Consider the following 67,536-nt stretch of genomic DNA (forward strand, 5'->3'; position numbering starts at 1 on the left):
GCTGGCATTTTGGATGTGACACTCGAGATAAAAAGCTTCAAAAGCATGCAAATTCAAAAATCCCTTTTAGAAACGGCAGCGCTCAAATCTCCGAGATTTTATGCAGGAAGCTTGGGCAGATGCGTGTCGCACTTTTCCGAAAAACTGTCACTCGAAAAGCCCCTCACTTCACACTGCGGATCCTGTCCTCCATGACAGATGGCAGTTTTTATAGGATCATAAAAAGCAGCCTGTGCAAGCGGATTTTTATTGAGGAGTAACCGTCTTTTATGCATGCGGGCTGTGTTTTTCTGAATCGAGGCAGTTATTTCTGTTATTTTTTTTTTCCCCAGTGCATATGGCATGCTTTTCCAAGCCACAATTTAGCTTCTTCCTCTGAGGGGCCAGTTCAAAGCGCCGTTTAATCGATAGTATACACAAAAATGGTCAATTTGAAGATCTTAAGCCTGAAAAAGGGGTCCAGATCATTTTCACATCCCTTTAACAAGTGACTCCTTTGATAAATGTGCGCTTTGTGGTGTAAGACATGTTACCTTTAACAGTATTGGCATCTAATTTTGGAGAAAATAATAGCAGCAATGTTGATCTGTAATGTATAATTAATAGCTAGTATTGCCATGTTGACTATTTTAATGCGGTTGTTGAAAATCTGACCATATTGAGATGTAAACTGGGCTTTGGAACTTGACTTGGCATCTATAATCTGACATTTATGACAATTAATAGTCATTAGTAGTCAGTAGTTCATTAAATACCAATGTAGACCACATGATATCAGGGTTTGTTTGTTTTTTTACTTTCTGTCATTTTCTACCAATATGCATCCTATATATATATATATATATATATATATATATATATATATATATATATATATATATATAAAGAGTTTAATAATAGTCCTTTTCTATTATAAGTCTAAAACTAGGTTTCAGAAATGCAGTATTGTACTCAGGATACTGTAAACGTTTTTTTTTCCCAAAGGAAGTGTCGTCTTTAATGTGACCGATCGAATCCACAGCTAACACTGAGCCCATGACAGATGAATTGTGTGAGGGCTGAATGAAGGGCACAAGGGCCTAGTTGGACTGCTAGTATGACTGATGGACGCGTCAGTTACAGAGACGGCATTTTTCATCGGATGTGGAAAAAACGTGGGAAGAAGTAGGTCGAGGGTGGAGGCCGTGTAGCGTTTATTTTTCCTTTGGTAAATTGAAAAGACTGCTTTAGAGTTGAACATGTTTTGGTTTTTTTTTTCAGATCTAAAGCAGTATTAGGTTGAAAGAGAGCAACATTTTGGTTTTACTCCACAGCGTTGTTGAATTCTCGATTCTGATTGGTTAGAAAGCTTCTTGCTAGGTGTGCGTTCATTATCATTTCATTATCATTTCTATAGTAACAACTTTCACAGACTTATGTTGGAGAGGGAAAGAAATCTTTTATTTTTATGTGTCGGTGCTTCGTTAATGTTCAAAGGTAAAGCTGTAAGTTCATGTTTTCCACTACAGGAAAGTCTTCAGGACACTTTATGGTTTCTCAGTAACATGACGAGCTGCGTTTTTGTCTTATTAACTTAAAAAAAGATAGACTGGTGAAGGAACGACTGTTTATAGCTGCTCCGCAAGTGGATACAAGACACAACTTTTCACTGTTTATTAAGCAAAAAAAACTTAGCATTGGAAAATTGTTGTCGTATAAGAGGAATAAAACACTTTGGAATATGTACTTGCCTTAGTGTTTGGCTATTGATCTTGTAATTACTTGGATTCAGACCTTTTTCTGAATCTTAAACCTCAACTCATCAGGATTATGCAATTGTAGAAATTAACGCAGTCTACAATATTCGGAAGAGCTTGCAATTTTTTAAAATTTACCACAGATTTTCTGCAGATTTAATCCAAGACGTGTCATGTGACATCATCACAATGAGCATTCAGAAAAAGCCCTCTTCGATTCATGTGCATCGAACATCAGTACAGCTAAAAGCTCTCATTTACCAACAAACATCACTGTGAAAAGATGTGCAAAAAAATTTTGTGCAATTTTGACAAGTCTTTCAGAGTTGAAAGACTTGAAAAATCTCTGCAAATTGCCGGAGCAAAATGAAGCATATTTGGCCGCAGCAATCACAAAAACAAAATAAAACTGTGAAATCCTGGACGGACTGACTAATTTCCTGCATTCGCACTTACACGTAAACCGAGTATGCGTTAACGAGCGAATCCGATATTATGTCAGCACTCTGCCAGGCCGCATTTCATTTTAATCTTGTCGTGAGTGAGGAAATAACTCAACATTACGATTAGGCCAATGAGAGCAGTGATATACACAAGCAGATGGCAGTAAACCGTGCATGGGGTTCGTCAGGACTGATGCTTGTTTTTTTCACATGTCTTTTTCATGCGAAATGCTAATCCTGCAGAAACAAAAAAAACAAGAAAACAATCATGAGAAGACTCGCAAAGTGGCAAAGGCAAGAGGAAAGAGGAAAGTGATTGGACTGGGAAAAGAAAATGAAATGATTTTCGAATTTGAGCAAGTTCAGCGCTGGTTGTTTAATGTTTTATGAAGACAAAAAAAAAAAAAAGCATTGTGAAACAAAGAGCTTCTTTTATTGGCTGGTGAATAGAGATATTCCTCAGGGAAAAAGTAATTATACTGATAATGAAATTGATTTTAGATTTGATTAAAAAGAATTTAATCTCACACCTTAGTGAACGATGCTCACACACATACATGATAAAAAGAAAAATCTATTATTTATGAAAGCTCTTATGAGAAGGATTTTTCACTGTTTGTCTGAGTGTTTTAATAATTGCATGCAACATTTATCTTATGTAATCACAATTGCCTAACCTTTTATCATTGCACTAATTATGCTACGTGAGGAGGTTTTTTTGGGTTGAAAGCTTTTCCTCAGGATGAAGGACAAATGACAAAAGCACTTTAAAAAAGAGAGAGAATGTGTTCAATGATGATATTTATTATGTTTGCATTTAAGATATACTTTAGTGGTGTCAATCATTTTGCCAAATTTTTTTTTTGTTGTTGTAATGTTTAAATTATACAGTAATTTACTGACCATTCTCGTGAAGGGTGACCAAGTTAACCAAATCTGTGACCGATTCGATTTAAAATCAGCGATCGGCAAAAATTTAATATAAGAATTTAATAATAAGACTTAAAAGACTCTCAGTGGTTGTAAGAAATTTTACATAAATAGCTGACTGTTATCTAAGAAAAATTCTAAATAAAAAAAGTTGGTGGAAGATTTATTCCATGCATTTGACAACTCTAAACAGCATTAAAAATGCGATAAAATAGACTCGCTTAGGATGTACTGGATCAAGTGCTATTTTATAAGCTGCTGAATACTGAGGGTGGATTGAACCAAATTTGCAGTGATTCGTGTGTCTTTTTTCATTATCCATTGTTCAATTGTCTCTTGATTTTAATGTTACATCATGTTACATTTTACAGCAAAGAAAAAAAATTGTTCTGCAGTCCGTATTTTCTATCTAGTTTTTTTTTTCTTCTTCTGGGATTAGAGACAAGTGCTTGCATTTAAAGACGCTATTGACAAACCTATGTCTTGAACACTTCCTCTCAAGAACAATTTGGCAAACTTTGGAGAGCCAAGAAAATTGACTTAAGCAAGTGCGTTGTATCACACAAATTTGATTATGTACACATTTATAAATATTGACCTAATGTTTGGATTTAAATCGCTGACCCTGTGTGATTAAAGGCACTTTTGCGTGAACGTGGAGCCTCTTGTACTCAAAAAATTGCCAGATTATTCCATGTGTAGATATGTCAGCGTACCATTATGCGAAACATGGGCAGAGCAGCCCTCGGGCCAAATCTGGGCTTTTTATCCATTTATAGTTACGTTTAATGTTACAGAGCTATAAATATAGCGTGTAACATTGTGTAACATGTAAGGAGCTCTTAAATGCTCTCTTAAAAGTATGAAAGCAAATTTCAACAAAATGAATATTAAGGCAACACTCAAGACTTTTGCTTTTAATTTCAAGGAAAGATAATGATAGGTTCCAAATGTGTCAAAGTACCAATTAGGTCTAATATTATGTAGGGGGAAAAAAACGCAGGAGGCTTTTACCTTTGAAATAGCCAGATTTGTATTGAAAAAAGCTCCCATAACAGCTATTTATACTGAAAGCTTATTATCTCATGGATTGCAGCATAGTTATTATAATATCTCTTTAATTATTTTTTTGACAGAAAATAAGAGATTATGAGTCTATGAAGAGGTTTAATACAATCCTACTGTCAGATTTAAAATATTAGTCTTTACAGCCCCATTATAATTATGCACGTTGTCTAACAGGATGATAAAATGCAGTCTCTGTTTATTTATTTATTTGTTAAATGCAGATTTGGGTTGATAGATTCAGATATGACTGCATAAAATTTCTTGAGAAAGCTACTGTACAGTATGTGATGGTTTCAGTGGCATGAGATCACACAGTGTGTCCCATGTGAGAACAGCTCATTCGCACATTATAGCTGGAGATCGAAGCTGATATTTGAGATTCTCAGACAGTGTGCTGTCATAAACAGCTGATAATGAAGTAGTTACCAGAGTTCTTTGTGGTACATAGAAATCTGTGTGTGTGTGTGTGGGGGGGGGGGGGTTAATTTGTGTGTATACTGCTGTTGTAAATTAGTGTTGCAGTTTCTTGTATCATGGCTATCGCTAAGGAATTCAATTAACATCCATCCATTTCCTGTACTGCTTATCCTACACAGGGTCGCTGGAAGCCTGCAGCCTATCCCCAACTATCAACCCTGGAGGTGCAAGACAAACGTTCTAACCACTAAGCCAATCCAATTAACAATCTACAAATAAATATTTATTTTTAATAAGTATTTTCTAAAAGCACAGGACTGATACCAATTGAAATACTTTATTAGTTTAGTTTCTTAGAGGAACTCTTGATACACCAGGAGATATCACTTTTGTGAAGCATGTTTTAATCCATATATTACATAAACTCTCTGGTTGGGAGGTGTGGCATACTCACTCCCCCCCTGTCAATCACAGCGACACTAGCCAACCTCGGGCAATCGAGAGCTCAGGTATGTGGAAGACCATTATACTACATCCATCTCTACTTGACATGTTTCAAAGGTTGTTTTTGGATGCTTAAGGGTACATCACTTTGTAAATGGGCTCCCTTTCTAAAAGGGATACTCTCCAATGCAGAATATTACATACAGTAGAACCTGTTAGGCCAGAGTTATACTTGCTTTCAGTGTGTACGGAAGATGGCTGACGTACATATCCAACTACCTTTTTGTAGCCCTAAACTATTGTATATTGTCCTATCATTAAACCTAATGAAATATACTGTAATGTGTTTATCATTTGATTCCCATGTATTATTATCTGAGAAGGATAATTACCTCTTGACTGGACTGCAAGATGGTAAGGAAGCTTCAGCTACTACCTTATAAGGAACTTTCTGGAGTAGGAAACATTACTCCAGTTTTATTCAAGCTACACTTGTGCATATTATCTTCCACAGTGACTACAAAGTTCTGCTTATGAAGTTTAAAGTTCTGAATGGTTTAGATCTAGTGTATCTTGCTGATGTCCTGAAACAGCACGTTGTTCAGCTGAGGCAGGCATGCCGTTAGTCCAGATGTTTATTCAGCTTATTATGCAGCTCAAGCATTGGAAGATGTTTGTCTTATACTGCAAAATATTAAGATTGCTAGTTGAAGGACTGTTTTTATGGACAGATTGAAAAACAACAACAAAATAACGTAGTTGGTTACCTTGACCAGGCTCAATGGTTAAGGCTCTGTTTTACTGATCAGAAGGATGTGGGTTCAAACCTTTGAGCAAGGCCTTTAACCCTATCTGCTCCAGGGGTGACCATGATCATGGCTGACCCTGCGCTCTGGCCTCAGCTTCCTAACAAGCTGGGATATGCAGAAAAAGAACATAACTGTAATGTATATGTTACAAATAAAGGTGTCTTCTTCAATTCTTAGTCGTGGGACTTTGTATGATTCGAGGTCATTTAGATTGGTTCTCATAGCCTCTTCAACTCCTGTTTTGATGGTATACCAGTCTTCCCAAAGTATGTTTTAAGTCTGACTTACAACCCTTGTACATACAGATTCTAATCCTTAAGATGTATGAAGGGGAATAATGTGAGTACATGTAGTCACCCATCAAGTATAACCCCAACCTAAGGGCTCATGCAGAGGGACGTCTTTATGGTGTAAGATGCTAGCTAGTTAACTACTCTCTTAGAAAAACAGGTTCTGCCTAGCACCCTAAAGGTTTATTAGGTATGCTCCCTCAATGGTTCTATGTCATTCTATATTGAGAAAACTTCATAAAGGTATAACTAGTAGCAATTGAAAGAACCCTTGAAAGTAGATAGTTCAGAGGAAATTGTGTATACAAATTACGCCAAAGAAATATAGTCCTACTGAAAAATGGCCCCCACACTCCCTTCTACCCTTAGTGTTGCAAGTAAGTCAAAAAAGAAGAAGTGGACCAAGGAATTGTTGACCAAGATGTTTCTGTTTTTGCTGAAAGTTTTCATCAAGAAATTAACCTGGAGCTTCCTGATCCACCAGGTAGATCCTGGAGGCAGAGAAACAGAAGATTCTTTTCAAGTAGCTCAGCAGGACACGATACATGCAATTCCAGTCAGCCCAGAGCAGTCACCAAATTGCCCAAATGAAAGGAAAATACTTTCAAAAGGAAAGACTTGCCTCAGCATGTAAGACAGAAAGAGGGTAGAAAGCTATGTTGTATTGATCATTTGAATTGTGCCATCAGCAGCCATCTGTAAAAAGTCTATGTAGCGTGCTGGCCTGATAACTTTGTCTGTGTGAACAAAAAAAAACTTTAAAAAAGTAAAAGTAAGCAAATTCTTAATTGCCTACTTTTGGGAGGAAGTTTCATTTCATGCAATGCTAGCTACAGTGACTCGTATGCGTATTCAACAGCCAGTTTGTAATAATTAAACAATGAATAACAGATCCTCATCTTTAGATATCAAGCATAATTTTCAGGTTTTCAAGATACAATTTGTATTCAAACACCCAGATTTGTATTTAAGCTCCAAAATGTACCCCCGAGACAGCTTTTCAGGAAGGACTGAACACCAGCTTGAGTTTCCAAGCCAAGCCATTTATCCTGCAGCTTCAGTTTGTCAGGCCATGATTGTTTCTGCATCTAATAACAGTCTGGGCTTAGAGATAAAGCTCTGCCAAATCACCCATAGTGCTGAGATAATACGCCACGGTTGCTTTATGCTAAGGTGTTGTGTGTATGCCAAGGGGGTTGTGAGGTGAAATTCCAGGATTGCCAGAGAGCCACTGTTCAGCCCTTGATCTCAATGGCCCAGCTCTACCTCACTTGCAATGTTTTTCAAATGAATAAATGTAATTGTATTTGAAATAATGGATAAATCATGCTGTGAATTAGGAAGTGTATAACTACCATGAGTTGTGTATAGCGCCAGTGATTTTGTAAAATGTTTTTGCCTCAACATTCAGTTACAGTATTGGAACATTCGAAAATGAGCTATACTTGTAGAGTTAGCTACTTAAGTCCAAAAGTTATGTCAATATTTACACAGAAAATGTGAATATTCGGAGTTCAATTACGGACCTGCTTTAATAGAGTTTCCCATTCAAACTATGCATTTCGAGGTTAGCAGATTTTCTGAAAAACAAGGTTCATAAATAGCGTCAAAACCAGCAGCTTTAAACACAAGCCTTTGCATTTGAACCAAAGGGGAAATAAAAATCAGGGATAGAAAATGTGGACTCAAGATGCAAATTGCATTTTATTATGTATTCAAGAGAGAGGAGGAAAAAAAGATTATTTTGTTTTGCGGATGTTCCACAACATTAAATGTAACCATAAATGGATTAAGAAAAATAAAAAATTTTAATGTGTGGGGGTTTTTTTCTTTGTGGGTTTTTTAATTAATTAAAAAATTGCAATTGTTCACAAATTTCTGAGGAATAAGAGGAATAAAAAATGAGGAATTTTGTTGGGAACATGCTGTTATAGGAAAATAATCACGCTCAGGGTGGTAACAGTAACTCTGCTTTGCCATCGTTGATCATTTTCCCACAACAGCATGTTCTCAAGCAAGTGTTTGATTCCTTACTTAATAACAGAAGAATAGTTATTGCTTTTCACATATTCATTATTCTGGAATATGTAAAGTATATTCTATCATGGTTGGTATTGAAAGCTTTAATTTCCTGGCACAGAGATAATCTTTTTTAAAGATAATCTTTTCAATAAATATAATTTGTTTGCCAATTTCAGGATTTCATAATACGGGAAAAGACACGAGGCATGTGCACATATCACATTATCACTATACTTACATAAAAAACACAAATAAAGCAGATTAGCAGCTAGATTATAATAAAGTTTCTCTTTATTGACTTGGCAATGATAAAGGATGAGTTTATAGTGGAGAGGAAAGATTTTTACCTCTGTCTTAAAATGAATTTTTTTTAAACTCACTTTCTGACTTTTTGTCATCTCGACCTTACCTATTAATGCTGAAGGCTTCAAAGGTGTAAGACACCGTAGCTGCTTTGATGACGGCTTGGTAATTATTCGCACAGCCTTTAAAATGTTTTTCTTCATCTTTTGGAGAGGATGACAATGAAGACAGTGCCGATGTCGACAGGCCAACTTCTCATTAGCTTAAGTGAAGAACTTTGTACAGTGAGGCTTTTAAGATGATCACGGTTCCACCTGAGCGACAGAGTCGGACTTGAAGAGAATATTTCACTCGAATGAATCACATCTTAATGGACTTATTAGTTCTCAACAATAAAGCATGAACCATAGTCACCCCCACCCTTCATATGTCTATTGCTTGTATGATATGATTAGAAATATAGTGTTTTACTAAGAATCCATTTTTCCATTTGGAAAGAAATACATTTTCTGCAATACATTTCTGGAAATAAATAACACATTTCTTATTTGATTAATGGAGAAATGATGAAGTACCTGAGCACTTTCACAGCTTCTGTTTAGATGGTCAGGTAAGTTAATGACACGTTAATGATTTCTGATTCGTAACTTACTCAGCGAAGCATTAATACAAGAGACAGGAAAGCAGATATGCATCCCAGGATGAACTGTTCCCAGAAAAGCATATAGATGGGACTACTAATTCCAGTGATTGCAGATCAATGAAACCTGCTCCATCAGGTAACTTCAAAATCAATTGGATGGAGAAAGGAGACTCTTGTGATTTAAAAATAATGGGCTGGACTTCCTGCTTTAAGATGCAAAACATTTAGAGTAGGGATTCATCAATTTTATGGAATTTTTTCACGTTTTTCATCACAAGATCGTGATTAAGCTATTTCAGAGTTTTGTTTGAAAAAGTTGTTTGAAAATGTCCTGGCCAGGGTTAGTAATGAAAAGTACCAGACTTTTTAACAAAAAGCTAGACTTCTAGCTAGCATGAATGACAAGCAGTTATTCTTGAGTGACTACCTCATCTGGGTTTGCATGCTAATCTTTTGAGGATTGTTTAGTCCAAAACAATAACTTGGTCAACAGCTATCATGAACATTTTGGTGTACTTCAGTTCCACAGGAACCTGTACCTCTTGTTTCTGTCGAGTTGCAGGTAGAAACTGTTATCTGCTTTGTTGCAGCTGTTGTGACTTAAGGTCTTTGCACACTGGTTGCATCATGCACAAAAAAATTATACAGTGAAATGAATACACTTTACTGTATGACAACTTGCCACCTAAAAAAGTGTACTCTGAAAGTGCTTTAATTTTGAAAACGAAACCAAGTTTGGTTTGTTTTATTGGAATGACAAAGTTAAAACGGCTAATCCTTGTATGACCATCTGAGGAAAATGCTAATGCAAGGCTCATAGTGTCTTCATTACTGTACTTAGCACAGGATTATAGCCTTGTTGGTACTAGGATATAACCTAGGATACTGTATACCCAGTTGTCATGACTACCGCATATCTTGTGTTGAGTGAATGAATGAAGTCTATGAAATTATGTGAAATTACATGCTATAGAAGGCTTAATGTGTGTGTTAAGCAAACATATGCTAACAGAGGCTCTAACCTTAGAATTTTTTTTTATTGCTAGGCTAAGAAAGCATCTGCGCTAAAAACATCTTATACAGCAGGCCTAGCATAACATTAATGGTATAACTATTTCAGATGTCCAGGTTACGAAGTATCATCATACCAGTGTATTACACCCCTTGAGTATATGTTCAATATTTCAGGACTTAATTTCTACGTAGCATTTTTTGACCTCTGCCAGGTTGTCATGATGACTTTCGAGAGCTCTGCCAGCGATTAAGCTAACCTCTCCATAGCACTTTGAGCAGCTTATCATTAAAAATGCATTAGTCAAGAGAAACAGTGCTGGACCTTCCATCAAATGAGACCTTGGGGATACCCCAAGATACATCATGGACTATTACAAAAATGATAAATAAATAAAAGCCGTGCCCTTTCAGAGGGACAATACTTGAGTGTGTGGAAATAATGGTTCTTGTCCGATTGTGAATCGGAATCAAAAATCCAATAGAACTGTGGTATAAATAAGAATATAATATTTCTCATTGCTTTCACCTCATTAGTCTGATGAAAACTTCTGCATTGGAATTCTGGGGATTTCTGAAAAGACCCCAAAGGCAAAGTTCTCAAAAGAAGCAGGAGAAGGACTCGTCCTGTACGTGCCCGAGTGTGTGAAACATCTGTGACTTTGAACCTCGGGTGATGTTCGGCATACGGCACAGAGACAGCTGCTCTCAGTCATAAGAGATAGTGAGTGTGACCAAACTGGATCTTCATGTAATATACAGCAGAGTCCACTAGTAAGTTTTCAGGTTCATCAGTTATCAAAAAATGTCACTTAGTTTTTAATTGTCATGCCTTCTATAAAACTGAGACAAATCAATTAGTATATTATGTGTTAAAGGTGTGCATTGGAACTTTCATGTGCACAGTCATATATGAATCTTGCAGTCATCTTCAGTAACTGCTCTGTCTTGGTCAAAAAGAATAACTGCAGGAGCAGGTGGGATTGTTCAAAGGTTCTGCAGGAGCGGGCCAGATACGTCAGAATTTCTTCAGGAGCAGTCAGGATTGCTCAGAAAGTCATGGACATGAATGATCAGAATTCCTTGGGAATGGATGGTTTGGTCAGTACTTTGTGACTCTGTGGGATTGTACAAAGATTATGCTGGAGCTGTTAGAATTGGTCAGAATTCCTTTGGAAGTGGACGGGATTGGTCAGAAATACTTTAGGAGTGGACAGGATTGGTCAGGTTTCCTCTGGGAGTGAACAGATTGGTAAGAAATCCTTCAGGAGCAGGCAGCACTGGTCAGAATTTCTTTGGGAGTGTATGGAATTGGTCATAATTCCTATGTGAACATGTAGGATTCTGAAAAGTTCTGCAGGAGCAGGCAGGATTGGTCAGAATTCCTTCGCAAATGGAAAGGATTGTTTAGAATTGCTGTTGAAATGGGCAGGACTGTTCAAAACTCCTTTGGGAGTGGATTGTATTGGTCAAAAAATCCTTTGGGAGTAAGCAGGATTGTTCAGAATTTCTTCAAGAGCATAAGGAATTGGTCAGAATTCTTTGGGAGTGGGTGGGATTGGTCAGAATTGTTTCAACACCATGCAGGATTGGTCATAGTTCCTTTAGGAGTGGGCAGGATTGGTCAGAAATCCTTCAAGAATGGATGGGATTGGTCAGAATTCTTTGGGTGTGGGCAGGCTTGGTCAGGTATTCCTTTAGGAGTCAGTGAGATTGGTCAGAATTCCTTTGGGAAGCAGGCACACCTCTATTATTGTCTTCAGTCATTAAAACCCATTAGTCTTTATTAGTAAATAACTTTGGAGTCTTGTTTAAGGAATGGGATTTCACATGTCTAATGGAGTAACATCATACAGAAATGCCCTGACCTCAAACTGCCACCCTGCAAAGACGTATTGGTTTAACCAACAGAGATCACCAACCATAGTGAGATTCAAATGTTCAAATGAATGAAAAAATTCCACAATTCCACTATTTATCAAGGTATACAAAGGGTATAATATCAGTCTTCCTCTTGAACAGAAGCACAGAGTGGACAGTCTATGACCTGAAATCAGTCAGTGGGTCAATTATCCTATCCAGACTGCTCTCATTTAGTTAATAGATATAGAAAATGAGTTTTCAAGATACTCTGTGTCCAATCTCATTTGTCTGATCAGTCAGATAAGATTAGGGAGTGTGTAGACTATCAACCCCCCCCCCCCCCCCACATCATATCCAGTTCTTTCACTGTCTGTATACAGTATATAGATGGTATGAATGAATGAAGAAATCAATCAAACAATCGATCAAGTGGGTCAGGAATATTATTGTTGGAAAAAAAAAAACCTGCGGTGTCTTTCTAGCCATGATTAACATTGCCAGAATGCCAAACGTACACTCTGTCTGAATTTTAAAATAAATAAATAATTTATTTATATATGCATAAATTAGATAGTTACATAGATAAGAAATCATATATTTAATGCTATAATTATGTGTTAACATATTTACGTAAAACAGACTTAAATTTGTGGATCCCAAGCATGAATGGTTAGTGACAGCATATTTTTATTGCCTTTCACCACTGCAGAATCATGACATTTTCACAGTTTGGCTGATGAGCAGAACACAGCTGCATCTCTAATCCTTTATTATTACACAACGCTATCCATGTCGTAAAAGCAGATGGCACAACATGTGGTACAACAACGTACCACAAACATGTCCATAATAAGCAAAGAACAAGATTCTTATCTTAAAGTGCCACATATTTCTGATGAACCAAACAAAAGAGTTTTGCGAATCTACTGGATGATAATCTAATTGTTTTATAACCAATATGTGATCTCCTTGTTAATTAGAAAGTTGGTAAGTTCAAAGTGGAACTGCATTATCCATGTAAATTCTAGATTTCCAGAATACTGTGTATGGTGATGAATGACAGGTACATGTAAAATACCTGTGCATGGCACAGCTGATTTGCATTTGGTGACGCCCACCAAAATCTATAAAAGGCAAAGCTCACAGAGCTAAAATGATTAGTTAACAGCAGAAAAGGTGGAAGTGAAAGATGTTTTGAGTCATGTCTAAGCCAATACGCATACACAGTCTGCTCCAAAACTATTGGAATGGCAAAGCCAATTCATTTTTTTTTTTTTTTGCTGTAGACTGAAGACACTTGGGTTTGAGATCAAAAGATGAATATGAAAAGAGGGTTAATAATTAAAGCTTTTATTTCCTGGTGTTTATATGCAGACGTGTTAAACGACATAGAATGTAGCACATTTTGTATCAGACCACCCAATTTGTGGGCGAGCAAAAATATTGGAACATGTGACTAAAAGGTGTTTCTTGTTACCCAGGTGTGTCCTGTTAGATTTATTGTTTAAACAATAAATAACTCTGAACATCTACTCTTGGTTCGGGCCCTCAGTTTCACCTGTGGAGACTGCATTTGTTGTGGATAAGCCAACATGAAGATCAGAGAGCTGGCCATGGGAGAAAAGGAAGCCATTTTGAAGCTGAGAAAAGATGGAAAATGAATCAGAGGCATTGCACAAACATTGGGCATAGCCAATACAACAATTTGGAATGTCCTGAAAAAGAAAGAACCCACTGGTGTACTGAGCAACAGACACCAAATGGGCTGGCCACGGAAAACAACAACAGCTGATGATAGAAACATTGTGCTAGCTGTGAAGAAAAACCCAAAAATAAGAGTCAGTGACATCACCAACAACCTCCACAGGGCAGGGATGAAGGTATTGCAGTCCGTTGTTTGAAGAAGAATTCGAGAGCAATCAATGTTTACATTAGTTTTCTTCTTATGTGTGAATTTACCCATGCTCAGGAGCCCGAGTAGGATACGAAAGTTGTTGTTTTTGTCAATTGACCCTATTACTAGTCACCCTAGTATGACTACAGTATATTTCATGTTTAGAATGGTCACCCAAAACTAATGACTAATGACAAATAACATAGTGAAACCCATTGAAACCCATCCTTAATTCCCATTAGTACTTATAAGCTTCACATAATTCTGGATGTCAGTACGATCAAATCCTTCTCCTGTATCAGTTTACAGAGTAACAAAGCACGCACATACACCAGGATACACTGCAAGTGTGTATGCAGTCGAAGACATATCCGCAATGGTGAAACTTTTTGATTAAGAGTGTCATGCAATCTGCCTTAACTTGACATGATTTAATAGTAGTGCTGGAGTGAGACTAATTTTCAGCCTGGGAGATTTCATATATATATATATATATATATATATATATATATATTATATATTAATATAAAGAATTAATAATACAGAGATGTCAAACTTCTGAAAAGTTTATTAATTTATGCACTCAATAATAATAAACCTTATTTTATAATGTGCCTTTATAAAATCACAAAATGCAAGTTTAAAAAAGTATGTCTTGAGTTAAGCTTTAAAAATGCCAAAGGTCTGAGGTTCCCTAAGTTCGATAGGAAGAGAGTTCCAAAGGGAAGGAGCATAGACAGAAAAAGCCCTGTCACCCATAGATTTTAAATGGGTTTGTGGAACAGTTAATAGATTACACTGTGAGGAATGCAGTCTGCGATTTGGAGTGTAAGGAATTAATAAAGCAGATAAGTAATGCTTGGTCAATACTTGGTCGGGGCTCCTTTTGTACGAATTACTGCATCGATGCGGGCTGGCATGGAGGCAATCAGCCTGTGGCACTGCTGAGGTGTTATGGAAGCCCAGGTTGCTTTGATTGCTGCTTTCAGCTCATCTGTATTGTTCGTCTGTATTGTTGGGTCTGGTGTCTCTCATAGATTCTCTGTGGGGTTCGGGTCAGGCGAGTTGGCTGGCCAGTCAAGCACGGTAATACCATGGTCAGCAAACCAGTTACTCGTAGTTTTGGCACTGTGGGCAGGTGTCAAGTCCTGCTGGAAAAGGAAATCAACATCTCCATAAAACCTGTCAGCAGATGGAAGCATGAAGTGCTCTAAAATCTCCTGGTAGACGCTGCATCGACTCTCGACTTAAGGAAACCCAGTGGACCAACACCATCAGATGACATTGCACCTCAAATCATCACTGACTGTGGAAACTTCACACTGGACTTCAGTGCCTCTCAACTTGGATTCAGTGCCTCTCCACTCTTCCTCCAGACTCTGGGACATTGATTTCCAAATGAAATGCAACATTTACTTTCATCTTCCCCATGATTGTGGCTGTGTGTACTAAACCAGACAGAGATTAAAGGCTCAGGAAACCTTTGCAGGTGTTTTGAGTTAATTAGCTGATTAGAGCTCTTCTCAGGTCGACATTTCTGTATTATAAATTCTTTATTATAATATTTTGAGATACTGGATTTTTTATTTCTGTGAGCTGTAAACTGTAATCATCAAGATTAAAATTTAAAAAAAGGCTTGAAATATATCACTTTATGTGTAATGAATCTAGGATATATGAAAGTTCCAGTTTTTTAATTAAATTACGGACAACAATGAACTTTTCCCACGATATTCACATTTTTTGAGATGCACATGTATAGATAATAGAACCACCATAGTATAAACTACATGCCTAAATCATCACGCTCACCTCAAATAAACATTTAAAATGGTGGCTGCTAGTGTTTTTACCTCTGATACCATTTTTTAATCAAATGTTTTAAATAACATTGTGTCATACAACATCACAAACCATGTGTGAGATCATAGGACTGCAGTTTGCACAAATTGTTAGCTATATGCCTCCTTTACATGTTTGCAAAATTAGCCATTTGGTTCTTGTGAAAAGCAAAAGAAGCAAGACACTAAACATGAGATTGAGATCAAACTGTTGTAGCAAATGTTGAAATTACACATGAAATGAGCAGTAAAGCAATGATGCGTACTAAGCTAACGTCACGGTACGGCAGCTTGCTAAAGGTACACCAACAGCTCGGATGACCGCCAAAGCAGAAAGTTCAACTCACCACATGAATATTAATGCCTTCTCCGCTTGAACAAGAATGAATTCATAATTAGCAGTGTGACCTGTACAAAACAACAACAACAACTATGTAGCTAAGCGTACAGAGTGAAGCTAACATCTAGCGTTGTGTCCCTTTTGCTATCTAAACATTGTATGTAGTGGATCATTTTTTATAGGTCATAGATAACCTGACTCCTGAAACCATTTTCTCACATTATCCTTATTACCATCTAGAGAAGTTGTACCAGAGGCCAAGGGTTTTCTTTGTTGTTTTTTTTTAGCCTATAATTACACAGAACGATTTTACAGATGAGAAAACATGAGAAAACATGGCCTGCTCTGCAGGCAAACACAATTTTTACAGTAATTACATGAAAAAGCTCTTTGGGGACTTGCAGTGATTTCTGAGGGACTCATTGAGCGAAAATTACCTTGTGGCTGTTTGCGTTGTTCACTACATCAACGTGTGTGTAGGCTTCAGAGTAGCTGTACATTTTTATAATCAACTGTTTCACAAAAATGTAGAGCTGGCTAATAAAACTGGCTATTAGTTGCTATTGGTTAGTTAGTATATTCTCATACTGCCATTTTACTACTGTTGATAACAAAAGATGCTAGATTAGCTTGTGAAGTTCCACCAGAACAAACATGATGAAAATATACAGTTTAGTCATTGTTTCTAATGTGCCAAATTCATAAATTCATATTCTGGGCTATTTTTAGTGTCACGTTTTAAACGTTATGAAGGTTAGGATGGATGCAAGTGCAGATAAGAGCTTTTAATAAAGAGAGGCAGGCAGACAAAGCCAAATCATGAGACAATAGCATAGTCAAGAAACAGGCAATTGGTCAGGTGATCTGTAAACAGGCATGAACTAGGCAAGGCAAGAATCAAGAACGAGGAACAAGAGGCAAGATCAATTAACATAAAACAAAACGAGGAAACGTTTTGTATCGTGAGAACACTCAATACTTAGCAAAGTCATAGTGTTCAAAAAGTCTCTTATATAGCGTGGAGTGAGTGAATGTGAGATTGGCAACAGATGAGTGTGATTAGAATTCCAGAGAGGGTGTGTGTGTGTGTGTGTGTGTGTGTGTGTGTGTGTGTGTGTGTGTGTGTGTGTGTGTGTGTGGGTGGGTGTGTTCTGGGAATTGCAGTCCATGGTGGCCATGTTTGTAGGCCGCAGTGCAGGATGAGAAATGTAGTCACTGGTTTGCTGTGATATGACAGTTAGCAATTTTAAAGCTTTAAAAAGTGTCTTTTAAGTTGAAAGAAATAGAACTCCATATTTCTGTACATGCTAATCTCTTTGAATTTCGCTAAGCTTTTGGTTAGAAAGATTATGTTATTGTACCAGAAATGTAACAACGTTTTTCCTGATTCACTTTTGTACCTTCAAACATTTTTTATTTATTATTTTTTTTATTTTCATATTATTATTAATATTCAGTTGCTATAATTTCTTCTAGTATATGAAATATGATCATCAGTATCAGTATTGAGTTTGGAATATGATCAAATAATCAGCGTCCCAAATGTAGAATTAATTAACTCATTATTATACTCTTGTTTATTATTGTAGTTTCTTTCATATACTAGGCTACAATTATATCCTTGTTAATAGCTATTAAGTATTAAATGTAAAAAGTGTTGTAGTGCCTTGCAGACACTACACTAAACGATAATTATTATCAGTATCGGTTTCAAATTTAAAAATGACAATATACTGTACGTATATGTCAGATCTAGAAAGAATTATTATAATTGGGTTTGAAATTTTTAAATATTACTCAGTTTAAAATAACGTAATTTACAAAATTTACTTTGTTCTATCTCCAAACACTAAAGATGCCAAAAATACCTTTGGTAATAATTCAAATCATGTTATATTTGTAAAATATGTTTGTTATACTACAGTATACTTACTTCTGATTGGCTCTGAGAGTAGTTCAGCTATAAGGTCAATCACTGTAATACATTATCGTTTCTATAATACAGCATGTATTTTCTCGTTTCTCATGTACAGCATGTACGCTCCACATTAAGTGGTTAAAATATGTATATAATTGTTTACATGGTGAAGTTTTCTACAAAGAGACATCTGTGGGAAGGAGTCTCCAGTGTCAGCGTTGGTAATAATTTAGGTTTTCCACCATAGGAAAGTCTTCAAGGCATAGTACTCGCCACATTGTGGTTTATCTGTAACATGATAACCTGTGTTTTGCATTTGTTTTTCAGCTACTATAGCGTAAGTGATAACAGGAACTAATTCCTTTCACGGATGTTCAACAAAATTCTTTAATAAATAGACCGCTGTTGATTTTTTTTTTTTATAACAGCACACCCCAAGCATTTTGTTCCTTACTAAATTGATAAAGTATAAGTTTAAAATACATAAATGGTAACAAAGCGAGAGTATTATCAAGACCAATAATAATAATAATAATAATAATAATAATAATAAAAATACATGACTTGTACATTTTTGTATTACCAAAAAAAAACCAAACTAAAACAACAACAAAATAACAGACAACATTGTGTAATAATAAAAACTACTTGCTGTGTTAACTAAATCTCATTAGTGTGCATGGAGAACCTTGCATAGCTACAGGGCAAAATTAACACCAAAGCTGAATTCAGTCTAATAATAATAATAAAAAAAAACTCTTACCATTAGAGGCATGCAACACAAGCACTTAGTGCCATTTAACCCGGCATGTCATAACAAAGTAGATAAAAGGCACCTAACATTATTATTAACTTGTCATGAAGGCAAGTTAATTTATCTTTTCAGAGCTACAAAACGAGGGACACTTTCATATAGACTTTGTTGTTTTCATGCACTGAATACTGAGCATTATGACTTACTTTAGTGATTTGATTCCTTCAATTTAATTCTTCCAAACTTCCCATTTAAGTGAGTTCAGTGATTAAGTGATTGTTTTGTGTGTGTGTGTGTGTGTCAGCTGGATGCACAATGCATAAATATTCGACTTTTTGTAAATTCAGATGACTGACAACTTTGCTACCAATCTCTGAGGTTCGTTTCAAAATTGTGAGCTTGACCTGAAAACCTACAGTCATCCACCTAGGGGTCGGGACCAACATATGTCAATTTGGAATAATATATACACCGATCAGCCATAACATTAAAACCACTGACCAGCCGAGGCATGTGATGCTCTGGGCAATGTTCTGCTAGGAAACCTTGGCTCCTGGCATTCATGTGGATGTAACTTTGACACGTACCACCTACCTAAACATTGTTGGAGACCAAGTACACTCCTTCATGGCAACGATATTCCCTACTGGCAGTGATCTCTTTCAGCAGGATAATACACCCTGCCACACTGCAAAAAATTGCTCAGGAATGGTTTGAGGAACATGACAAAGAGTTCAAGGTGTTGACTCGGCCTCCAAATTCCCCAGATCCCAATCCGATCTCGCAACTTACAGGACTTAAAGGATCTGCTGCCAATATACCACAGCACACCTTCAGAGGTCTTGTGGAGTCCATGCCTCAACGGGTCAGAGCTGTTTTGGCAGCCCAAGGGGGACCTACACAATATTAGGCAGGTGGTTATAATGTTATGGCTGATCGGTGTAGATATATGTAACTTGTATAAAATTTCTGCAATGATACTGTAACATAATTTATAGCATTCATACTTTGTACCATTGACTAGGGCTGTAGGACTCACATTTGGTCTCGAGATGTTTTATTGGCATTTATATTTGGGCGCTGTGGCTCAGGTGGTAGAGTGGGTTGTCCACTAATCGTAGGGTTGGCGGTTATATTCCCGACCCACATGACTCCACATGCTGAAGTGTCCTTGTGCAAGACATTGAACCCCAAGTTGCTCCCGATGGCAAGCTAGCGCCTTGCATGGCAGCTCTGCTACCATTGGTGTGTGAATGGGTGAATGAGAACCAGTGTAAAGCGCTTTGATAAGGTTAAGAAAGTGCTATATAAGTGCAGACCATTTACCATTATATTTGGACTTGTCTCGGTCATCAGCACTGGTCTTACTAAATATGATCTTGCTCTCGTTTGTATTTTCTTTTCCCATGCACAAAGTTTGATGAGAAGTTCCTTCTAGAAAGCAGTCTAATAATTAGTGCAATGCAGAAATGAAACCAAGTAGTTGAAGTAAAATAAAAAATTGGCCTTCTGTCTCGATTTCGAGCTCTGATAAATGTCTGTGTTGATTTTCACATGTTCTCCCCATGTGGGTTTCCTCCAGGGTCTCTGGTTTCCTCCAATCTCTCAAACACATGCTTGTAGATGGATTGGCTATGCTAAATCCTCCTAGGTGTGAATGAGTGTGTGAATGATAGACTATGATAGACTGGGACACCATAAAACACCCAGTGCCCCTGAGATAAACTGCTTACTGAAGATGAATGAATGAATAAAAGGACCTTTTTTTGTATCGTCGCTTCACTCGAAAACATAAGTTTTACAGCTCACACCACCTGAACTGTCACATAACCCATATCCTGTTCACAGTCTCTTGATTACTAATCACACACACCTGTTCCTAATCACACAAATCCCTTTAAATAACTGTTCCCCTGCAAAGTCTTACTGTTTCTTTCTGTCAGTGGGGAGTCCGAGAGTTTTCTACTGAGTGATATTCCGGTTTTGATTTAGTTTTGTATATTTTATGAGTTTTTTTTAAAAAATATATTTATATGTATTTTGCACAAATATATATCTTATTTATATTATTATAGTAGTTCTATCTTGTTTTCAATTCATATGCTAATCAGCAGCTCTTAGTTATTGAAATCAAAAGTTAGATTAGTAAGGTTATTAAAGTTACAGACATGCCCTACAGACATTTAAGTGTTTTATTCACAATATGGCCATTATAACATTATAACGGAATGGCTTGAACTTAAATAACTTGATTATTTGAACTGTTCTGGGTTTTTTTTTAATGCGGAGTGGGCTAGAAATTACATTTTTAAAACTCTCTTTTGTTCACCATGTCTGAGTTTTGTTCTCCTTTCATTTCACTCCAAAGGCCAGGTGTGTGCACAGATGAAAAGAATAAATCATTACCAGAGTTACTGTTAGCACCAAAAGAAAGTTTATTATGTTCCTATAACAGGATGTTACGAAGTGTTTTATTCCTGTTATACAACAGCGATTTGTAAAGGGATTTTTATTTATTAAAGAACAACATACTTTTTAAACATTTATAGCTACACTCAGTGCTGTAGAACGAAAGTTAGTCAAACTGTCCTGTGGTGAAAAACTTCCCATGACTTTTACAACATGCCGATACTGGAGAATCCTTCCATAAATCTCCTTACAAGAAAATTCACTACATCAACAATGATATGTTTGTTTGTTTGTTTGTTATCAAATAACACTTATTTTTAAGGCTTGGATTACGTAGTGCGTTCCACCATACTTTGTGGATTCGTTGTTGCTATAGAAACGCTGAGAAAGGAGCGCATTAATATAAACTTGTGATTTGAAATACAGCCAACACTGTGCTTCCAGGGATGTTGATTTGAAATATTAGTCTTTACTGGCCAATCAGATTCGAGAATTCAATTTTCAGAAAAAGGCTGGGAGTAATCAGAAATGGGAGAAGGTAGAAGTACATATTTGTTCCGTTTGCACACAATGACACAGTGCATCTATCCATCTCAATCCATTAAGATGAGAAATGAAAGAGTGTACTGTCGCAGTAATGCATTTATTGACAAAGGGGTGCTTTAGAAACAATTCCAGGCTTTATTGCATCTCCAAAAATGTTCTCAATACAAAAAAACAACGTTTGGTCATGCAGAAGAACGGCATACGGACCTTTCTTTTGTCAGTTGGCCATAGGAGAACATTATGGGTCAGTTCTGTCCTTTTTGAGTATTCACCATGCTACCCACTTCATTTGTTCATTTTTTTAACACAGTACCTACAGTAACGCTTGATATTGATGTCTCAGAAATGTTATGGCTAGCTGCTCCTTTAAAATATTCAAAAGTGTGCACCTACATCATTTTTGCTCAGAGAAAATGTAAACTTAAAGGTTGTTTTGATAAAATACCGGAGTGTAAGAATGATCCTCATAACTAGTTTGCACCACAAACGATCGTAGAAATTTCCAGAGAATAAATAATTGATAAATGCTGGACTATTGCTACAGTCTTGCAACATTTTAACGTCGTCTTTATTTCATGCAAACTGTAAATTATTAGATATGCTGCCTTGTGGTGTTTATCTTATTATTATTATTATTATTATTATTATTAGTCACTGCTATTGCATCAGAAATGATGCCTACAAGCTTTCCTGCTATTGTGATTTGTGCTTACACACACACACACACACACACACACACACACTTGTGTTACTCTGTTGCCCTGAAGCAAACCCACTCTCTCGCATCTTGTCAGGTGAAATCTACATGAGTGATCCCTCTGCTGATTTTCAGGAGCTGCGTTAGCGCACTGAGAGCCAGTGGAAGAGAAAGGAGAGGCGAATAAGAGGATAACACGAGGAACAAACCGTGAAAAAAGACGAGTGGGAACAAGTGAAATGTGCAAGAGAGAGCGGGCGAGGAAGTGCAGAGGTATAGGCGTTTCAATTACTGTGTACACACACCACCCCGGCCTATAACAGGCTTCAGCCTTAGGGGACTGATTTACCTCCTCTCTCTCCCCTTCCCCCCTCCTCCTCCTCCTCTTCCTCTTCTCTGCTCCCTCTTTTTCTAATTTTTCCCTCACTCTCTGTTGCTTCCTGAATACCATCTCGCTTCTCTGCAAACCTCTGTGTCTCCTTCTCTTTCTGTCTTTCGCCTTCTTTTCCATTTACTCTGTATCTATCTCACTGTATTTTTTCTCTTTTCCCTCTGTCCTTCTTTCCCCTTTCACTTTCCCCTCGTCTTCATTTCTTTCTCGCATCTTTAAAGCTGCAAATCTTAGTTCACCTTAACGCACAAGCAGGTAAACTTCTAAAGCCAAATACTCTCTGCTGTGTACGTGATGCGTCTAAAAGCTCCCAGGAAGGACAGTCTGAAGAATCCTTTTAGGATGATAGATGATATTTAAGACTGCACCTCTGTGTTTTTCTCTCCCTCTTCTTTCTGCATCGCAGTACATTTTTCATTTTTTTGGTTTTTATTTTCTTCCCTTTGGCTATGTTCTTGTTCTCTTCTCTCACTTGCCTTAAAAAAGAGGCACAATGAAGTGTACTTCAATTTGTCCCTTAAAGCTTCTATGTGGAACCCTAGGAGGCAGGTTTTTCCTTTTCATGAAATATTCCAAGTAAATCCATTTCAACCCCACAAGAATGGTTAAACGAGCCAATTTCCCCTCACTGTAACTGCTGTACCTTTTCTCTTCCTGAAGAAAATGCAGCATCTTACAGTGACACCATACCAACTGTGAAACATGGTGGTGGTCGCGTTAGGATGCATGCCATTATTCATGGAACGTTGGATTTTTCCTTGTCACTATTTATTTCCATTTGTCTCTTTTGCTCCCAGTACACTAAAATAAAATGAAACAAAATTCCATCTAGCACCATAAAAGTGTTTATTTTAAACCTTAGGATGCAGTTTGTTTTTTCTCCCTTTCTGAAAATGTTTCAAGTAAAAAAAAAACCCTTTAAACCTCACCTAGAACTGTTAACCAGCCAAAAGATTGTTGTCTTTATCTTCTTTCTCACTATTCTTGTTATATAGTTTTCTCTTCCTACTCTTCCTAAATAAAGCGTCTCACATTAAGACCATACCAGCTGTGAAACATGTTGGTGGTAGCGTGATGGTATTAGGATTCATGGCATGGCAGTATTCATGCTACTTTGGATTTTTCATTTTCTCTTCTATGTCACTATGTATTTCTACTTGTCTTTCTATTTGTTTCTTTCTACTGTTCTAAAACAAAACAAAACACAAATTCCACCAAGTACCATAAAGTATTCATTTTGTAACAGGAACCCTATGAGGCGGTTTGTTTTTCCTCCCTTTCTGAAAATGATCCAAGAAAAAAAAAAACATTTAAACCTCACCTAGAACTGTCAATCAGCCAAACCATCTTTGTGTTTATCTTCTTTCTCACTATTCTTGCTATCTTTCTCTCTTACTTCTCTTCCTAAATAAAATGCAATAAGATCTTACAGTAAGACTATACCAACTGTGAAGCATGGTGGTGGTAGCATGATGGTTTAGAGATGCTTTGCTGCATTGGGGCCTGGACATTATTGAAGGAAGAATGAATTGTGCTCTGTATCAGGAAATTTCTTGAGAAAGTCCAGTAAGCTAAAGTACATGAGCTAAAAATGCTGATGCATAAATGGGTTACACAAGAAGACAATTAGCCTGAACTTCTTTTTTTTTTTTATCTCGCTGTATTTCACTTAATTTTTCTCTTATCCCTGGCTATGTTCTTGTTCTCTCTTTATATAAATTTTCTCTGCCTCCCCCCACCCCTCCATGATCCATAATATATCACTATTTCGATTAGTCTGTTTTGTTCAAATACAAAACCCCGAAACAAAATTTGTATCCTAATTTCATGCATCATTATCATGAAATTGAATTTAAAGTTGAGTTTATTTTTAAAACCTTGCATGCAGATCCTAATTATGGAATGCAAGTTCAATTTATAGACTTTATATACAGTGCTGTGAAAAAGTATTTGCCCCTTACCAGTTTTCCACTATTTTTGCTTATTTTTCACACCGTATGGTTTCAGTGCCTGAGACAAAATGTTAACTTTGAATACAAATTACATTTATAATTACTTTTTTTTTCTTACTTTATTTAAGACACAAATTTATACAACAGTATCACCAATATCACCCAGTAGTTTCCCCCTTAAATTAACCAACTTTAATTGAGAATTAGATTCAGCTGGGTGAACCCAGCCAGACCTAACTGCAGCTAAAACTCATTCAAATGAAACCTTGCTCTCAGTGTGAAGCAAGTGCTGTAAAGTTTTTACAAGCTTATTATGGCACATCAAATGAAACTTCAAAAGAAGTGATGGGGGAAAAAAGGCACAGTCATTTTTAAGGTGTTTGGACTCCACTGAACCAGAAGCCATTATTACTAAGTGATGAATACCTGGAAAAGTTGTGAATTCTCCCAGAAGTGAACAGTTTATTGAAAAGAACTCACCCAGAAAGTGAGAAAATGCCCAAGAACTACATTTTTTAAAATGTAGACCTTTCCAGCTTAGTGCTCATGACTGCACAATAAGAAAGAGACCTATAAAATGTGGAATTCTTTGGAAAGATGGAGGAGTAACAAGTCAGAAACCACTGGTTGATCCGCAGGTTATCCTTTTTGGGATAATGTTTGCTGGCCAGACAAAAGAAAAAATTAACTTACAGTTCCAGCTATGTCTCTCATAAAGAAAATAAACCATCTACCAGTCAGAACATGCCAGCTGTGAAGCATGGTGGTTGTAGTATGACGATATGGGGATGTTTTACTGCATTAGGACCTTGATGACTTGCAACAAGACAATAATCCTGAACACAAAAAAACAAGTCCATATCTGAACAGCCAAAAAGAAACAAAATCAGAAAAAAGTTCGGGAATTAGTCAAAATGCTGACTTGAACCCATGAGAGACCTGAAACAAGCAATTTGTGCTTGGAAGCCTGCCAAATGTATCTGAATGAAAGTCATTGTGAAAAAACAAACAAATAAATAAATAAATCTCTCCACCGCAGTCACAGTTATATCACATTATAGGAAGTGTTTGGTTGCAGATACTGTTGCGGTTGTTAGTGTTGGATAACATTGTGTCTTAAACATAGTGGGCGGCCGTGGATCAGGTGGTAGAGCGGGTTGTTCACTAATCGTAGACTTGGCGGTTCGATTCCTGACCCACGTGACTCCACATACCGAAGTGTCCTTGGGCAAGACACTGAACCCCAAGTTGCTCCTGATGGCAAGTTAGCACCTTGCATGGCAGCTCTGCTACCATTGGTGTGTGAGTGTGTGTGTGAATGGGTGAACGAGACATAGTGTAAAGAGCTTTGGATAAAAGCGCTATATAAGTGTACCATTTACCATTTAAATAAATCCAACAAAAGCTTCCCTTTGTGTAATATGTTTTGTCTTAAGAAATGAAATAATGCGACGTAACTCACAAGTTATAATATAGCTTTACAAAATACAAATCCTAACGGTGCAATATTTATTCCATCTCCTTTTCTCTCACATTTTCTCTCTTTGTCCTTGTCACTTTTCTGCCTCACCCCTATTTGTGTCTTGCTCTCTCTTTACCTCTCTGTCCCCCACCCCCACACCCCCACATCTCTTTCCCCCCCTCTTCCCACCATCTCTCTCTATCGCTCCATATTCCTCTCTCACTCCCTTTCATTATCTTATTCTCTTCTCCTGCCTCTCCTCATCTTTCTCTCTGTACCTCTTAATAGATGTGCCGCTTCAGACGGCGGAATTTAATTTCCAGCTAAAAAGGCAAACAGTGATTCTGAACTGAGTGACTTCATTACCCGAAGCGTGCTCAGGTCTCGCCGTGTTAATGGGGTGCAACGTCACGGCCAACTCGTGCAATTTTCATAATGTTAATGATATATGACACTATAATGTACCAATGTACATTCAATCAAAGAAAATGATATGAATTAAGCATTTACAGATTTATTTATTGTATAAACAGCCTAGTTTACTTTTTAAAACCCGTTCCTACACAATGTTAATCTAAGTAAATAGGGCCACAGGGTCAAAGGTCATAAAGCTAATCTGTGTTTTATAATAGAAAACAAAAACGTGATTGTGATCAGAGGATCATTTAAAAAAACACACAACACTACCCTCTATTTTATTTTTATCCCGTTATTTTTCACCCCTTACGTTTTGAGCCAAATCGACTCATCAGCCAATTATCCAGAGTTTTCAGTCATGAATCATCTCAAGCCTAAACAGATGATTGCATGTAGAAACTTACAAGTCAAATACGTCCTAGAAATATGCAAGCATGTGCATGCGCGTGGAAGGAAAGGAGCACAATAATGTGGGATCTGAAAATGCATGCGCGCGCACACACACACACACAGAGAGAGAGAGAGAGAGAGAGAGAGAGAGAGAGAGAGAGTTGTCCTTTAAAATGCAGAGCGTTTCCAAAAGTGCACTAGGCGCGCGCGCACTTCTCTCGCCCTGCAGATAGGCGATAAGGCAAATGCATCATGTTCATCCTCCTCGCACGCGCTCTCCTCACAACTCGAGTTAATGCGCGTTTCTTACTGCTCTATTAAACTTGTTTGGCTGTCGGAATTGTTGGGGAGGACCACGAAGATTAAACGAATCCGATTTTAGTCTTATCTGACACTTTTATACGCTATCAGAAGACACTGTATATGGATCTCGCGCGTGCTCTGCAGAGAACATATCGGATTCGCCACTTACGTGCATTGGACTTGATTAACTGGAGTCGCATCGGATTGGGGACATTTGTGTAATTAGTGTGCATTTAGCAGGAAGGGGGGAAGGGGGTAAAAAAAAAGTTAGTTTGCAGTAAGCTGAGAAAGAAAAGGACTATAAATCAGGTAAGCTGTATGGATGCTGTCAATGCGACCACCTGTACCGGCTGTGCTTTTGACTTGCATCAGTGAAGCCTTTCTTCGGACTTGACACGCGAGGTACGTTCACGTTACCTTGCAGTTGCAAACCTGGGAAAGCGCGGCGGGCATGCGGCACGCGCGGATGCATGGCCGGGCACGGTGCTCTCCGCGCGCTGCTCCTGCTGCTGCTGCTCGTGGCCGCGGGGGCGTGCGCAGGGGCCGCGGAGCGCCTCGCGTGGCTGCTGGCGGACAAGGGGCCGTTCCGTCGCGCGCACGAATTCACAGAGTTCTCCGAGCGACACCAAAACGGTTTCACTACCCGCTACAAGATTTACAGGTACAGACACGCGACTTGTATTTAAGCCTGTAAAATTTCACTCACCCCTTTTACGTTTATACTTTGTTTTATTTTATGTGATTTTTTTTTTGGCTATTATAATCTGCAGCATGAAGGCAGACAGCTAGAAAGTTAAACTTGAAAATGCATCTACGTTATAGAGTTAATGTATATGGTGAGATGGTTGCAATGGTCACCTTTGCCAAGTATGAGTATGTGTCACAAAAGTAATTAATTGACCAATCAAAAGACCTCGGCATCAAAACCAGCCGAATCAAATTCAGCCCCAAACTAACCCAAGGGCAAATCAAGACGAACTCCAATACAATCCAAAATCCACCCAATAAAACCAGTACCAAAACATCCCAATGGCCAAATCCAGTCCAATGGTTAATAAATACCCCCCCCCCCCCAATAAATAAATAAATAAATAAATAAACAACACCCAAGGGACATTTAAAGCCAGCCCATTCAAAACCAAGTTTAGAGACTCTTCTTCATTCCACAATCATTTCCTGTCTACTATACAAAGCCCATGGTTACATGCTTTTATTACAAAGTCTTCCAGTTTATTTTCATTTGAGCAAGTTCTGAGTCATTGTTCTGTATTTGCCACATTATACACTCTAGTTCTGGAAATACCATTGAGTATCGTGTTTGACACCTGCCTCATTTTTTCTGACCGCTCTTTGGATTTGCACTCCTATTAATGCATGCTCACACGACCACTGAGTCCTGTTTGTTGTACCATCCCAATGGCAAATCAATACTACCTCCAAAACAACCCAAAACAAGCAAGAAAACCAGCACAACAAAAATGCACCAAAGCCGAGTCCAATGATCAATCAAAACCAGCTCCAAACAACAGCCCAATGACCAATCAAAACCAACTCCAAACAACAGCCCAATTACCAGTCCTAAACAGCAGCTCATTGCCCAAAAACAACAGCAAACAACCCAATCAACTCAACCCAAAAAACAGCCCAATGACCAATCAAAACAAACCCCAAAACAGGCATAAAACCACTCAATAAACCCATATCAAAAACCATCATTTAAAACAGCGCAATGGCCAATTAAACCCAGCCCCAAAAGCATCCCAATGGGCAATCAAAAACATCCCTAAACAGCAGCACAATGGCAAGTAAAAACAAACCCAAATCAGCCAAAAACAGCCCAAATGGTGAATCACAACAAACTCCAAAACAGCCCCAAATCCTCCCAATAAAACCAGCTGAAAAACCAGCCCAATGGCCAATCAAAACCAGGACAATGGGCAATCAAAACCAGCCCCCAAACCATCCCAATGGCCAATTAAAACCAGCCCCAAAACAACCTAATGGCCAATCAAAATTAGTCCCAAAAACAGCCCAATTGCTAATACAACCAGCCTGAAAAACACTCAATGAAAATTCTAAATCATCACACATAAAACATGTATTGTAAGCCAACAGTATTAAAAGCATGCATTTTCCCTACAGCTCATTTACCATGACTTTAAATGATCTTGCAGTATCATAATGTATTGTTCCGAATATCTATTAGAATGAGCAGACCAAAGAACTGACACACAACCTAACACATTTATGCAGTAATGTATATAGTGAGGGAAAAAATGTTTTCTTACATTATTTTTACAAAAGCTAATTGTGCCAATAAATCAGGTGATTGGCGCATGTTTACCACTTTACTGATGAGCTCTGAATATGGATGTCATTATGCATCTATAACTCAACCTTGATGAAGTTATATCTCAGACAGTACTGTGATACTGTATTGGCAAATAAATATATAGGAATAGGAATATTAGAATGAGCACAGTGGTTTAGGAGGTGGTGTTGGTGGCTCAGCTTCAGGGTCAGGGGCTTGATCCTGAACTCTCTGTGTGGAGTTTTGCATTATTCCTGTGTTTTAATGAACATGGTCTTTGTTTGTCCCCCAACAATGAAGTAAAAACCTCCCACTCATGTAACTTTGGTACATTTGGGAATGTAATGAAGGCTCTTGGATGCAAGAAACCTTAGAACTAGCTCTGACTTTTCCATCGTTAGGCATTTCCAGCTCTACCATTCATCAAACCTCTACACATCCCAAGGATCTCTCATTGGGCTGACTTATAGCAATGGCAGCTTTCTTAAAGCTAATAATTGACCTTTGCCATGGTTTGCTCTTTTATACAAGTGAATCTATCAGTGTCCTTGACTTATTGACTCACCTGTAATAGGGATGCATGCTGAGTGTATTAAGGGAACATCTTGCTGATTATAAACAATATTTGAAAGACCTTCCTCCCAGACCTCCACCCTACACACCAGAAATGGGAAATAGGAACACCAGAGATGGAAAATAGGTATGGAAAGATCTGGGCAGATTACATTTCAGAGAAGAAGAAAAAAGAGCCGTACAGTGTGTTTAGCACCTGGCTCCCTGCTGAGCTTTTTCAAGTCCCAGCACAATCAAATCCCACCTACTGTTCTTGTCTTTGTCGGCCAAGTATACAGGGGGAAGCGTGGAACAGAAGTGGTATTAACAGGAGGAGGTGGAAAGGAGAGCCAGATTGTGTGCTGATTGCTTTTGTGGCCTTTTCTCGTCTCACGCTGCTTTTTCATTTCTAACAGCTCGCTATCTTACACTTTAGTTGCACTTTGTTACTTCTTACAGAGTACCGGTTTGTTCGGTCATATGTTTTCTATATATGTGCGATTATGAGTCATATGTTCAAAGTGGTTTTGGCAAGGATTCAAATTCCTGTGGGAACAGTACATTTTTAATTCCATGACTCGCTGCTTTTCGCTGAGCCCTGAAAAAGTCTCGACAATATATTTTTAGTAAAACATGCACAGTTTAGCTTAATGTGGCCAAACTTCAAGACAATTTTAAGATTTTAAGGCAATATATATATATATATATACACACGCGCACCGGCCTATGGTAACCCAAATAACTACTCTTTACAACCATGTTGAGCAGAAAAGCATCTCAGAAAGCACAACACCTTATAACTTGAGGCAGATAGGCTACAACAGAAGAAGACCACTTCAGGTTCCACTCGTGTCAGCCAAGAACAGAAATCTGAGACTACAGTGAGCACAGGCTTACCCAAACTGCTCAGTTAAAGATTGGACAAACTTTGCATGTTTTGATGAATCTCAGTTCCTGCTGCAGCATGCAGATGGTAGGGTCAGAATTTGGCATTAACAGCATGAATACAGGGACCCTAACTACCTTGTGTCAACAGTTCAGACTGGTGGCGGTAGTGTGTGGGGAGTGTTTTCTTGCTTAATAACAGTCAAGCATCCTTTGAATGCCGTAGACTTTTTGAGTTTTGTACTGACAATGTGCCTCCGCATATACAATTTACCCATCTTCTAATCAGTCTGTACAGGATTTCGCAGAGTTTTTTTTATTGTTGCAGACAAACATGCTTGATTTTGATGCGGCTTTTTGCAAAATTTGCGATGCAACTTGTGGAGATTTTTCTGCTTTTTTACAGAAAACTACTTGAATTGGCAAAATTGCAGTTGCATGAAATTGTTTTCCACTATCTTTCACAGTGATGTTTGTTGGTAAATGAGACCTTTTAGCTGGACTCATGGTCGACACACATGAATCGAAGAGGGCTTTGGCTGAATGCGTGTTGTGATGACATCACACGACTCGTCTTGGCCGAAATCTGCAGAAAAATCTGTGGTAATTCAAAAAAATTGCAAGCTCCTTCGAACGTTGCAGAGTTTGCTTGATTTCGCGTTAATTTCTGCCATTGCAAATTCATGAAATCCAAGAGGGACTGAGTAATGTCTACTTTCAACATAAAAATGCACCAAATTACAAAGCATAAAGTCGACTCAAACTGGTTCCATGAACATGACAATGAGTTCAGTATAGTTCAATGGCCCCCCCCAGTCACCAACAGATATGGTAGAATGGTAGATTTGGAGCATTAATGTACAGCTGACAAATCTGCAGCAGTTATGTGATGTAATGATGTCAACATGGACCAGAAAGCGTTGACCACGTGGCCAAAATTGGTGAAATTTTTAAAACTATAAGTTTAATGATCCAAATACAAAATAATTGAGAAGGATGCCACATTCAGTTAAATATATATATATATATATATATAAATTTATTTTTATGGAGCCGTAATATCAGGAGTTTTATGCTGATAGAAATCGTTATGATCTATGGGGAATTTATTAATTTTATTAATTCTCACTGATATGCCATGCCAATTCCAATAGACCCTGTAAAGTTAGTGAATTATACAGTATACTGTGATGTTCTGCAGGGAGTTTGGCCGATGGAAGGTGAACAACTTGGCTGTGGAGAGGCAGGAAGCAGTGCCCTTTGACCCCGACTTTGTGCGCAACATCAGGCAGCTTGGGCGACGGCCGAGCCTGCAGATGATCGCGGACAACATCATCAAGAAGTATGGCACTCACTTCCTGGTCTCAGCCACTCTTGGAGGTAAGAAGAAGACGCATTGGCAGAAATTGTACAAGGGTGGAAGATATGTAGACTAAATTTATCATCTTTTGTATTTTGTATCTTGATAATAATTGTAGATGTTTTTATGAACTGTAATACTTCATCATGTTTCAATGAAAACTTTCCGTTGGAGTTGTTCTTTCAGGAAGGAGACATGGTATGGTGGGTGCTGAAACGCCATTGCTAGTAGAGATAGCGAGAGATGGGAAATTCATAGAAAGTTACTTAGGAAGGAGGTCGAGCTTCAGGCATGATCGTTCTCCTGAACTTCATTAAGGGTCATTTCAATTCTTCCCCATCAGCTTGTATTTAAATATTCAAGATTATAATGAAGAGTAACTCTTGTGCTATAACAAATCATGACGAAATAAAGTAATCTAGGTAATATAAAGCCTATGAATCTATAATGGTCCATGAATACATTTATAATAGTTCTAATTATTTATTAAAATACACCACTTCATAGCAGTGTCTATATTATGCATTATGAACTGTTACAAGAAGTAGTGCTTATCACACTCTCATGGTTGCATACTGGATTATATTTAGTCATGTGTAGACACATGGGTTTTTAATAACTTATACTGACTGTAAATGAAGTCATAGCTTATACCTGATATTATATTTTAATGTATTCTAACATAGTACAACTTATTTATAATAACTTAACAATCATTTGAAAGCTACTAGTATTTCGAGGAGGGCAAAATTAGTTGTTTTGTTGGCCCAATTTTAATGAAAGCTTTTTGCATATCTTAACTATTAGGACAGTCAAAAAAAAAAACAAAAAAAAAAAACGAGGGAAGACATTAATTTAGCTCAAAAACAGCATTGATAGATTCATTCAGCTCTCCTCCCTGCTGTGGTAGAAAGTATATATGCTGAAGTTGATTAGCTGACTGGTAGTGCTTTTCAGATCAGTCCATGCTGGTGTGACAGATCATTTTCTCTAAAAAGGAACGAGATCAGATTGCATATTCAGGTAACGTGACAACCTAAAAAATATATATATATTTTTGTCATTTTACATCCATGCTTTGATTTCAGAAAAAAATCGCCACCACTGATTAACCCCCATTAAGGACACTCAGACTAATGACCGAACAAGCTCACACAAATGAAGTGATTTGTATTCAATTATTGAAGAGTATAGTTAATGTAGGTAAAGTTACACATATTTAGAGTCAGGTTATGCACCTGTTTAAGGAGATTTTCTGACCTCACCATTCAGATTATTCAAATTACCTGTGTTTTCTTGAGTAAAAGGGCCTGAGACTGGGGTTTTCAAGCCCAGCCTTGAAATCATAATACGTGTGCAGGATGTACTTTATTGTGCTTTAATTCACTATTTTGATTTGTTTTTGATAATTAGATGTGCTCTCTTGTAAAGTCGTGCCCACAGATTAATGGATAGCCCGACCGAGCACTCATCTACTGCACTTATGACTCATCATACGTGCTGTTCATAATTTTATCCATAAAAGAATTCAGTTATTGAGATAAGTATACAGTTGCAATCCAAATTATTCAACCCCCATTGAAAATCAGGTTTATTGTCAAAATGTACAGACTTTCAGCTGTTTGCGATGAACAAATCAAACAAAAGCAATTGAAATAGTTCAACACAACGAATGCTTCAAGTGGTTTCCCCAAATTCAACTGAAAATGCAACTTATAATGACTTCTCCAGTCTCAAAATTATTCAACTCCCCGAATAGAATCCCTCACAACAGCACAAATATGCAAAACAGGTGTTGTCTCAAGCACACCTGATGCAACTAATCAAGGGCTTCATTAATTGCACCAGGTGTGCTTGAGCTGGAACATATGAAATACTTGAACTGGCTAGGGGTTTGTTGAGTGAGTCGTTTGACTGCATGTTAGAAATATGACGAAGTCAACAGAATGGTCCAAAAATTTAAGAGAAGAGATCATTGCCCTTGACAAACAAGGAACAGGATACAAAAAGATGGTGAAGGCACTGAATGTTCCTAGAGACTCAGTTGGAAGTATAGTTTGCAGATTCAAAGTTAAGGGAACAGTGGTTACACTACCTGGACGGGGCAGAAAAAGGAAGCTATCAACGGTTGCAACCAGATTTCTGAGAAGGCAGGTTTTGAAAAACCCTCGAGAGACTGCAAAAGACCTGCAGCAAGACTTTGTGGCAACAGGCATTGGGGTTACAGTGAGCACAGTAAGGCGCGTACTAAACGCAGAAGGTTTACATGCCAGAACTCCAAGACGTACACCACTACTGACCCAAAAGCACAAGAAAATTCGCTCAAAATCATATAAATAAGCCACAGAAGTTTTGGGATTCTGTTCTGTGGAGCGATGAAACAAAACTGGAACTTTTTGGCACGATGGATAAGCGGTATGTCTGGAGGAAGAAGAATGAAGAAAGAACACTGTCCACAGTCAAGCATGGTGGTGGCTCGGTGATGCTCTGGGGCTGCTTTGCATCCTCTGGCACTGGAAACCTGCAGCGTGTGGAAGGCGAGATGTATTCAGTGAAGTATCAGGAAATCCTAGGAGAAAACGTCATGCTGTCTGTGAGGAAGCTGAAGCTTGGGCGTCATTGGACCTTCTAAAAGGACAATGATACCTCAAGCATACCTCAAATTCCACCAAGGCTTGCTTGCAGAAGAAGTCCTGGAAGATTCTACAGGGCCATCACAGTCACCTGACTTGAAACCCATAGGAAATCTCTGGTGGGATTTGAAGAAGGCGGTTGCAGCACGCAAACCCAAGAATATTACTGAACTGGAGGCCATCGCTCATGAGGAACGGGCTAAGATTCCTCAGGAACGCTGCCAGAAGCTATGCATCTCGTTTGCAGCAGGTCATAACAGCAAAAGGGTGCTCTACTAAGTACTAAAGATGTTTGCCATGAAGGGGTTGAATAATTTTGAGACTGGAGAAGTCATTATAAGTTGCATTTTCAATTGAATTTGGGGCGAAACCACTTGAAGCATTCGTTGTGTTGAACTATTTCAGTCAATTAAAGTCTGTCAATTTTGACAATAAACATGATTTGCAATGGGGGTTGAATAATTCTGATTGCAACTGTAAGTATATAATGGTGTCTTCTAAGATGTTCTCCATATGAAAAAAATAAAAACCTTTTTCATGGACTTTAAATAGACAATACTAATATCTAATAATTAATAATAATGTCATTTTATGTATTTAATATTTACATCCCAGAATGTACATTTCTGCATGACATATTGTCAAGCTGTCAAACAGCAGCTATTAATCGCCTTAAAACCTGGACAAACAGACACTGCTGTAGACATCACATCTACCAGCCAACAAGGTCTTTCACTGAACTGTAAAGGGAGCTCTGTTGACGGGCATGAGCTTCCATGCTGTGCATTCATCCACACGACTGCATTTTAAGAATTAAGACATCCCTAAATAGTGTAATATGATACACATTGACTATTTTGCACATTTACTGCTGATTACTGAATTTTTTGATAGCTGTGCAACCCCTGCTTCACTCAAATAGCTTGGCTGTTAGTCCTAGTTGTGCTCCATCATCCTCTATTTATGTGGAATAGAGCTTGAACTAAACAGACAGCTTCTGTCTGATTGGGAGCAAGTCAAACATTCACCGTAAGTCTATTTCGCTAAATAGATATTTCCCCAATGTTGATTAATTACTTTGAACCAAATTATTTAGCAGAAGTATACAAGGTCTGGGTACAAATGGAAAATATGCCAGAGGTTATCACAGAAATATCACACAACTTGCCGATGGTATCGACATCAGTGACGCTATCTGCTACTGCTAGTGCGTGACGACGGCTCTTATTGTACTCTAATTGTAGAAAGAGTCAGTACCCAATAGCTGCATTTCCCTCAGAGAATAATTACAGTACTCACCACAATGATCCCGCAATCGATTATCTCAGCTGCTAAGTGCACCTCCCGTGCTCTCATTTGGGCTCCATTTAGATCTCCAGACAATTCAGCACCTGACCGGAGCCATTTTTCCTCCGAAACACATTTTCCCCAAACAAAAACCCTCCGGTATTCGAACTGCCTCCTGTTCTCCCTCATCCTTTTACAGATGGGCGATAAAAACGAGAGAGGTGTACTGGGGCTTCTATGCTGGAAGAGTCTCGATAAAAAGAAAACTCAACAAAGGGTGAAAGAACCGTTTTGAGTTTGAAAAATTGATGAATTAACACTGATCTGGTGATCACACATTTCAGGATGCTTTTCAAAACATTGTCATGTTCAGATTATTCAGTTGTCTACAAAAGATCCATTTTAATTGTATAATTTTTTTTATCATAGACATGTATTCCGTTAGGCCATATTTGGATTACAAGGCACCCTTCAAAGGTTTCAGAAGTTTTAGAATTTTACTTAAAAAGTTTTCCGAAATATCTTGTCAACCTAGCTTGTTTTTTTTTTGCGATCGTTAACGTTCCATTCCAGAACATTCAGGAAGTAGGTTATATGCAGGTTATCAGCCTGACCTTCTTAGAAGATAAAATATACCAATATACCAGACGTTCCACAACATTAAATGTAACTATAAACAGATAAAAAAATAATTTTATTCGGCAAATTTATATCGGCAAATTGCTTTGATTTAAGACAAACGAAACACTTCAGGACATGCTGTTACTGGAAATTAATCAACAATAACTCCACAATAACTTCAAACCATCCTGTCATTGATTGCTTTTCCTGTTACAGCGTGTTCTCAAGTCAGTCCCTTCAGCAGGATTTCACGATTTTGCAATCGCAGAAATGAATACAAAAAATCAAGCAAATTTTGCAATATTCGTAGGAGCCTGCAGCTACCACAGATTTGGGCCAAGACCTGTCATGTGACATCATCACATTGCATTACATTACAGCATTTGGCAAGTAATGCCTTATCCAGAGCGACTTACAATTATCTCATTTATACAACTGAGCAATTGAGGGTTAAGGGCCTTGCTCAAGGGCCCAACAATGGCCACTTGGCAGCATTGGAATTTGAACTCACAACCTTCCGAGCAGAAGTCCAAGTCTTAACTGCTGAGCCATCACTTCCCTATCACAACGCGCATTCAGCCAAAGCTCTCTTCTATTCATGTGCATCGAACATGAGTACAGCTAAAAGGTCTCATTTACCAACAGACATCACTGTGAAAGACCGTGCAAAACTATTTCATGCAATTGCAGTTCCATCAATTCAAGTAGTTACCAGCAAAATAAGCACAAAATGCTCTGCACATTGTGTCACAAATTTAGAAAAACGCCACAGCAAAATCAAACATTTTTAGCTGCAACAATCACACAAAAAACCTCTGCGAAATCCTGTACGGACTGTCAAGTAATTAATTTTGCCCCAGGACCGTAGCTTTCATGGTGCCTTACTGATTACTTCATCTTGTTGCTTCTCTTTAGACTATTCACCAAACAGTAGCTAATAGAGACACACAAAACGTTTGCAGAATAGAGAGAACTGGTGAGGCGAAGACAGAGATATTCGGTGCTCAGTTGTTCAGTGGCGCGTGAACTAGCAGTTCTCCCTTCTCTCTTATCCAGGCGAAGAGTCCTTGACCATTTTTGTGGATAAGCGGAAGCTGAGTGAAGCCCATTCAAACAGCAGGGCCGCTAACGGCACGCTGACTCTCGAGGCCCTCCATCACCTCGCTGCCTCCTACTTCATCGACCGAGACAGCACGCTGAGGAAACTGCACCACCTCCAGATCGCCTCAGCAGCCATCAAGGTACTTTGTCAAGCGTGAGGTGTCAGAGCTTAAAGTAACTCGAGCCTTAACTTTTACATTTTGTTCAGGTCAAACGAGTCAATGTTACATTGGTTATTATGAAAATTCTAATTAATGAACAGTTAAATATGAAATAACTCACCCATCTCCTCCACCTCCCAGCGCTATTTCAATTAAATACCCTTTGAGTGCAAAAGTTTGTGCACCCTTAGACCACAATGACTTTTAACTCATAAATGACTATTACATCCTATAAATGCTTTTAATTATGTTTTAAAGTGTTTCTTTATTAATTAAGTAACAAAATGGCAAAAATGAATGTCATGATATTATTAGTAAAAAAAAAACCAAACAAACCAGCAACAAGTGATATCAGTTCAAAGGTTTGCATTGCACTTTCTAATTGTGACTTAAATATGATCTAGATAATGTTATCTTCTACGTAGACCCACCTTTTAAATAAATTCTTTAAAGAAATTAATCAGTACATTAATCTTCTCTTTCATTTTTGACTCCTAATACTAAAATACGTGTTCTATTTTGCATTAAAAAAAGTTAGATGAAGATTATATATATATAATCTTCTACTATAATTTATATTATAATTTATATTATAATTTATATATATAATTTATATTATAATTTATATTTTATTATAATATATAATATATATATATATATATATATATATATATATATATATATATATATATGTTCTTTTTAAAAAAAATGTAATTGTTGGATTTTATTTCCTAATTATTGATTATTTGGATAGGAATCTAGAGAGTTGGAAAGTGAATGGTACATGCAGTACATTGCTAAGCATCCACAGCTGGATGAGAACGTTGTTTTTTTTGCATACTCTTTTGCATATAATGGGTGATATTTTGAGGCGAGTGCAAAATGTATGCATAATTACGAACACGCTAACCTTGGGGAGTTCGTTTTTGTTTGTATAAACACATTAGGCAGAGATTCGAACTGCTCTCTCTCTCTCTCTCTCTCTCTCTCTCTCTCTCTCTTTTGCTGTAGTTTCAGCTGAGTATTCCTACATTTTTTTTGTACACCTATTCTCCATTTCCCATCATCCCATAACTACTTTGATTAAAGCAATCTAACTTGGGTATGAAACGCGTGCGTACATTTCAAACTGATGTAGATTAATGAAGGTGTCGAGCGTCGCTCCGGGTTGCGGCAGGCGACCTGTCTTCCTGCGTTTCCACTAGTCACGACAACTCATGTTTTAAGACGTTTTCTGTCATGACGGGTTCCGTGATAAAGTAGAAGAATGAAAAATTGAGCTGGCATGTATAAAGGAAGTTTAAGGAAGTATGCATTAAGATTAGAGTGGCAACATAAGTTCTGGCATTCGTAAGCATGTGCGCTTCGGGCTGCCTGGTAAACAAGTACTTTCAACAACCAGAAAAAAAAAAACAACACTACTTTGTATTGGCTTTTTCAAAACAAACATTTTCATCTGGTGTGCATGTTTGGGGGGAAACCCACAAAAAACTAAATCTTCTATAAACCATAAAACCTAAAATCCTATAAAGTTTGTAAATCAGCATGCATGTTTGTATGTAACAAACAAACAAATGTATTTATTTCTCTCTGTTTGTTTATTTGTTTCTTTGTTTATTTATTTATTATTTATCCATTTCATTCTCTGTTTGTTTATTTATTTATTCAAACATTTCTCTATAAGTACTGGTTTATTTATATATTTATGTATTTATTTCTGTTCATTTATTTATTTATTTATTTATTTATTATCCATCTAATTCTCTGTTTGTTTATTTATTCAAATGTTTCTCTGTTAATTTAATTAACGGTTTATTTATATATTCATACATGTATTTATTTCTGTTTATTTATTTATTCAAACATTTCTCTATTCATTTAATTACGTTTATTTATTTATTTATTTATTTATTTATTTATTTCTGTTTGTTTGTTTATTTATTCAAACATTTCCCTATTTACTGTATTTATTTCCCTGCTTATTTATTCATCTAGCATTTCTCAATTGATTTATGTGTCTTTTTATTTATTTATTTATTTATTTATTTATTTATTCTGGGTTTATTGTAAATTTGCACAATTGTTTTTTTTTTTTTACACTTTTTGTGTTGAGGTGTTGAGGGTTAAAGAATCTCGCTCAAGGTTCCAACACTGGCTCGTGTGATTTGAACTCACAGCCTTCTGAGAACCCCAGCTAGCACGTCCTTTCCCTTTAATTCATGATTATTAGTTAAGCAAATGTTTCCACGCTCCTTTAGCCAAGGCCATTTCTCAAGGTGTTCGGACCCCGAGTGATTTAAAAGCAAAGTACATTTGACTCAAGTAAGGACTTTCCCAATATTTCGGTGTTAATGAGGACAAAACAGCAGCAGAACCTTCAGCCAAGCCATCTATCATAATGATGGACGATCCTGACTCACCTATCCGTGTGATGAGTAATTCCGCTTGAGATCAGCCGCTGCTACAGAGACGAAGTCCGGAAAACAAGTCGGCGGATGTTAAATGTGTCTATTTTTAAGTTTTCAACTTGCGGATGAATTTAACAGGTGAAGAGATTGCACTCTAATACATTATGATTGGTCTTCATTAAAGCTGCAGATGGTACCACTAAGACCGAACCGGTCTGCTATTATAAATGTCCTGAGCGTGAGCAGTCGCCTTGTCAGTGTAGAAAAATGGCCCTCATATGTTTTATGTCACATGGATTGAAATATGATCATTTTCATCTCAGCCTGAAGATTCAGGAAATGTCATAAGAGGAAAAGTGGGAAGAATGAGAACGATAATCCTAGATTGTAATATGAGAATATTAAACAAAGTTTAAAATGCCTGAGGATGCGTACTGTATGTTATCGTGATTAGCTCCTGTTAACGGCAAGAAAAGTTCCCACCTTTTTTAAGACCGAGTTCATGAAGCCCCTTTGTAGGGAATTCACTGAAGAACTGGATGAGTTCCAACCTTGTGTCCTCAGACATGCTATTAACAGGATTGGGTGAGCAGATGTTTACATCTGGGCCCTCGTTTATCATTTATTAAAACACACCATGCTGTTATAGGAAAATAATCAACTAGGGAGTTTGGATGTTTACGTCCACTGAAAGTTTGGTACTAAGTTTGAGCTAAACATCAGATCAAACCATGTATACTGTACATGTGAGATGCATTGTAAATTCATTACAGAGTTACAGAATATGTAATTAAACAGCTTTTTAATTAGCAGCCCATACCCCGAGAGGAATTTGCAGTGAGCGACTGTTAAAAGATAACAAATATCTGGCAAGGGCATTTACAGCTCATCTGTGCTACGTATAACACAGGCTGAGAAATGATCTTCGATGGATTTGCAGTGCTTCTCAGAGGGCGACATGAATGACTGCATCTCGTACTAGCTCCGCAATCGATGAGAAACCCTCGCCATTCTGACACTGTGGTTTAAAAAAGATCATTCACATTCATTTGATTGCACGGCTTGCCAGGAACAGCCGCTTCATCTAGATGCTTTGAAATGGGTTTGAAATCTGCTTTTTGAAGAAACAGCTGGAGAAAACCTGTTTTTGGGAGGGGTTTTTTTTCAGCATTAAAAGTGGAGAGAAAATAAAGTTATAATTTTCCTTCTGTATATTTGAGTTATCATTAACCGTGAAGCATAGTGACACGTTTCAGGTGCTTGATGAGTTTTAAATGCACGTTAAAACCATTAAAGCACCTGATATTTAGACTTTGTGCCAAATATCCTGCAATTCCACAATAAAATCCTAAGTAAAATGTTCAAATGTAACATGTCAACTATCTTCACCAAAGCAGTGATACAGATATTGAGATTGTTTTACTGGAGAGTCTGCTCCACCTAGTGATGAAAAACTACTTGAGATTTGAATATTTTGAGCTTTTAGGATTTTAAGCTTTTGAGATTTTTAGATTTTAAGATTTTGAGATGGGAAGATTTATAAAATGTTGAAATTTTAACATTAAGGTTTCAGCATTTTGGCGCACGATGGTTTAGTGGTTAGCACATTCGCCTCACACCTCCAGGGTCTGGGGTTCGATTCCCGCCGGGGCCATGTGTGTGCGGAGTTTGCATGTTCTCCCCGTGCTGCGGGGGTTTCCTCCGGGTACTCCGGTTTCCTCCCCCAGTCCAAAGACATGCATGGTAGGCTGATTGGCATGTCTAAATTGTCCATAGTGTATGAGTGGGTGTGTGAGAGTGTATATGATTGTGCCATGCGATGAACTGGCACCCTGTCCAGGGTGTACCCCGCCTTGTGCCTGATGTTCCCTGGGATGGGCTCCGGGTTCCCCCGCGACCCTGAAGAAGGAGTAAGCGGTAGAAGATGGATGGATGGATGGTTTCAGCATTTTGAGATTTTAATACTTTAAGATTTTCAGACTTTGAAATGGTAAGATTTTGAGATTTGACTATTGTAAGTTTTCAAGATTTTGAGATTTGAAGAGTTTAAAACTGAGATTTTGTGATTTGGTATTGATATTTTAAGACTATGCATAAGTTACTGACCTACCTTAATGAGATAACAATCTGTTTATTACTTGTGAAAAACAGTTTCCACTCAAACAACCACCTTTGAAAAATTTTTCTGTATTATTTTTCATTTGTTCTTAGTCCACGGGAACCATATCCTGTTTCCCTGGGGTATAAACATGAGGTTATAGAATCAGGTAATGGAGATAAAAAATACTTAAGCATCTTTAAACTATCTAAAATTAGATTTTTTTTTTTTTGTATGTAACAAATCAGTCTATAATTTCATCATGTAAGTATTTTTCTGAAATGCTTACATGCCATGTTAGCTACTGCAGCTAACAAATAGCAAGATAGCTGACTAACCGATAAATTGAACAGTGTCTTGGGGGTGTTCATTAAACAAGTATCACGGTGTCATCATTTAAGCTTAATATTGCCCTCATTATTCTGTTATGAAGTTTATCATTGGTGCCAGAAACCTATGTTCTTGGCAGTAGTTCTTGGCTGGATTCCTTCAGGATTCCTGTGCAGATTTTAGACAATGCCCAGGCAGGGTTTTCTTGTAGGAAGAGGTGATACTGGGTTCCACCCTGGTCCAAAACCAGTGCACTTTTAACTTTTTAGATTGATTGTTCTTTAAAAAAAAAAAAAAAAAAAAAAAAAAAAACCTTCATGTTTTACAGAATATGCGTAGCTCTGTGGATGTAGTTTAGATGTGAGTTTGAGAAAAATTCTAGTATCCTAGAATCCTAGTATTCTAGTATGAATAGGATTTTTTTTTTATCCTGAGCATCATAGAACATTTTATTTAGCCCTGTTTCCCTGATAGGCGACTAGGCTCATTTGTTATAACTTTAGCTAGCTGAATTAAGTACATCATCTAGGGATATTAGTTACCTTGGATCGAGTAAGGTTTACTTTACCGAAGAGCTGTAAGTCAAGTGTGTTTTTGTTTTCCGTGTCAGAACCCCTCGTTTTCGATAACCAGTACAGGCTGATCGCCAAGAACAATGTACTGGCTAAGCATTGTTATATTCACTCACCTAGAATTGCCTGTGGTCATTTTCTTCTCATTTAGCCAGTCATGATTTTGCTGGTAATGACCTCCATGTGCTGAATTTGATGTTAAAGATATTTTGTCCAGTTACTTGTATTGTATGTAGGAAGATGCTGTTCCTCATCTTGATGTTTTTCATACAGTTCTTGTCATTCCTCATGAAACACTGCCATTGTGTGTCATCTGTTCATTAGCGCTTAAATGTACACAAGGCTTACAGTACAGTAGGTAACGTAGATATCGCATTGTATCGGACGTTGGGATTGGAGCACGTACAAGTAAAAGAACACAATGTGACTTTCAGTATAATATCAATGCAATAACAATGACAAATTCTGGAAAGAAAAGCCTCTCCAAGTAATGAAAACCTAGATCAGAGTTTCATACGCTTTCTCTTTTAATAATATATCCCCCCACTACCTCTTCAGATTTATTCCACAGACTAATGACTAATGTCATTCATTAATTTCCACTTAATTCCAGTACATTTGATCAATGTTTCGTTCCACATTCGCCCCTCCCAGTCAACGCTCTCATGCTTCATTCAGTGTTCGAAACATTGTCACTTCATATTCTCAAGCTTTGATTTGAATTTTGCTGCTTCACTTATTCTCAGTGATCTGTAATATATATATATATATATATGAAAACATAAGTTCTTGTGTATTGCAGTTAGTATTAGGAAATTGAAAAAAAGATGTGTTTTTAGATATATACTTCAATATATCTCAGAATTCAGTTCATTTGAGACGACGTACGATTTACACACTGCACCGCTAGCAAGAACAGCTAGAATAGAGAAGGCTGCCGAGTGCAAATGTTTGTACCCACCATTGTTTTTGAATGGGGAAACAGCTAAATGTACATGTTTTACAATTTCTCTACCAACAGATCTCAAAAAAACAATCTCAAAAAAACAGCTTGCAAAGCCTCTTACTGGCTAAGTTCTGGAGAATGATGTCAGAGATGTCAGGAGGGGGAAAAAATGAGAGCTGAATACTGTATATTTCAACTGAGAGCATCCAAAAACTGTTGAGAGAATATGAAAGAGGCATTTTTAAAAGGAGACGGTTGGCAGAGAATATATACACCTTCAGAAAGAAATTGAACAAATGGAACAAACCCAAAAATGAAAGTAAATCTAAATCAAATCAAATTTTATTAGTAGGATTATTATAAGGGTTGCCAGGTCTCCGGAACATTTCCATCCCCAACCATTTCAAAAACGAAACAGAAGGACCTGAAACGATCCCTTTGCATGGAAAAAGTTCAATGAATAAGTACAGAAACGATCAAGAACGTACACCTCCTTTCCTTCTACCAATCTTTACAAATATATCTTGCAACATAAATGGCTCTGTACATCCTACATGGAAGGATTAGCTGCTCAGCAGTATGATACTGAACGTTGCCCAGGGTGCGCCAGGGGAGGCTCCTTCCGTGCACACACATTCACACCCCCATTCATACACTTTTGGATTTTGCCAATCCACCTACCATGCATGTCTTTGGACTGGGGGAGGAAACCCCCGCAGCACGGGGAGAACATGCAAACTCCACACTCACAGGGCTGTGGTGGGAATCGAACCCCCAACCAGTGCACCCAGATACATCACTCAATGTGATGAGATACATCACTCAACTTCATTATATGACCTGTGGAACTTTCCGGCAAACATTCTTTATAATGTGTTCGAGTAAGTTAGAGAACAATATTGTTCCCAAATCACGGAACTAGTACTAGCTAGCCAATAATATTTCATTTCAGTTTATTTTATTGTTTAGGGTTTGTTACATTCCAGAAATTTTTTTTAAAGTTCAGAATTTTCTCCAAAGCGGTGACATAGTGCTTCTGTGAGTCAAAATGGGGTCCTTTAAGCTACATTTCATGCTGTCCTGATTTTCCAGGAAGATTTTCTGTTTGTTGAATAATGGACCAAAGCATGCACAATGAACGTACAAGTTCATATTTTTGTATAAAATGAAATGACTGAGTATTTTTTGGAGACCCCAGCAGAGATATGTCCCCCTGTGCACAGCAAGGCCTATATGGAGCTGCAGCTATATAAATAAAAGGAAATTTCTTTAATAAATTTTGGTCCAGTTTGGTAGAATGGTAGAATACGCTTTTATATGGCTACTGGAGCAAACCACTACTAGACTATATAACAAAACCCCCTGATATTTGAATCTGTTTAGAACCTGTTCATCTGTTCAATCATCTGCTCATAAATAATGTTTTCAGTTACATCTCTAGTACAGAGACGTGTGAAGAATTTTTGAAAAAAACTCACACATTGCAAATGCAAATGAGCAAGCGTTGAGAACTTAATCTGCTGTGCAAACTTTCTGTTCCATGCAGGCTTTTCAACAAAGTGCGACTTCCAGGTATCATTAATCAGTCCGGGGAAATCCAATTTACACCCTCGGTTCCTCTATTAAATCGAGATTCTTATTTGGGCTTTGATGAGGTTGAGGTTAATGTCGGTTTGGGAAATTAAGGCTGCAGAATGTATAATTTGTTAAATGTTATCGCAATATTATTGGCCTTTGGGATACCGATAACGGAGAAGGCTGCAATATGTAATGAACCGGGTAATGAAGTCTTTTATTGTGCATGCTGATCAACTTGATCAAGCTCATGGAGGGATCCAGGTGGTGACTAAACTCGAACTGTTCTGCAAAGATCTTGATTCTCAGTTTTTGAAGATCGAAGGAACTGGTGGCACCAGCTGAGACTGGGGGAGTCTGAGTTTGGAGTACTGTCATTAACAAAAAGAGACACTGAACAGTGATGAAGGTTGTTTTTCAGGAAACTAGTGATATCACAACCATGAATCAGTGGTGCAGGGTGCCTGACTCTGAGATACTGTTCTAATCTCAACAAACCTACTATGCTAATACTAATGTCTGTTGTCGTTCTGGACATAATAATCATCTGTAATTATATCTTAATGAAATACATGAAAAGATTTGATCTGAAAGGTAAAATTTAGTAAAGTAAAGTAAAGCCAGTAATCCATCACTTACAGAGTTTTGACCTGAATTATGAAACAATAAAGTAAGCAATAATACACTTGGGGGTGTGCTGTATTAGGAAATTAATTAATGACAAGGTGTTGTGTTATGATAGTGTTGTAAAAAGTATGTATTACAACAAGAGCAGTAATAGACATGTGTCATTTGACTTACAGCTGGAAATACTGATGCATTTCAGATCTGAAATGTCATTTTTGTCATTTTTGAAATGCCATTCACCTCATTTTTGAGGTGAATGGATTTAAGTCATTTAGTGGTTCCCAAACTTCTCCAGGGCAAGGCCCCCCAAATGGCATTAACATTTGACCGAGGCCCCCCTTTTGCAAGATGTCTTTAAAACACATTAAAAATACAGACTTCTGAATATATCCCCCTTTTTTATATTAATAATTACATCTTGCATTTTTACATTACATTAGATTAGGAATTGATTGTGTGTGTGTGGTTGTCTGAGAGTGAGAAAGAGAAAATCATGTATTTATTTATTTTTCACACCAAATTGTTGAGGCCCCCCAGGCGCCCCCCACTTTGAAAACCACTGATTTAGATGACATAAAGAGCTCGCTACTGATCAATGGGGAATGCTAGCTAGTTAGCAACTTAATTAAGAAGCTAGCAGACTTCACTGGGTAAACCATTCGTCATCTTTCTCTCACAAACAAGTTTTTCTTGTAGGATATTAGCATGAAACCTGTACTGTATACATGCTAGAAACTAAAGCAAGCCTTACTTGTTAGCCAGATAAAGCAACAATAAAAAATTTAATCACTACATTTCTCTATAATCATATTTGTAAATTCTTAACAAATCTGAACAGATGTGCAAGCGAGAATAAGACTTAATAGTCACTTCACTGTAATCTATCTGTTTGGATTTTGACAGACATTTATCAGCATCATCATTAGCATGCTAACATCATTAACAAAACTTTAACAGACGTGAGAGTGAGAATGAGACTTCGGTGTAATCTGTGTGGCGCTACGTAGACTTTGTATTTACCACAGTAGTTTGTACTGTGACAGCTAGTGATTAGCATTCAGCTAGTTTCTATGCTCAGAGATTGTTATCTAGCTAACGTTTGGCTGATGTTACTTGGCCTTAGCGAATGTTTTCCTACATTAGGAGGAGCATTTCTTCTACTTTTCTACTTGAGTGACGAATTTGAAGCTTCACATTTTAGCAGGACTCAGATTTTTACTCGAGCAAAAAAAAAAAAACCCTACCTTTTTTTCATTTCGTGGAATGATGTCAGGAATTTTAATGTGCATTTGCATATCCTTTGTTGGCATGTGCCAAGGACTGTAGTGTTCATATTGGAATGAGCAGTGTGTGTGTGTGTGTGTGTGTGTGTGTGTGTGTGAGAGAGAGAGAGAGAGAGAGAGAGAGAGAGAGAGTTTCAGGTGTTAACACATCGCCTTGTAGCATCAGTAAAAGACCATGAGAGTGCAGAGTTTGTGTGACGTAGCTCTCTCACACACACACACACACACACAGGCTGAAATGTACTTTGCGCTACTTTTTGTTCTTGACTTGAGTGTTTTTTGTTAAAATAATTATTTTTTCAGTGTATCTATTATCCTGTTTCCTCTTAACTTTCTTAACTGTTGGCAGGTTTTTAAAATTGTATTATTTATTTCTTTATTAATTCCCCCCCGCCGACTGTTTTCTGTCCTTAAATTTCCATCCCTCCATCCATCTTCTATACCGCTTATCTTTTTCAGGGTCACAGGGGAAACCTGGAGCCTATCCCAGTGTGCATTGGGTGCAAGGCGGGCTACACCCTGGACAGGATGCCAATTGTCCTTGAATTTATTTTTATTTAGTTATTTTTTATTTATATTACTTCCCACTTTTTGTCCTTGATTTTTAGTAAGACGTTACTCAGAATTTTTTCTTTCTCTCTTTTGAGTGACTCTGAGGATTTGAGTCAGAACCATCTCATATTATTTACATAATTAAAACGTGATTCTGCTGCCTTTTGTTTGAATCCGATTGTTTTTGTTTGTTTTCTTGTCCTTTTTCTTCACCATGCACTCTTCCTAATGTTTGGCAATGTCTTTTATAATGACACAAGGAGCAATTTGCCAACATTTTGTTTGCAGCATTTATATCTAGAACGTTTGTGTAGCATTTACATATACTGTATGCACTGGAAGTATATGAAATAGCGAAAACAAAAATCCTAATAATTTCCATGCATTGTATAACACCAAAAAGAGCATAAAAAGTAATGCGTAACATTATTCAGATGCTATATAATGCTGTGTTTTTTTAGCATTTAAGTCAGAATAATTTTAGCCTCAATAATTATTTGATTTTCAGGTAACTGAGACGAGGACTGGCCCCCTTGGCTGTAGCAACTATGACAATCTCGACTCTGTCAGCTCGGTTTTGGTCCACAGCCCTGAGAACAGAATTCAGCTCCAAGGTAAAGTACCTGAAAGCTATCAACGATGAACATTACTGCAGCATAGCGTGACTTGAATCACTGCTGACAAATGCTGGCTATTTATGAATACCATGCTGTGGTAACTTAGTGAACCTTCATGTTCTGTCCACTGCTTAGCCATGATTGTTCCATTGACCTTATAGAATATAAATGGTTACGTAATGATCTCAGGCTGAAACTCATTAAAAAATTTTTTTTTTTTTTTTTTTTTACCTTAATAGAGGCACAGGATGTGTTAATTTCCATCACTGTAGAGAGAGTGGTCTGAAATAAAGTCTGAAACACATACCATCTATATGCTAGTTGCTTATCATTTAAATTGAGTTTAACGTTTACATTCTCCAGGCCTCCAGGTCCTTTTGCCGGAGTACCTCAGGAGCCGGTTCGTGCAAGCGGCACTAAGTTACATTGGCTGCAACGGCGAAGGCCACTTCACATGCCAGGACAACGACTGCTGGTGTCAGTGTAGTGATGGGCACCCACAGTGTAACTGCCCCCACGCCAGCCTCCGAGCACAGCAAAGCAACTTGGAGCACACCAACGAGGCCTGGAGGCATGCCAACCAGGAGTTTGAGCAATCAGGTGCGCAATATTGTCTTGCTTCATTTCTGTTCTGGTTGCAAAAGTCTGCACATCCTTTACTGCATGGTGTTGCAATATGGCAACAATGAATTTATCTCCATTTTTTTTTGATAATATAAAACTACTATTTTCCTATGTAACTAGAAAAAGAGGACTTTAAATTTGACATAACAAAATAAAAATGCCATGTCACATGACCAGGAAGTGCTATTTGCACTTCCTTTTCTGCAATCACATGACATGGTGAAGGGCATCATTGAAGGACTCTTAAAAGTTGATTAATTTCTCAATATTTAGGCAAAACAACTTAAAGGAAAAAAGTGTAAACACTATCTTAGATAAGTTAACATTTATTTTTTGTCATTTAACCAAGTCTATATATTTTGAGTATTTTGTTAAATGGTAAAATGCAATTGTTGCCATATGGCAACAACATGCGATAATGGAATTGTATTATGTGCATTCATGAATTGAAACAGGCCTACATAGTAAAAAAAAAGACACTCGGCTTCTCTAATAGTATATTTACATTTTTTCACATTCAAAGTAATAAAAACTGGTGTAATTTCAGATGTTTTGCAATTGCACCTTATTTTCTAAATTGTATGATTCAAGAGAAAGAATTATAAAGATAGTTAAACCAAAACCAGTTTGGATCTAATTTTTGTATGTATTTTGAGTGGGTAAATCCATCCACGTACTTTTTACAACTGTAATTCCTTTCTAGAAAATAGAACTTTTACATGATTGCAAAGTGGCAAAAAAACACAATAGATCGATGATGATGGTGTTGTTTGTTTTGTCGGCATATTATAAAATTAAATAAAATTCAGGCATCATTAGAACATCATGTGTGAATGCGTCATGTAAGAAATTTTGGGACCCTTAGAACAAAATGAAAAAAGAATTTAGAGTAACTTGTTTGGTCAAACCGTGTGTGTTAGGATGTTCATTTTGTACAGTAATTAAATCTAGAGTCCAGTCCGTTCTCACTAGCCCTTATGTTCCATTAGGGTGAAAATGACCCTAATTAAATGTGTACCAAAAGTGGAACAAAACTACAAATTATTCTTCTGAGATTTTGATGCTTTATACTTAACACAGTCGGCTCACCCTATCTAACAAACATTATGTTCTTGTCATTTGGACCTGGGAGTTAAAAGTTACAAGAAATAAAAAAAAGTGTTCAAATTGATTGAAACCAAAAGGTCATTCCTTTCATCTCTGATTTTCACCCCCATCTGTTCACACAAACCACACACACACACACACACACACACGCACCTGTTTCATTCTGTGCGTCTATTGCCATCAATATGGAAATGAAATAAGGATAAGGCTTGTTATCATACATTTGACATTTACATTGTTGTGTGCAGAAGAGTTCCAGGCTTTCATGGTACGACTGTCGACACATGCAGCCCTGAATTTGTCATCAGTGTGGCGCGCATGGCGGAGCGATGCGGCACTGCAAAAACGCTACAGGAAGTTGGAGAACGATGCCATTTTCCTCCTCAATAAAGTGCAAGGATGTGCCGCTAAACTCTTCGGCCTCAGCCGGAGATGCCGCTCACAACCCAAAATAATTCTGCCAAGGGAAAGGTAAAAAAATAATAAAATAGACCTGTGTATTGATTGATATTAATGCACCTTTGTCCAATTCCATTTACTGTCTCCTAAAAATGACTTCTCATTCACTACCTTCTCACTACCTAGTGGACTATAGTGATTGGCAATTTTTATTATTTTTTTTGTGGGGGGGGGGAGGGTGGAGCACTGATAAATTCTATACATCGGGGGACGTGTTGTTGTAGAAAAATCATCAACGAAAATTAATCATTACCTTCTAACCAATCAGATTTGAGAATTTTAACACCATTTTGTATTTCTTGTTGATCGCTTTGATTGGAGCACAGAGATTTGTTCTCTCACTGGTCATTCTGAACATCTTACTGATAACAGTCTGATTTTTAGCATTTTTCTGACAACAATGATTATGTTCTTGTCAAAAAAAAGTAATCTCTCCTCTCAGCCTCTTTTACGCCCTCGGTAATGCACACTTTCGAGTAATGAGCGGAGGTCCGCAAGGGCATGTTTAAAGCTACGTGCGAACAGAGGGTCAGTGTTTATGGACTTCTGGTTGACGCCTGCGTCCGTAATCGCGCTTGTTTAGTTGTTTGCGGTGTAATTATGCAAAACGAGATGTAAAAGTTTTTAACGTCAGCTCTGTCATCCGAACAATCTCCTCCAGGCAGGGCATTAACCTCTTTGCCAATTAGCCGTCTTGTGTAGTTTAATGGATGGGACAGAATATTTGGTTAGCGTGCAGTTATGAAAAGGAGCCATTATAATCATTACATTTGAAAATGTAGCTCCGTAGTTGAGTTGGTTTTCCGCTCCTGTCTTAATATAATATCAACATCCGGCCTCCAATCAGGAACTATAATGGTACCCATTTGCCTAAAGAGTCTAATGTTGTAATTGTCCATAAAATAAATCTTTGCCAAAAAGTTTGCAAATGGCTGTTCTCGGAGAAACCTGCACTTTTCTTTGTATATGAAATTAAAAACCGCTAGTAAACCCAAGCCTTTGGACCCTACTGTACATTTTAGCACTAATGACCATAATGTGTTATTCCACCTCATGCTGCAACCTCTAAAGCTATTAGTAGGCACTAGTGGACCTTTTAAAATTGTGCTTTTAAAAGCAGATTTTTGCCTTTAATACAAGGCTATTATCACCGCTCCTGAAGGCAAATAGTTCACTTGCCATCTATTACAGTTGAGTCATTTGTTACTGCATTGTGTTTCAGGCTGCAGTTTGCTCACATGCAATTATAGAGATGCTTATTGCTTGTTTCTTGTTGTACTCCCTCACTTTGTTCTTGTTTTGTTCATTTGTTTTGTCTCCAGGCGTCTCGGTTACTGGCTACAACACAGCCTTTCCCTTCTGTACTGCAGTGAAGCTGAGAGTCCAGGAATCTACTCGGAGGTGACGCACAGCTGCGTGTGCCCAGGTGGCCACCTGTCCTGCCAGGGATTGATCCCCTGCTCAGTGGGCACCGGAAGCCGTTGCGCATCATGCTCTCCGGAAAATCGAACACGTTGCTCAAGCTGCAACAGCGGCTTCGCGTTAAGCCAAGGATTGTGCCGTCCTGCTGCTCCAAGCCCCACCAAACAGTACCTTGGCACCGAGACGGAAATGCATGACTTGGAACTGCGTGATCTCCTGGAGCAGCGCGACGCCCACCTAGCCTTATCCGCCATCTTCGTGAGTAGCGACGTCAAACTCAACACCTGGTTTGAACCTTCATGGAGAAAAAGGATGCTCCTCACTCTAAAGAGCAATAAATCCAAGTCAAGTCGAGTGCACATGCTGCTAGGAATTTCGGCGCAGATTTGCATGACGAAGAACTCAACTCTGGAGCCGACGCTCTCTGTTTCGGTGAACCCATTCGGTGGGAGTCACTCAGAGAGCTGGACGATGCCAATGAACCAAAACGGGTACCCTGATTGGGAGAAAACGAGGTTAGACACCCCTATAGACTGCTACAACTGGACTTTAACTTTGGGAAACCGCTGGAAGAGCTTTTTCGAAACGGTCCATTTCTACCTGAGGAGCCGAACCCAGAGCGACGGCGCTCAAGGGAACGAGACGGTCGACTCGGAAGTGGCGAACAGAAACGCCTCGCAGCATGTCGGGTACATGAAAATCAACAGCATTCAGCTGTTTGGATACAGCGTGCACTTTGACCCAGAAGCCATTCGAGATTTGATCCTGCAGCTGGACTATCCATACACGCAGGGATCTCAGGACTCGGCGCTGCAGGAGTTGATGGAGATTCGATACAGAGTCAATCGATTATCTCCTGCTGGACCGACACCTCTGGACCTTTTCTCATGTCTCCTTCGACACAGACTCAAACTCTCGACTTCAGAGGTGTCGCGAATTCTCGTGGCACTGCAGGCTTTCGGCGCCAAACACAGATACTACACAGAGTACGAAGCGGTCAAACTTTGTAGCTAACAAGTAACATTCAGATCCAGTTTATTGCTTTGTTTTGATGAAATGCCGACAGTCTGAAGTTTTGTTTAGTTTCTTTTCTTTTTTTTTTTTATGACTGAATTGCTGGTTTTGGTGTTTGATATAGACTGTTTTCCTCTTCATAGAGATGTTTGTATTTGATGTCTGATGTAGATCAAATGAAACGCAAATGTTTTACCTTAAACAAATGTGTTTTCGTGAAAAACAATCCCAGCAATGTTGCAAATTTTGAAGTAAATAAAAATGGGTAAAAATCGTTTTTGAAGTGCCTTACATGGTGTATAGCAACTTTAGCAAGCCCCAGACTCCACGCTCATTAGTATGCAAGTCTGCTTTATTTTCCACTGGTCTCTATAATCAAGAATACAGTCATATAAACAAAAATAATTCGCTTAATTATTCTACTTCCACTGCACAGCAGGCCACAGCTGTAGATACGTACACACTGTGATTACTCTTTGAACGTTCGTATTGTGCTGGTGTAATATTTTGGATCTAATTTTCAATGAAGTGTGAATCATTCGAGCGACTCTCAGTTTGGTAAATAGCTGTTGATGTTGATTGTTGAGTCTTAATTTGTCGTGCTTAGCGGACGTGATGGTTTTGCATAATTTTTAACTTGATGCAAAATTACACAGGTTTCACGTCGTAAACAGCAGACTCGGAGCTGCTCTGTCACACTTGAACAAATACTCGTCCAGCGTTAAGTCCGGCATCTCTGTGTGATGGTCTGATGCATAAAATCTACTGAAGAACGAAGTCCACACAATTATTTAATTCAATTATTTATTTAATTAGGAGACACTTGTGTGCTGTAACATTTATGGAAGGAGTCTCCAGTGTCAGCGCTTTGTAAGAATTACTGACTTTTCCTTCTACAGGAAAGTTTTCAGGACAGGTTGCAGGAGTTTTTTTGTTTTGTTTGTTTCAAGCTATTTGTTTATGTTTTGAGAGAGCAGGGGGCATGGTGGCTTAGTGGTTTGCTTCGCACCTCCGCCCTCTGTGTATGTTCTCCCCTTGGAGAACCCGGGGTTTCCTCCAGGAAAATAGATGGATGGATCACAAGAGAACCTGGTGGAGGAGCAACTTATAGTTTATAGCTGCTATATCATAAGTTATAACAGGAGCTAACAGGAGCTGTGTAGCAGACGTTCCATTACATTAAAAGGAACTAAATAGTTTAAAAGTGTAACGTGTCGTTCGTTAATAAATTAAATATTGCAATCGTTGGCAAATCGCTGTGGTATAAGAAATTCATATAGCAGTCATTCTTGACAATTCTGTATTTTAATTGACATAAAACAGATCTCCTAAGGTAAATCTATGGACAAGGACGTTGCAAAAGGTAGATTATGTTTTTAGTCATACATTTCTTTGTCCATTTATAGAATAGAATATCTGAGCTAAATGTGTGCAGACTTCATTCTTCATTAGATTTAAACATGATTTAAACACTTGTTCATAATATTAACAGCTTGATGTCACCATTTTTCCATCCTTTTTTTTTTTTTCGTCAGGGCTGGACATGCATTCAAAAAATTCTGGTAGGCCATTCCATTTCACATGAAGGACACCAGAGGAGACGGACAGCATCTTAATACGAGACATTGCTTATCTGGAGGACAAAGTTATGAAATTAATCAAATCAGATAAGCCAAATGAATCCAAATGATCTTGTTGAACTAATCAAGTCCGTTCCTAAATATTGATATATTTTCTCCCCACTCTCTACAAACACTGTTCACACTCAGTATTCACTCTGTATTCAACCACTGGTGCGGTTGCGCTTTCAGCTGCTGCATTCTGTCACTTTTTAGGTCCACTTAATCACTCAGCAAGCCTTGCGCTTAAACTCGCAACATCTCTGAGTGCCACAGTATGCAGAATCACGTATCGCTTCTCGTTCAAATATTTGGCCTGTTGTGCTTACGGTTACTGTTGTTTATCCAAAAGCTAATTGAAGTATGCGCAGGGTCCACAAGATCAACTAGCCTAGCAAACTAGCTCACTTTTGTGCATGCGAGATTCACAGTTTGGCCATACCATTTATGACATTTGAGCCCTTCTATGGTGATACAGGAGGAAAAGCCAATTCACTGAAGGGGAAAGGATGCTGTTTTTATGTTGTTTTTCTTCTTAGCAAAGCTGCTGCCTCTGTATCAGACATGTTTCCTGTTAGGTTTTGTATTCATTGTTATTTCCATCTCATACCGTGAAACCGAGTGTTTTGGATCCGTTTATCCTCAAACTGCAAATGAAATACAACTACTTCTGGGATAAAAAAAAAAAGATTATCAAATATATAACAACTCCATATAATCAACTCTCAAAAAAATGCCTTATAACTGTCCATAACTCGTTTCTCATAAAAAATTTTTTTTTTAAAAAGTATGTTATACAGTGGCCTGCATAGGTTTTCATCTTGTCATTTTGTACTGTAGTGTTACAATCTGGAACGGAAATGAAATTGAAACAAAACACCACATAGTATTGAAGTGATAGAAAATTAATAGAGAGTGTGAAATTATTTATCAAATAAAAATAAAAACGTAAAAAAAAAGTTGTCATTGCATAAGTATTTGCCGCCATTACTTTGAAACCCCTAAATTAGTTCTGGCGCAATAGCTTTTTCTTGGATGGCTCAAAGTTTGCAAGTATCATCATGAAGACCAAGGATTTATCAAAACAAGTCCAGGACAAATTTGTGGAAACGTATCAATCAAAAAAAGAAGAAAATCCCAAATTTTAAACAAACTCAACCAAGAGATTATGGGTTATTCTTAGCAGGGTATTACCACCTCCATGCGTCACAGTGGGAATAACGTTCTCATAAAGTTTTTTTTTTGAAAATGTAGTGCATTGTACTGTACCAGGAACAAAAAGTTACATTTATTTATAGGAAACCTATTGGGTATTGTGAGGCAATAGTAGAGTTGAATGATTTATTTCACTAAATAATTTGTTAGACAATGATGTAGATAATCAACTAACTTCTTCATATTCAGTACTGTTTTTAAATATCCGCGGGTTTGTTATGGAATCAGACGTTAGAGCTTGCCTCTCCTCTGTGATTTTTAGAACAACTGACCAAAAAGCAACTCGATGTGTCTGTTCTACACTCAAGTTCAATCTCAAAATATGAAAATTTTTATGACTTAATCACCATAACTGATTTGTACCAGGCTGACATTGCTACCCAATGTTCATAGCTAGAAATAGCTAGGTAATTTAGTTAATGATGAAAAGGGGAGATTTCAAACAGGTAATCTTGTTCCTTAATCTGCACCAATATACAAAGCAGTGTTTAACAACAGGCAGAAAGGCAAAGAGTCAATAATAGTGTCGTAAAAGCACGAGATGCGTCATTGCTGGCACTCAAGCAAAGCGCCCTGAAACGTGAAGGCTCCAACACAATGCATCCGATCGCTGTGTAGTGAGCACCCGGGGTGCTGTACATAAAGGCTTTTGTTAATGAAGAGTTGAGGAGCGAGACGCTAAAAGCCTCTGCGATCGAGGAGAATGCAATGGGGAGGTGGAATAATGTGTATTCGTGTGTTGTTGTTGGGGTTTTTTTTTCAGGCCCCTTTGATGCTCCAGTGCACGCAGAGCACATTTCAGGGATTTCCTGAGAATACAGGGGGGAAGTGTAAAAACACAGAGCTGTATCTGTAGCTGGGCCACTAACTGGTTATATATGATACTCTATTGTATCTATCAGACACAATATTGTTATCAGAGACACTTCAAAGAAAATTGCACCTATGAGATCGCTAACCAAATTAATGTGAAATAGTTCCACTGAGATGTTTCTACAAGCCTTTGAGTCTTTTTAGGTCATGTTTTCCAAATGAGTTCTGTCTTCAGGCTCATGTGGTTAAGATTTGATTGATGCGATGTTATTTCCAGCCTACGCCATGCTTTTAATCTAGTACCTGCACTGGTATAGTTGAGGCAGCAGCTGTCAATCAAGCGGCTCTCATAAATATGCAATACGTTAAGGTGGACGCCCACGTAGCGGAAAGGCAAAAGTCGACAGAGAAAAAGGAACATACAAATGTACAAAGCACGTTTTTTTTTTGTTTGTTTGTTTTTCATTTCTTTAGTTTAATTCAAATTAAAAGGCTACAAATTTGCAACTAATTGCAATTAACCCCAATGAGACAGGACCATTGAAATTATTTACCAATAAATAAATAAATAACTTTAAAAGTTGTGAATGTATCTTAACAATTCTAGGACAAAGTTCTGGAAAAGCATCAATCAGGGATTGGTTATTTATAATAAAAAAGAGAAGAAATAAAACCCCAAATTTAAAAAAACAAACGCAGCCAAGTGATTGTTTTTCCCTCTCAGTATGATGCTACCACCACCATGCTTCACCGTGGGGATGTGTTAAAAATGTAGTGCTTTGTACCAAGAGCAAAAAGGTCAATGAACATTTTTCAAATTTAGCTGAATTTCTTTAGTATCATTCAAATTAAAAGACTACAAATTTGCAAGTAAATGTAATTAATCCCAAAGAGACAGGTTTATTTATTTATTTATTTAACACAATGGTGTGACAATGCAAAGTCAGACAGAGAGTTTCAGAGCAGCACTTCATACACTCACAAGGACACACACACACACACACACACACACACACACACACACACATACACACAGACTGAAGGACCAGGAGTCCTTGAAATGAAATCAAGCAGGGTGGCGTTGCACTGCTACCATGTTCAAAAGAAACATGCTTCAGGTGCCACAGGCAAATTGAGACAAAGCCTTTTAAGTTCACTCTGTCACCTTTACACTTCAGAGGCAGACGTGAAATGAAAGACCAAATGTCAGGCCTGCATTTTAAAAAATGTGCTTTCATGAAAGACCACACTGGTCTGAACCTTTCAGACCTGCAATAATGCCTTGAATCTCGAGGAAGTCACAGAGACAATAGGCTATAACCTTTTTTCCTGATGTCTAAATGTTCCCATTATTCATTAGCCGAAGCCAGTTTCATTTGGAATTGTAGTGTTATATAAAATATAAAAAGGAAAATATAAATGAAAGGGTGGTGTGATTACCACCATGAAACGGATTATTTTTCCTATAACAGCAAGTCTTTTATTGCTCTTAAACCACAGCAATTTGTCAACAATTACAAGTCTTTGCTAATTTGCTAATGAGCGACACATCAATTTGTTTATATCTGCTATAAACTGTCATCCCTTCACTAAACTCATGTATGTTTTTCTCTCTCTTAAAGTTAATAAGAACAAAAAAAAAGAAACACATGCAGCTTGTCATGTAACGGAGAAACCAGAAAGCGTAAACTCCCCTGTCCTGAAGACTTTCCTGTTTTGGAAAATGTGTTACCTGTTACTATTATTCGTAAATGCTACCTAGCAAGCAAAATGCATTTTCATGCAATTTGGACTCATCAGTATGTGTCACTAGTATTCGGAAAATATATCATTTCTTTCATATCTAATATAATAACAGGAGTACATTCTGTTTTCTATGTCAAAGCGTTTTATCTTATGTAGGAGCACAATATCACGTACACATCAGTATTCCATACACTTGACTGTTTCTGAATAAAAGCGTAAAATAATATACTCTGATATTATTATACAGTACTTCCCATACATTCTCATATATTTAAAATAAACTTTAACATATATCATTAGCTTTTCAAGAAACTTGCAACAACGAATATTATTAAGTAATTAAATATACACAATAACTCAAAATATGAAAAGAAATCATTCCCATATAAGCTTTGTTTTAAAAAAAATAAATAAACAATAATATGTCTATCAAACACACCATTCTTGACAGTGTGTTAGATTTCCATGTATCTCAGGAATCTCAGATTATGCCTTTCAGATCTTTTAGTTCTGTGCTTAGAAAGTGTGGTTCTCCTCAGAGCGTTTCAGATCGATCTGAGGAGCCTAAATGAACACACACTAACACATAAATGCTCAAATAGACATCCGAGTTTATTCATGCAAACCAAGAGTATTTATACATATTGATAATAGCAGTGCGTGGACAGTTTCTACTGGTGCAGGGGCCAGACAGATAGACAAAACACACAGCACACTATGAAAATAAGTCTTTTCAAGAGACAGAAAATACATGTGCCAGCTATAAGAAATGATGGCAGTTGATCAGCTTATTTAAAGAGGTAATTAAATGTATACATTCATCATAGGTATTTGATAGTAGTTCATAATATAAGAGAGTACGTGATATAAGAGAATTTCCTTTCACAGTGCTAAGAATTTTTTTTTTCTTTTTAAAAAGGACCATACTTTACTATCATTTGATCATTTCCTGTATTATTAGAGTAAAAAATGTGAGGTTGCATACATGTAAAGTTATTTTATCATCCGTCAGTATGTGAAAGGAGAATGCTATAAAACATATCATGTATGCAACTAAAAATATCTTCAGCCACAATCAATTTTACAGAACTTATTCACATACAGTATAGTATGAGCCAGAAATAAACAGCAGAATTTTAAAAAATAATTAAATTAAAACCTTAAATGCGTCATATTTTGCATCAATTTGCCCCACAAATCATTTGTCATCGCCATAACTGACTCTTATGCACCTAAACCCAGTCAGATTTGGTCTGGAATCCTCTTCTATACAGTACGAGCACTACATTGGACTGTAAATAAAAGGACAATGTCAGGGATCAAATAAAAGGCAGACAAAACAGAAAATAACTCAGAAAATACAAACAACTTCAACTGAAAAGAAAGAAAAAAAAAACAAGTTTAACATAATATCAACACATGCGAGGATTAAAAGAACACAACAACCAATGGACTAGCTGAATGAGACCCGAGTGAGACAAAACAGATCAAAAGAGACACAACAAAACCGACAAGAGAAAGCGAAATCTAAAATAAGCACAAAATACACAAAACAGTGACACCCTGAGTCTACAGAATGATCAAGGCACAATTTCAAACACGAGTGCTTTTCCAAAAATGATAAAGAATACCTATTAAATGAAATAAGATTAAAAAAATAATGACTACAATAAACATACATTAAATAGGAATAAATGGGGAAAAAAGTAAAAGGTCTTTAAGCGAGTGCAATTATTAAAATAATAATTTATATGAATGCTGTGTGTGATGAATATGATATCTAGCTTATTTACAGCTTATGCGCTGTACATCCCAAACAGCGTTTCTAATAACCTCGTTATAGGACCATTTCACTGAAATTCTGTCCGTGTCCAAGTGTTCGAGGCTCTAGAGAGAAATAGTCCCCATGCAGCTGCAGCGTCGGGGGAATCGCAGTTTATAGAAAAACCCCATTAAAGAAATAACACAACATAAATCAGTCATTGACAAATTCATGCCCAAAGGACACAATTCCAAACCAGGCGTGCAATTAAGACACGCACAAAAGCTCACAAACAGGCGTCCACATCAGCACTTTTCCACCATCTTCTCAAGACGCGTTCGAAAGTTCAAACTAAATGAAGCATCATTTCCAAATTGTGTCTAGTCTAGTCATGAAAAATTTAAAAACATGAAAAATTGGGACTGATATTTAAAAAAGTTCTACCCTGAAACACATTAAATATGTTTATATTGAAATATTGGTTAGTGATTGTGTGCTGATTCTGATGTCACGTTGGGCATTGTTATTGCTAGCACAGTTTTTTTTGTTTTTTTTAAAAGCATTCAACAAGATCTTAAAAACAAAAGAGATTCTTTTTTCACTCGGCTCTGCTAGTGATCTATGATGGCATTGATGGCAGCTCAACTTTGCAAACTAAGCTGAACTTTGAGGAGGTGAGAGAGCTGGAGTAATAGAAGTAATAAAGCACCACTGCATCACTCTCTTTAGGTAGTTCTTAATCCCACCGGCGCTGAGAGCCTGATGCTAATTTATAGTCTTAAGCCTCCACTATTAATTAGCTATATCATCCTTAAAGCTTGTCACTAAGGATTTGGCCTCTAAACAAGTGGAAAACTTTCAACTTAAATCTTTGGGTCAAGGCCACTGCAGCCAGCTAGCAGGAGAGTTGTGGGTGTGCTGGAAATCCTAAAGGAGCAAGTTTTTCAGTGGTGGCTGCTATAAATCAGAAAGGCCACCACGCATCTTGTGAAAGATTTCCAGACCCTTGCAGACATTGTGTTTTTCCAAGGCAAGGCAGAGCATCGAAACAGAAAAAACTAAATGTCCTGCAAGATTGCTTTATCTAAAGCACAAGTTTCAGAGCAGAGTCATGACATGGATGCTTGAATGTCCTAAAAAAAAAAATGATTTCAAAAGATTTGAGAATGTGATTCATTGGGGAATTTGTCATTTTTTTTCTCATTCAGTGGACTCTACAGTGGGGCAGTGTGTGCGGAGTTTGCATGTTCTCCCCGTGCTATGGGGGTTCCATATGTGTACTCTAGTTTCCTCCCCCAGTTCAAAAACATGCATGGTAGGCTGATTGGCATGTCCAAAGTGTCCATAGTGTATGAATGGATGTGTGTGTGATTGTGCCCTGAGATGGATTGATACCCTGTGCAGGGTGTACCCCGTCTTGTGCCCCATGTTCACTGGGATAGGTTCAAGATTGCTTCAGGTTCCCTGTGAGCCTGTAGGATAAGCAGTACAGAAAATGGATGGATGGATGGATGGACTCTAAGGTCACATCCAAGTATACAGTCCCCTTTGAAACTATTGTAATCTCAAGGCCAATTCATTTGTTTTTGCTGTAGACTGAAGACATTTGAAGACCACAATGAAAAAACGATCAGAGTTACAAAACTGTATTTTTGGAGTTGTGCATCCACGGCTGTTGATTGAGCATTTAAGAATGATCTCATAAATGTACTTGGATGATAGAAAGATCAGGGTCACAGAATTTTCCATTTAAAATAAAGCCATGCTATGGAAAAATCATCAGAGTCCAGTCACGTGACCGAAATCAGCCAATAGGCTTTGAGTAATGGTGGACGCCCAGCTGAGTGAATTTCATTGTTAACTTACTGTCAAATTTCTTCAACATATCTCATTTGTAATTGCTCTAATATGAATATAATAATATAATAATAATATCAGCAATTAATAATTAATAATTATTTAATATTAATATTAATTATTAATTAATAATTAATAATATTCCAGTTGAGATTGATGTATAATGTATATTCTGTGAGTTTTCAGTGTTTAAGTGATGTTGATGATGCTCAGTTGAATAAATTAGTACAAGTTCATCACTGTATCACTGTGAATACCCACGAAAGAAAGATCAGAGTCCGCACAAGCATTTTTTCATGCTTCAATTAACACAATGTAAACAATAATAGCTGATAACCTTTGGTGTCTTCATAAAGACTATGAATGGGTCTAGTGAACATATCATCAAGATTTCCTCTGTTCTCAACTATTATGACATAAGAAGGTTCTGAACTTTTAAATTCAAATTCTGGAATTCAAGCACAGTGTGACTCTGATCGTTTTATCATTGGTGCCTTCATTTGGGTTTGAGATCAAAAGTTGAATATGAGAAAAGAGTCTAGAATTTCAGTTTTTATTTCCTGGTATTTATATGTAGATGAGTTAAACGACATAGAACATAGCATAACACTGTATATAGCATAGCCATGGCATAGCCAATGCAACAATTTGGAATGTCCTGAAAAAAGAAAGAAACCACTGCTGTACTGAGCAATGGACACCTAATGTACAGTGAGTGACATCAACAACAACCTCCACAGGGCAGGGGTGAAGGTATCACAATCCATCGTTTGAAGAAGACTTCGAGAGCAGAAATATAAAGGCCATACCACAAGATGCAAAATCACTCATCAGCAGTAAGAATCAGAAAGCCAGATTGGAATTCACAAAGAAATACAGATATGAGCAACAAAAGTTCTGGAACCAAGATTAACCTCTACTGAAGTGATGATCCAAAACATACTGTGCAACCTCATCTGTGAAACATGGTGGAGGTAGTGTCATAGCTTGGGCTTGCATAGCTGATTCTGGAACAGGCTCACTAATCTTTATTGATGATGTACCTCATGATAGTAGCAGCAGAATGAAATCAGAAGTTTACAGGAACTTTCTGTCTGACAAATTCCAGAGAAAAGCATCCAAATTAATCAAGAGGAACTTTATCAAGCAGCAAGACAATGATCCAAAACACACTGCCAACTCAATGAAGAACATCAACAGGGGGGAAAGTGGAAGGTTTCAGACTGGCCAAGTTAATCACCAGACCTTAACCCAGTTGAGCATGTTGAAAACGTAGTTTTAAAAACAACTGCTCTCGAAAACACAAAGAAGATTTGAAAATGCTTAGAAAAGCATGCTAGCCATGTAGGTGCCGATAGTATGTCGTAAATAAACTTGAGGATATCATTAAGAGCGGTATAGAAGGCGAAATGCACGAATGTTATTAAAAATTCAGAATTTATCCAAAATTCTCAGTGAGATTTATTTAGACTGGTGGATTCATTGTAACGGGTATGCTGTGGCTTTTTTTTTTTTTTACATAAAATAAGAAAAAAAAAATTATTTGTTTTTCTTGTCCACACATAAACAGTGAAAAACAGAGTTATGAAATTTCGTGACTCAAAAAGGCAGTTTCGGGGTCCAAAACTCCATAAAAATGTCATTATCATTTTTCTTTTCCTTCTCATTCCAGGATATTGTGATACAATCGCAATTAAAGGGTGGCTTTCAATTTGATTAGACTAAGAACGTTCCTTGTCAGGCTTTCAATTGATATCACCCGATGCTCAGACTGGCATATGCTAATTTATCAAAGCGGCAATTGCGACTAATCGCTATTCAGCATGTCAGAGTTTCCCCACAAGCTCCATGGGCTGAATATGTCATATTAATTTGCCAGCTCACTGAGTGGCATGCATAACCGTACTCATTATTCCGACTTTGAATTGCTGAGACATTTTGAGTCATATTCTCAATTCTTATCCTCAGCTTCACGATTCCTGATCCGTGCAAAATGTCCGCAAGAAACACCCTTGACTAGTCGGTGCCGAGCGATGACGCTATTGGCTCGGTTATGTACGCACGCTAAGCTACAGGCCTTGAGATATGTAACCATCAGCACATGGGGGAAAAACTAAGGAAAAGAAGCCTCTATATCAAGGTATATCCTCAAGACATGGAAAAGTGTCCGTTCTTCTTCGGTTAAGGAGCTGTAAGCGGTTTGCAGATGAAGATGAAAGCCGATTTGTGACACGCTTGAAGATGAAAGCGGCATCACAGTCTCCACTCATTATTCACAGTTCAGGTGTGTGCCATAAACCTCGTCCTCCATTCCTCCTCCTCTCGATGGCTCTCTTGATAGCATGGGAATAGCTATTTCGTGCTGGCCCCTTAACACAATTGTCTCCGGCCTCTGAAGGCTTTGACGGGGAAATTGAGATAGATCTATTCCAGGGCTGAAACCAATTCTACCCCACCTCCTTCGATCGCAGTTCATTAATCCTGGAATGGCTTAACATTTAACACAATTTTAACGCTTCGTGAAAAAGAGGCTTTACAGTGGAAATAAAACTGCCTCCCGGCCCAGAAGAGGAGGCTCGTTTTTTATTCTGTCCTCTGGATTGTTGATTTGTAGGAATAATACAGTTTGCAACAGAATTATTGGCACCATTCATGGAAATGGGCGAAAATAAATAACTCATACTATTAGTTATATTTTGAACTTAAACAAAGTATAAGGGTATTGTACTGGTATATTCTAATATTATTCTTTTTTTCAAACATGTAATGGCTCCATTCATTTATTTATTAAGTTTGTGCATATGGACCATCCTTTTCATTTCACACCACAGGTTTGCGGTTGTAGATGGTTTGATGATGTGTACAGCAACCATTTCCGTGTTGCTTCGGATGTAATAAAAGTTTCGGCTGTGCTCTAATCAACAACGGACAAAGTAATCAACAATGGACTGTGATTTAGTGTTACCACACCAAAGTTGATTATTTACTTAGAAAATCACATCCCAAAGTATTCTACTCCTTTCGATTTAAGAACGACATGTTGTACTTTTTTTTAATCCGTTCATTAGTTCCTATGATCACATATGTTATAACAGCTATAAACAGTCGTTCCCTCACTATCACACTGTGTTATAAAGATAATTATAGCTGTATAATTGACAGTGTAGGAGCAAATTGTGGTAATGATGATCAAAGGTCCATTTTTGTTGCTTTTTTGCATTGCCGGTTAGAATTTGTCACTTTGTTTAATAGTTGTTTTGGTCTATTACATGTCTCTGATGATTCTGGGATATTTCGGGGGCATGCCGTTCGCAGGAACGAGTGCAGTAACCCATCGAGAAAGCACAATTTCACTGTCTTCCTCAACACATACTGTATGTATAGTGGCAAGTGTTCAGATATTCAGATCGTAACCATTGTTACGATCTGAATAACAATACACAGACGGAATCGTGGCATTTTAATCCTGAGCCTCATTCGGTCTACCTTACAGTATAACAAAGAGGATGTGTGTATACATGCATCCTGCTGTCTAGACCTTCGCTTCTTCTGATGAAACCACCCGCGTTTGGTGATCCAGACACTTCAGGCTGTGCTTAATCTCAGTATGCGCTTTCAAATAAAAGTAGCACATCGTCTCTAACTTTAGTGCCATGAAGCTACTAAGGAGGAGTTCACATTGTTCATGTGCTCTATTTTCCAAAGCAATTGATAAAATAACTCAAAATATATATTTTTTATCCTCACACTCTTCAGTGTTGGAAGCCTGGTTAAACAACTTCACCTCTTTTTTTATATTGTGTGTGTGTATATATATATATATATATATATATATATATATATATATATATATATATATATATATTTATCTCACATTTCTCTTATAAGGTATCATGGGATTTTGGACTATTTTGAATAGACGTGGGTGTTGTTTGGGGCAGGAGCTGGATTCCCTAGAGGGGTAGAAGCTGTTCAACATTCTGGCAGTACAGACTCAGATGCTGCTGTAGCATTTGCCAGATGGTGGGGGTTGAAAAGTCAACAAGAGAGGTCATTACTAACGCTAGAAGCTTTGTATGTGGTAAATGTCCTCAATGGAGTGGAAAGAGACCATGATGCTGTTTCGGCACCATTATATATACACACAACTACTGTACAGTACAGTGGACCAAAATAACAACAGCGCAATGCTGACCAGGTTGCTAACGTGAAAGATTTCAAGTGACTGTCATTTGCATAATTAGCCAGTAGTATTGAGTCATATCAATGTGTCTGCTTGACAGCCGTTGGCACTGCCCTTCTAGCTGTTAGAAACCAGGACAAACATGACCACAAGTTCAAAATAGACTTTCAAATGCTCACGTTGGAAGACAGTACAAATAAAATGCGTAACTGGACACAGTGATTAAAATAAGATTTTAATGCAAGGTAGCATGGTTTTTGAAGGGGCAAAAATCTGAATTTTGTTGGTCTGGTAGTCTTAATTACAGCACTACTTATGTTTAATACTTTTTAAATGAAATTGTGGACATTTAGTCACCTAGGGAAAATGGTGGAACTACTAACTAACTAGAATCTGAGGAGAATCTGAGAAGGATGGTACAAATTCTTTCATGTAAATAAAACAAGGAACTTTTCATCTGTTTATCCATAAAAATACTGATGGTCCTCTGGGGGTTCATGTCC

At 37.6% G+C, this 67,536-nt stretch overlaps 1 protein-coding gene across 1 annotated transcript; it reads left to right on the forward strand.

Moving 5' to 3' along the window:
* The first annotated feature begins 27,035 nt into the window (after positions 1-27,035).
* On the forward strand, positions 27,036-55,238 carry brinp3b (bone morphogenetic protein/retinoic acid inducible neural-specific 3b). The gene is made up of 7 exons (XM_053628351.1): positions 27,036-27,954; positions 32,243-32,421; positions 37,999-38,183; positions 49,104-49,209; positions 49,576-49,812; positions 51,192-51,414; positions 52,725-55,238. Exons 1-7 carry the CDS (start codon positions 27,764-27,766, stop codon positions 53,836-53,838), a joined length of 2,235 nt encoding a protein of 744 aa, XP_053484326.1. The 5' UTR covers positions 27,036-27,763; the 3' UTR covers positions 53,839-55,238.
* The last annotated feature ends 12,298 nt before the right edge of the window (positions 55,239-67,536 follow it).

This window comes from Ictalurus furcatus, chromosome 7, assembly GCF_023375685.1.
Source record: "Ictalurus furcatus strain D&B chromosome 7, Billie_1.0, whole genome shotgun sequence".
Lineage (NCBI taxonomy): Eukaryota > Metazoa > Chordata > Actinopteri > Siluriformes > Ictaluridae > Ictalurus > Ictalurus furcatus.

Excerpts from the sequence above, each read along its gene's own strand:
- brinp3b (XM_053628351.1), top strand. The coding sequence starts at position 27,764 with ATGGCCGGGCACGGTGCTCTCCGCGCGCTGCTCCTGCTGCTGCTGCTC. Across the intron at positions 49,813-51,191 it reads CCAGGAGTTTGAGCAATCAG|AAGAGTTCCAGGCTTTCATG; the intron begins GTGCGCAATATT and ends TGTTGTGTGCAG. Across the intron at positions 51,415-52,724 it reads ATAATTCTGCCAAGGGAAAG|GCGTCTCGGTTACTGGCTAC; the intron begins GTAAAAAAATAA and ends TTTTGTCTCCAG.